Source organism: Parus major, chromosome 2 (assembly GCF_001522545.3).
Source record: "Parus major isolate Abel chromosome 2, Parus_major1.1, whole genome shotgun sequence".
Lineage (NCBI taxonomy): Eukaryota > Metazoa > Chordata > Aves > Passeriformes > Paridae > Parus > Parus major.
In genome coordinates, this window is record NC_031769.1 from 48815904 (window position 1) to 48879938 (window position 64035).

Here is a 64035-nt window from a genome sequence, read left to right on the forward strand (position 1 = left end):
GAAAAATAAAGGCACACCAAAAAAATACAAAATTTGCCAGTTTCTTTCCTCAAGGGTCACAGAATTAAATTAACCTGCATTCTAATTCTACTGGCATTCATGAAACTAATTCAGGAATTCATACCCTGCAATCCACTTTTTTTTTTTCTTTTGATTGTACTTTATGTGGAAAATAAAAGAAAGGTATGATGCTGTTTAAGTTTTCTGGAGGATGTGTGCTTTGCAGGAAAAGAGATTTTCCAGAATTACGTCAAATAACACCCACAGTGTACCTCATATAGAGAAAGCATTTCAAAGATACAGAATGGAATAATGAATTGTTCTAGGGGAAAGGTCCCAATTTCAATAAATCCATTGAAAAAATGATACTGACATTAGTGGGTCAAGGTTTGGCATAGTTTAGGATTTCCTTGGAAGTCCACGAACATTTTCCCGGTGCTAAGTGGTAGAAAAGCATTTCCCTTGTGTGTGGATGGGCTCTGTTCCATTGAATAATTGCTGTTGGTCCCATCTGACCTAGGTGTGATGTCCCATGACTGGGAGGAGGCAAACACATGCTCCCCAAGTTGTTCCTTGTAGAGCCTGAACATCACCTGCCTCTAGGGAAAATATAAGTGACATCTATGGACAGCACAGATGTTGTGTGCTGTGGTCTCACATTCAACTGCAATGTCTCCTTTCTTATGCCAATTAATGTGTTATTTAAGGTCACTTGCTGGAGCGTGTGTTACCTCCTGTGTCATTCTTCTATAAGATTATTACAAAGCCTGTGCATTTGTTGCATCTGTTGTGTGTATTTTCTACAGCAGCTTGATTGACCTTACATGCTTTCACTTCCTGCCAGTCACAGTCTGGCTAACAAGGAAGGCAGGAAGGAGCCAGAAAATGAGCAGGCTTGAGATCTCTGAAACTGTGGGGAGAAGAGTCAGAATTTGGAGGAGAGTGAGGATGGATGAAAAACAGATGTTTTACAGAGGAGTGGTGTCAACAGGGTGAAGCAATAGCAGATTTCAGGCAGAAAGAGTTATCATTGTTAAAAGTGTGAGTTTGATGCTAAGCTATTAATACCAATAATGTATAGTGTGAATTTGTATAGTGCAATCTTCTGTTCTGAGAAAAAGTATCAATCCTAAAGTGGCGGCAAACAATGTCATCTTATGCAAGGAAGGTAGGAAAAAAGCTTTTTTACATACCAATTAAATTACTTGGCTTGAAAAAACTTGTTTTATAACGTTCTGCAGCATTATTATTTCTTCCTGATGTTTTCTGCCTGATTTTATGTGGTTGCACTGGAATTATCCATGGTCATCCTTCTGCTGTATTCTTGGCATTTACAGACTACAGCAGCAGAACAGGGTTGAGGTGTGGATTTGAGAGATAGGGTGCTGGAAGAAAAAAAAAATCTAATGGAAACACCTGAAGTCTCTACATTTCCTAAGAGTCAGCTCTATAAAGATTATTAACTGAGAAGAAAGGCATGGTTTTGGACTAGTCTTAAAATTTTTCAGAGTGCAACCCAGCATTCTTCTGAGTGCAGAATGTCAGACAGGGTAAAATCAACACATTGGAGGTAACTGAAGTTGCCTTTTCCAGCAGCTGTTTTTCTGAACAGCACACATAATGGTTTAGTGTTACAGAATCACAGAGTAATTCAGCTTGGAGGGGACCTCAGGCAGTCATCCTGTCTGACTTGATGCTCAGAGTAGGATTGGCTCTAAGAAGAGAGCAGGTGGCTTGGGACTTTAGCCAGTTTGGTCTTTAAAACCTCCAATGACAGAGATGACTGTCTTCCTAGGTAACACATTTCACTCCCTGATTATCCTAATAGAGGGAAAGGGTTTTCTTACACCTTGTAAAAGCCTGCTTTTTATCTTTTAACTGTTTTTAACTTCTATCCTATACCACAGTGTGAAGAGCCTGTTTCTATCTTCTCAACAGCCTCTCAACAGGTATTGGCAGTCTTCTATTAGGTCCAAATTCTTCTCTCCTCCAGGCTAAACCACCTGTGGTCCCTCAGCCTTTTCCCACAGGACAAGCACTCCAACTCTCTCTAACCATTTCAGTGGCTTTTCGCTGAGCTTACTCCAATTTATCTTGTACTGGGGATTAAAAACTTTTTGCAGTACTCCAGATCTGGTGTAAAAAGTGCTGAGCAGAGTCAGACAATAACTTCTCTGAAATTACTGGATGTGTTCCTGTTAATATAGCCCATGATACGTTGGCCTTCTTTGTTGCTGGCTGGTGCTTTGCCTTGCTGACCCCCAGGACAAGAGAGCTGTGACCCATATGAGGGGATGCTACTTTGTTCTGGCTTTACCTCTTCCACCTACCTCTTTTGTTGGCATGGTCCTGGAGCCTGAAGGTTCCAGCTGTCCTTCAGATGGATGCATCAAAAGGTGTTTCTTCTCAGAATAGGCAAGGATAGTCTAGGGCTGCAGCTGCAGATATTGCCAGATGAGTTGCACCCTTTGTGTAGTGGATGCCATAGAAGTGTTGCATGTACTGGTTCTACAAATGTGGTATCTGTGTTCCCTTTGTAATGAATGGAGACAGACAGATTCCTTGTTCAGTGAGGCAGGAGTGAAGCACTGACTGTCTTAATTTTTCTTTAGCAACCACTTTGCTCCCACCATTTGATTTTCCTCAGCTGATCAAAAATATGAGAATCTTAATTTTACACCTTGGTGCAAATTGTTTTTACCCTTGTTGCAAATCTGAGATCGCTAAAAAGCAAATATCAGTTCCAGTTACCTTACCAATTTTTTAATTTTGTAGACATATTTGTTTTTCTTAGCTTGTCTTTTTACCCTTTCCAGATGAAAAAGACTCTTGGCTGCAAGAATGGCCAAGCAACAGAAATGAATTAGGAAATGATACTGAGAAACAAGGCATTTGCGTGAGCATATTTGTAGAGAATCAGGCTTTGGGTGGATGGAATGTGCCTATTGCAAAGGTTCTGTGGTAAAATTTACTGGAGCATAACATGGAGGATTTGAACAACAGGGGTAAGCCAAAACAACATATGAGTTTGTGCTGTTTAGAGTGCCACTTACAGCACAGGATGGTAAACCAACTTCATTTCAAAACAAACCAACTCTCCTGGCACTACGTAGATCAGTGGGAAGTGAAGCCCATGCTCAGAAAAAGGACAGAAGAGAAACCAGTACATTTTGATGGACTACCCAGCACTGTACTGGGGCATGGCAGGAGTGAGCAATGAAGGAAAAGCTGGAACTCAATGTACTTAAAGATCAGAGAAAGAAGAGCAGTGCAATTGCCTTTAGATCCCATGGTAAAACTTTTCACCTATTAAAAATGTACTTCTCAGTAATATTACATTGAAAACAGTAAGGTATTGTGGTGACAATATCCTTTATTAAAGTTATTTCCTGTCAAAACCAAGGTGTTTTCTGAAAATTTTATAGTAACCAAAGAATAAGTCAGCTCTTGTGTAGCACTTAGCCTAGTCAGATACCAGAATATATTATACTCCAGCTCACACCAGGTGTGGTCACAGGTAGATGTAGATGAAAATAATATATTTTCATTGAATTTCACCAATTTAGGCACACATGACTTGGCATTCACAGTAGCTGTTTAATTAAAATTTTGCTAAAACAATTCTCATTCAGTATGCCACAACTTTATACCATGCATTCATATTCTCAGAGATGCTATTAAATTTAACAGTTGTTTTTTCCCTGTAGTAATTCAGTCAGTTCAAACATCTGCTACAAATTATACATCGAATTACCTAAACTTGTCATTCTAATAACTCTTTCAACTTATACAAACAAAACAGTTGTATCCAGTCTGTGTCCAGCTTGGGAGCAGGTGTACTTGCCCATAAGATTGCATGTACAACAGCTGTGCATGGACATTTAGGCTGAAAGTTTTAAAACAGGAAAAATTACAAAGGAAGACATTGAGACCTCTGAAGTTTGGAAATCAGGCTGGTAGCAGGTAACTGAGTAAGTGCTGACTTATGAGTCAACCTTCTGACTCCTCCTGCTTATTGTTTGAAAATGGTTTGTTGCTGGTGTTTCCATAGACATGATTTGTACTCAGTTCCAAAGTGCAACAGAACCTACACACACACAAAGAGAGTTTATTAAACTGGATAAACAAAGTGAACAGCTGCTTCAGACTGGTGATTATGTTGCACTGCAAGCCTAGGAAGATAAAATGTTGACTTCCTAGCACCACTATTTTCTCTCAGAGCCACAAATTTCTTTCTCGCTTTCACGCTTTCTAATCTCCCAAATTGTTTTTTTAAATGACACAGCTTACGTGCATGTAATGCTTTTCACCCAGAACAATGCCAAAGTGCCATACAGACCCGGGATTGTATTAGGCAAGCTTCACAACAAATACATGTTTCTGTATTAGCACTTTCTAGAAAAAAGACCCTGTGTACATGACAGAAAGTATATCAAGAAGAGGACAGCATGTACATTCATACATGATATAAATTGTTTAATCAAGAGTAAAGATTAATGTACAACCTCCAATGCTGTCTGCATTCACTTTCCTTTTAATAGTTCAAGCTTGTTAAAGACATGTTAGTTAAGGTTTCATGATTTGTAGGATAATCAGTAGATATTCCTGGCTTCTCTAAGTTAAGGGAGAAAATTAAGTAAAAACCATAACATGTACTATTAAAAAAAAAAAAGGTAAAATTATCATTCTGAATTTAATCTCACCATATAAATCAAGTTCTCATTTACATTTTGCTTCTTTTGGTTTTTTGACAATAGATGTCCACACTCTCCTTTTCCTGTAAAGGGCAAAAAAGCACTGGTTTATCGATGGTTGTTTTATAAGTGAAATCAGTACTGAATATTTGTTTTGCTTTTAGTATCCAAAACGTTGTAAGGTGTACAGGAATTTTAAAAGCATATGATACTACAAGACATATGATACTACATATAGCTAAGGCTTGCATTTTTTAAGTGTTACCTATATTTTCCCATAATTAGTTATAAACCTTGCCCTTGATGAGTCCTCTGGCATATAAACCAGCTGAACTTTGCAGCTATTTATTGTCTCTACAGAGAGTTTAATAAAAATCCTGTGTAAAAGCCACTCAATTTCAGTTCAAATTCAGTTCAAATTCAGGGAATTTCAGTTTTACCTTTGACCCTAGCATTCCAGCAACGTCTCAACCAGGCTGAATATCTTTCTCCATAATTGCAGTATTACCAGTGCAGCTCTATACCCTTGTAATGATGTGAGACTCTTTCTTCTTTGCTTGTATCTCAGATCACCAAACTTTTCATAGGAAATTGGAAGGAACCACTGAACAGACCTACCTTGCCAAAACTGTGGGGACCTAAATGTGTAGCACCTCTGCAACTTCCCTCTCACCACACAACAAGAAATGGCACACACTGTATCTTGGTATACTCTCTCAAAGCATTTCTGATTTCTGGGTCTGTTTTTACGTCCCATCTAATAGTTCTTGCACCCCTCTTGTGTCTCCCCCATGCCATTGTGTGCCCATGAGTGCACGAATAACACTTTTCCACATGTTCTCTTAGTGAGACACATCAAAAATTTAAAACAGGATCTTAAGAACAGCCCTATCATGTTGGAATGAATTTTCCCAGCAATGCCCATTGCTAGGCAAAGCTCTGAACTCCTTATCAATAGAGATATTGACAAAAATACAAGGCCAGGGTTCAGCATTGTCTCCTCATCCTCTTAAGCAGAAATGCTTAGTGGTATAAAATTAAATTCCCTGTCACAAGTGTGACAAAACTGAACCTACTGTACCATTCTCTGCCTTGTGGTTTTGATTATTTGCTCAAAACTCTGGTGCCTTTTGCAAGGGTAAGAAGGTGCTGTGCCATGATACAATGGCAGCAATCACCATCATCCTGCTTAGTGGTTTGCCTGGAAATTGCTTGCAGTTTAAAAAAGCTTTCCTTTTAATTTAGTACATATGTGAAATAAATTATACTATGGACTGGTGCTGTCAAATATTTATTTAGTATCTCAGTACTTTAACTCACTTGCCAATCAGATAAAATTAGTTTTGAATTCTTTTGTACTGACATCATTTTCCTAACTTATAAATTCCCTCTCAGACAGAGAAGTAACAAATGTTTGCATTGGCCTGTTGTGAATAGCAGCGATGTTTAGGAATTTTAATGTACAGTTCAGTGTTTTCATAATGTCACTGTGAATCAGTGCTTAATTTTAGCTGGAGACAACTTTGTCCTTAAACAACTTTCTTCGTGTATTTTTCTATTTTCTAATTCAGCTTGAGTGTTAATGTTGGCTCCTTTCAGATAATTTGCATGGAGTTTCAAAGGCATAGGATTTCCCAAGACATTAACTAAGCAGCAGCAGTGGCTGCAAAGCCAAGTGTATATTGCTGGATCAACAAGATTGGCTTCTAACAATCGATTTGAAAACACAATTGAAAATAATGACTAGTATTTTGATAATAGTTTTACTATGTGTGCTACAGTGCCATGATCTTTCTGCATAATCCTGCTGATTATCTCTCATATAAATAGCATATTAACTTGTGAAGTTTATGAAAATAAGGTCTGCTCGATAATGTGTTGAAGTCAATGCAACAAGTTTTAAAACAGCTTTTCTTCTCAGATATTTTCTTCATACAGAATGTAAGTTTTTGTCCCATACTTTAAACCTTTATTTGAAAAATTTGCACAGAATTAAGTTAACAACATACTATACAGAAGTAGCATCTTATTTGGATTAATTTTGTATTGCTAAAGGTTGTTCAAAATCCAAAAACTAAACACAGACAAAAAAATTAATCTACTTGGTTTTGCTGAATTTGCTTGCTAAAATCTAGTAAATATTGAACACATAAGTACTCTGATAACACTGCATTCCTACTGTGTATTTACCTTTTTTCTTTGTGTTTTGCATGACTGAGAATTTTATCACTGTCAACTTTCAGTCAGAGGATAGAACATATTTGAATAAGCTTTGCATGGCCTACATTTAAAAAAAAAAAAAGGAAACTGTGCATGAAATCATGGGGAACAATTCATTATGAAACTCCAGCTTTTCAGGTTTCTGGTTAGATTTTGTACCTCAGAGTTTTGTCTCTGTGGTTGCCTTACTTATGTCTACATCACTAGTGAGGGATCACCAGAGCAAACGGGTTCTTGGGACCGCTGGTGGGAAGTTCCTGAAGTCACTAGCGGTGAACAGTAGAAACACAGGATGGTGAAAACATCTCTATCCCTTGTCTGCTTGGAGAGAAAGTGAATCTCTCAGTATGTATGCTGACTGACAAAGGTAAAATTTGAAAGATTAGGTTAATTGGGTAGCCAGTACAAAAAGTTACTTTCTTAAGTGTGTCATTTTTTAGAAAGAGGTATCACATCAATTCTAGTAGTTATTTTACTTTTTATTGATCAAAAGTCCTAACTGTGATTTTATAAGTACTGCTTCTGTTTAACTGAGCCAAATCAGCTGTGTACTAGCAGTTATAGTAGAAGCAGAAATTAGATATAACTTGGCTATGCAGCTAAACCTGGTAATAGAGTCCAGCTTCTGTGGGGCCATTTACATCCACAGTCATATGGAATAGTCTGTTACTGGATTATCCAAGAACAGAGTGAGCTCAGGCTGAAGAAACCCCAAATAGTACTTTTGTACTCAGAATTTCACAGTCATAACCAAGCATGTAGCTTTTATTTTATTCACAATGTGTTTTGCACAACCAGACCATAGAAAATATTGTTTCTACCATTTACAGTGAAGAAGGCCAAAAACAAAAGGGGCTGAGAAATTGTGGAGCTGAAACTGTGGTGTGTGGATGGACTGCAGAGCTTTCCTCTTTGTGGTTCATTGAAAAAAACATTGAAGAACTGTAACATTGTAGGTTAAGCTACCAGCACTGGGAGGGAACTGGGTCTGCAAGTAGATATTTTCCTAACAAAGTGGTCTGCTGACTGAAAATCTGGAGCACCATCAGAGTTCAACTAATTGAGCCAGACAGCTTGTTAGACTGTCTTATAAAAGCTGGATGTCTGGCTAGATAACTTTTGGCACTTTGAAGAATAGGGAGGCAGATTTATGAACTGGACAAATGAGCGTTACAGTCAGGAATTTTTCTAACAGCTTGGCTCTATCTCTGAGAGACCCTTTGACTCTCAAAAAGGTGCTGCTTCAAAGGTCTCTTTCTGCCAGCTTTTAAATGCACCATTCAGCCTTGGATATTACTGCAGATTTTAAGCACCTTATCTTCCTGTGCAGCTCAGGAAAGAAGTAGGGTAAGTTTAGAGCCTGCTTTATTCCCATTTACTCAATAACGTGAAAACTTAGAAAAGCTTCAGGAAGGAGACAGGTGTGCCTGCACATAGAGAAGGAGCAAGGTGACATTTACATGCAGAAGTAGCCTGGTGCACTTCTAGAAAGGTGAATCTGAATCTGTGATCTCCTAGCACTGCTGAGGCTTTAGAGACATTTGCCTTCCTCATGCCATGCATGCAGTCAGGGCAGGCACACACCTCTGCAGTGCACCCATAAAACCCTCATGCTCTGTTCTGCTTGGACAGGAATTGCTGAACTCCTTCCATGGCTCGCTCTCAGCAATTGAGCCCCAGCTCGCCGTGTCCTGAGCTACACCGCCGATTAGCCTCCATATGCTCAACCCCAGCAGGCAGCCAGCAGCAGAGCTGCCAAGGTTTCTGCATTTGTTTCTGCCCTGACGGTGTCGCACGTCATTCCAATTCAGATCCATCAAACAATCCACCACAGAAACTGAAACACCGTGGGCAGAGGAATACACAAAATAAGAATTTCTTGGAAAAACCCCAGTCGCTATAATTGTAAATAGCTGTTTTTCTTCTTTGCATGCTATTTCCCTTATGGATTCCACAATTTCTGATTTCTGAGCTTTAGATCAGCTCAGAGTGGAAGAGGTAAATTCATGCCTGGAAGCGATTGAAAAATAAGATAGCAGCTGCACAGGGAGACATATGTCGTGGGGTATTTCCAGTATGACCAGGGTGCCAGACACTTTTCTACACAAACAGAAGGAAACAACTGAGAACTGGGAACTTCACCACAGGTTTGTAATGTTTCTGCTCCCTCACATAACAAAACAGAACAGAAAATACAAAGGTTCATGAGAGTTAAACACCTATCACTGGTCTGATCTGGTCATGTCTGGAGAAGTTTTTTTACGTAAGCTAAGCTTACACAAACTGAGACTAAACTTACATTACTGAGACATCACTGAGGCTGTTAAAAGCAAAGTGAGCAACACCCCTCACACCCAAGGAGAAGACAGATGATGCTGTGGCTTAGCATGTTCCCTTTTTGTTCCTGGGAACCTGCGTGCAAATAATGCTGACCACTTGCCAGTGCTGTCATGTTGCCACTCTTTTTCACCATTATTTGGTCTTTGTGATCACAAGAGGACAGGTGGCCTGGAGAACCAGCCACAGAAATGAGGCAGAGGAGTACATTGTTTTCAGAGCCAGACTCAGAGCCCATCCACACTTGGGAATTGAGAAAGGAGGAAGCACATTAGTCACAAAATTCCTCTATTCCTTATTTCAATCACCACTTCTTCTTTTCACTGATTTTCAGGGTACACACTGCTGTTTTGAAGTCCTGCACTTAGATTTAAGAATAGAAGAGGAAGCAAATATATGGGGAAAGCTCCGACTGATTTTTGGCAAATCCTCTGCTTGATCTGTGCTGCACTGTTGCCAGCTCTAAGTGTTCCAAAATCATACGTGATGAGGGTGGCTTAAAAATAATCAATTTGGAGTTCCTTTTTATTTGCCTTCTGGCTTAAAAATAATCAATTTGAGGTTCCTTTTATTTGCCTTTGGTTTCTTAGCCTTCAGGGTAAGCTCGGATAATGTTTTCTCAGAAACCATGTGTGCTAGAAAGCTGCTTTCTCTTTTTCATTTCTCAAGTCCAGCCTATGCTAAAGTTTCATGTACCAAATAACGTAAGATGTGCAATAAGCTTACTGCAGGTGAAATCATTCATCTTGTTCACCTCATGGTTTGTTTTGTTTGCTGTAGTCTTGCGTAGAACAGAAGGAAAAAAAAATAGACAATTAGTCTGAATAAAAACATGAGAACAGAGAGTTAGGGAAGGAGAGGCAGCAGCTTAAGGAAACAAAAAAGAGAGAGGAGGGCAAGGGTGGAAACCATGATGAAGCAGGAGGATGGAAATATTCGCCATGGGAAAGATTTAGAAGGAGAAAGAAAAGCTAAAAAAGAGCAAAGATAATTCTGCCTATACCTGTCCTTTAGTATGTCAGCGGCTTTGGAGCTCTGGAATCTATCAGGGCTATAAATAGCTATGTGTCTGTAACTAATTATTTGAAGTTGTGCCAATATTTAACCAAGAATTAGCTCTGCCAAAGCAAATGGGCAGCAGCAGATGGACCTTTGGAGACCAGTTATTTTCAAACTTCTAAATGCTGCACACTCATGTAGTTTGTATTTATATGTCTTCTACAGGGCCAAGTTAATCTGAAATTCAGAGATCATTAGAGAGTTGGGTTGGAGGGACACTCTTAAAATTCTTAGGTCTGAAATTAAATCTGCAGAATTTGGTTTTGTTAGCAGGTATGTAACTCTGGTGAGGGCTATCACAGTCTGATTTTTGATAGCCTCAGTATATGTGATACATGTCTTGCAAATAATTTGAAGGAACAATTCAGCAAAACACAGAAGTCTGCCTATTTCTTCAAAGTATTTCTTCTCTATTTTAGAATTTCTTCTTTTACTCCTCTGAATATTTTTGCTATTGTGTCTCCTGTAACATTCTTATCCCTTTCATGTGATGTTGAATTGTCTTTCCATTGCTCTTACTCTTTTATGTTTATCTCTCTGCCCCAAAAATCAGAGACATCCTACTTAATATACATTGAACTGCCTCCCATCTTCTTTTAAATACATCAGTGAGTTTACAAGATTTCTGTAAAATGAGCCATAACATGTTCTCTTTGCAAACATCTACTCTTACAGCTTGTGAAATAGATGTGGCACGTTTAGTACCTGCTTAGCCACTTCACATATCCTATGTCCCTACAGACTGAAGAGTAATTAACGTGTTATCTAGTTAGGGAGGTTGGATTTAGCTTTCTTGAAGTTGGTGAGCCATATTTAATCTTGGTAAATGTCAGAATTTTTTCCCCTCCCCAGATTTCAAATGCAAAGCCAAAATTAGAATAAGGCTCCTTGTATACAATCTACCTGGAAGTGTTCTCACTGAATGATCAATACATAACCAGAGAAACATTGACTCTGTGACTTAGATGAGAAGCTAAGATGGATATTGTGATACAACTTCAACCAGTAAAAGGCTGAAACAGAAAAAACTTGAATTGTCATTAACTTCTCTCTATTACAAAGAGAGAAGTATTACACAAAGAGAGATCTATTACATAAAGGCTCAGAATATTTGCACTTGGCATTCACATGGAAAGCTCTCTCTCATCAATCCTCCCTTAAGTCTGCTTGGCTTAGTAGTAAGTACTGGTTGTGCTCTGCAAAGACAACAAATAGACTGAAAGAGACAGAAAAAGATCAGGCAAATAAAAAGAAAAGATGGATTGATAAATATGCTGTGACTAAAGACAAAACATGATTGAGGCAGGACTTATTTCAGGCATTGTGTGTTGGTCAATAATTTGTTGCTGATTTAAAACTGACTGTAAGTAAAGTAACTTGGTCAGCAATACTTCAGCTACAGAAAGTAGATAATATTTATTATATAATTAAATACTGATTTATTTATCAAAATATTCCATTTATTTATTTATTATATAGCTTGTTATTTAACCTTCCTATCCCATAGACTGGGTTGGTTTGTTGTTTTTTTTTTTGCAAATATTGAACTTTAACTTAATTTGATTCTTTAGAGCATCATTTTCATACATTTAATGAAACATATCACATGCTCATGAGGCACACAGAAAAAATACAAAAGTTCTCCAAGTGGGAAGCCTTAGTCACATATGTAATTTTGGTGGTATCAGCATATGATGAAGTCTGCAACATCAGATCCATGCCTGGATATCACCTATTGTGAGGTCCTGAGCTGCAACAATAAAGAACCAAGGAAAATATTTCTCCTTCTTTCTCTCCCTCCCTCCTTCTCCTACACCCACATGAACGCACCCACCCAGACACGTGGGTGTGCGTGCATGCATGCACGTACACACAAAAAGCTTCTGTTTCAACTCCCTTCTCCCAGCTTCTTTGGACAATTACAAATTGCAGATGTTCCAAACTTCAGGGCAGGGTACAGTTTTGTTTGCAAATGAAATATATGATTAAAATGTTAAAAAAAAAATTACTCATCTTCTCAATAGGAACATTCATCCCTTGAACTGGCCTAGGAATAGAGTTACAAATTTACTTCTACTTATGGAATTAAAATGATCAATTCTTTGAAGACACACAGTGTTGATTTTTCTTCTTTTTTTTTAAAAAAAAACCAAATGAGGGATAATATGTCTTTTTCTTTTTCTAAATAAATATTTTTTTTATCAAAAATATCCTGGCTACTTCCACTGCTAAAAGAGCATGTTTTGGTGTCCATTTAAATGTAATGTAACAACATATTTATATTTTCAGGGTTTTTTTAGCTAATAATAATCCACTACTATTTTTGTAGTGGGTAATAAAAATCAATGGCTGCAATATTATTAGCCTGGCATTTGTGGGCACACCCATTACAGTTTCTTACATTATTAAACTCAAGCCCATTTGCAAGAACTGACCAGCTCAAGGGGCTGACTATAACTCATACACTCTTAAGACCATATTTTGGTACACAAACTATGTTATTGCCCAGCCCCCATCACCATTAGGGGGTTGTGGGGTTTGCCTTAACAGTCGTTCAATTGTTAGTCAGCTCCTGATGACTGGACTTACTGCAAGGATGGAAGTGTAGTGAACCTTAGGTGTTTTGGATGGTATTTGGCAGGTAGTGTGAATGTGGTTTGAATGTTGTGCATCCATTTTCCTGACACAAACTGAAGGGTGCTTTGAGAGGGAGAAGATGCAAGGTGATGCTCCCAAAGTGAACCCTAACTACTGTAAAACTGATGGCAGGTAGGTCTGCTGATACAAGTTGCTCGGGTGTTTGACACACACCCCCACACCTACACATTCCATCAGAAGAGCTGAGTGTCAGCATGAGACTGAAAAGCTGAAATGTTGGAGGAAAGATGAAAAAAGAGGCAGGAGAAGAGATTGAGAGAAACTTGATATACATATTTTTTGAAAATATGGAGGTGGGGGAATTGAGAAAACAGAAACTGGACTTCCATAGCCTAAGAGCAAAAAAAGCTTGATGATTTTCCTTCTATCCTCTTCTCTATGCTTCAATTCTCCAGACTCCCACAGTAGATTGGCAACATCTACATCTGCATGAGCTTTTCTAATCTACTTTCTGTTATACTAATTCTTCCAATGATCTTTACATATTACTCAGAAGCCTTATACTCCCAAGTGCTCAGTTCCATGCTTCTCAAGCATATATATTCCTGTATATATTGCAAAGATCATGGAGAGGTGTGAAAGAGGTCTGACCTGAAAGCATGCTGTGTGGAAAAAGGGAAGATGGGGACTGTGGAAAGTTATTTTCTTCCCAAGTACAAATGAGCAGCTATGACAAGAAACACTCAAAGCCTCTTCAGCATTTCCCATTTTCCTATTCTTTTTAGTCTTATCAAAAATTGTTGTGACCTTAGTAATGGCATGCTTGGCTTGTGCAAAGAGGGAAGGAATTTCGTATATTAATATCAAAAGCCTTGCTTTCAATTCTCTGTATTCAGTTCTGCTGAGTTAGGAAACATGACAGCTTTATCCTAACTGCTACAGCATGTTTCAGCAATGTCATTTTCCCCAAGTGGAATTAGGAAAACACAGCACTTCAGAATCTGCATAAAACTCTAAGGGATAAAACTCTACTTAAAAAATAGATACTTTAAATACTACTGGCGTAGCGCAAAGCACTATCACAAGTTCTTGCACAAGGTTTGCAAAGTGTCCGGGCCAAAACTCACTTATATTTCATGACTACACCATGGCTGGTTACTGTGACAGTCTGCCATAAAAACCTTCTGCTTCAGCAGAGCCCTGTGCTCCCTTTGGCTCAGCTGCTCCTTTCACAGGGGCCTATAATTGCAAGCACTGAGGTGAAGAACTTTCTCAGCTGCCTTTTCTCAACACAGCCCTTGGTCACACCCCCAGCAGCCAGAACCTGTGGAGTGGATCAGAGCCACAGGTTGAGCCACTTAAACGTGCAATAAATAGATTTTAGTTGAACCAGTTGGTGCTATAAAATGCTGGGGTTTAGGCAGGCTGTGTTTAACAGTTTTGCTGTTTAAATTATTAGAAATAGACTGGTGACCCACTCCCAGGAGGCACAAAAAATGTCAAGTCAGTTTAGTCAACTTGTAAGTTTTTGGCATTTAGCATTTGACCAGTCAAATTTTGAACACTAGCCATGGCTCTGACACAACACCCTCTGTCATACACAGCACTAGAGGGCAGAGCTAACACCTGAGGAGAAATTAGGGTGCCTTAAGGTCAAGGGAACATACTTTAGAGTGCCGTTAAATTAACTCCTAGGAAATAGCTGGAAAAGGAAGCTGAGACACAAAAGTCAAAATATTAGGTGACTGGTAAAATAAATGACAAATTAATTGCTATGCTGGAAGCATGACAAACTCTACAACCATGGGTTTACATATTCCCCACAGCTGGTTGGGAGCATTTGCAGCTCTGAGGGACTCCTCCTTCCTTGCAAGGATCTGTTTGCCAATGGAAGGACTGGACATGTCCCTTTGAAAACCAAAGCAGAGATGCTGGAGCACAATTCTACAAGGGGAAGGAAACTCCATGCTATGTGCTGTGTGCCAGGGAGGGGGCAACTTTGCTGGAGCCAAAGTCCTCCTGCCACTGGCCCTGTAGTATTCCTGGATCTCCGTGCAGTGTGGCTCACAGGTGGTTGGAGGCACTTGAAGTGGGAGTGGATGAAGACACTGTGAGGTTCTGTGATAAATACTGAAGGTCAGCTCTTGCGTGGTGGTCCCTGTTGGCCCTGCGTGTGCAGGTACAGGTGTTGGTAGCCTACTCTGGAGGAGACTCACAGCATCAGTGAGACCTCAGGAAGCATCAGTGAGACCTGTCTTTCTGTCTTTTATATGGTTGTTGGCCTGGGACTGTGAGATGAGCCACATTCCATACTTGTTCATGCCATGCCACATACCCACAGTGAGGCATTCAGCACCTATAGACTGGGTAGATGCAGGCAGCCTCGAATTTAATTGCTCTCTCTCATCTAACTGCATGGCTGGTGAAGGTTGGAGAGTGTGAGAAACTGGATGAAATAGTGAAATGAGAGTGTTTTCTCCGCAGGCTCAACACAGAATTCTAGGCAAGATTCTTACCCACCTAGAGTTCTACAGATGCCCACAGAGAACAAAGATAAAACATCTGGGTAAAATTGCATTATTTTCTACACTGCTATGTAACTTTCACCCATTAAACTGCTGCAAGGCCTTAAAAAAACAAGAAAGTAAAAGTTACTACACTTCCCCAGCCAAATAACACCAACCAAGAACAGCCAAAATTTGGTTTACCTCTGTTTGTCAGAAAAAAAAAATTGAAATAATTTTGTATCTCACTAATATTACAGCTGCTGATTTATGACCAGGTATCTTCGTTCTTTTTTTGAGACTGCTCAGTCTCCAAGAAATGAAGTGTGATTTTTACAGTTTACATGGCAATAATTCATATGAGGGTCATGGCCTGGCACATGACAACGCCTGACCCCACATAGCATGATATGAGTGTAAGAATCACACTCTTTCTTAGGGTCAGCAGCTCCATGACATAGATCCCTGTGTTCAACCCACCACCCACAAAGTGGGGGAAATGTGTTGTTTTCCTTTTTAAAAATTTTTCCTTTTTTTGCCAGCTCCCTGAATTACTTTCAGGTAGTTCTGCACATTTCTACTTTTTCATTTAATTAGGTGCAAACACTCTGTATAAATAAAATAAAAAGTTCCCTGCAGCTAGTAGACTGTTGCAGACTGCCAGACACTAAAAAATGTTTGTCTGTGTTGCCATTGCCTAATAATTCACATTTTATAAACAAAGAAATCTTTCTCTCCTGCTTTTTTCTCTCACGTTTCCAGTTAGCTTTTAGGGGCTAGAAGCTTGGATACAGCTGCAGAATAAGTTTGGATCCCAGTATACAGTAGGTGTACTATCCATGACAAACAATAGGTGTACAGTACTACCAAGGTTCCCTGCCTGCCTTTCAGTCACACAGACTCCATATCCTTTAGGAGACATCATTGCAGTGCTTATATGTAAATTAGGTACTTCAGATCCCTTTACATGGTCCTTGGGAAGTCAAGTCATAATTCTTTATGTCCTTTTTCTAGCAGGGGCACAAGGCATAGACTTCTCCCATCATAATGATATGATACTATGAAAATATCTATAGAGAACTTACATTGATTTACTAAGAGCATATCAGAATGGTGTGTAATGTTGGTTATCTCTGTTTTGATGTGAAATGAGAGAGTCTGGAGAGGCTGTGCAAGCTTACAAGTTGATGTGCTTCTAAGCTACAGAACCCAAATCCTCTTGGTTTCCACAGTCCCCCACTATCTACAGAGAACCATTGTCAACATGTCTGGCTCATAGGAAACCAGTTATTTGGTTGCATTTATATATAGATCAACTGGTATCTGAGAGTTTGGAAATGGTAACTCATACCTGGGCATGGATCACCGCAAATAGATACTGTTTTCCTCTAGTGCTGTAATTCTGTGTAGATGCTGCAGCCAAGTCTAGGGCACTGAGCAAGCTGTATGCCTCAGTTTTTCCTGCATTTAGGTCCTTTCTATTTCAGCTCAAGACAGGACTTCAGAACTTCCAAACTGTATTATAAATTCTAATAATCATGCTGGTTAGAGCACTTTAGTCACCACTTTGCTCATATATTAATCTGCAATGCTTTCTTAAAAATAAAGTAGTAAAAATTTAGGACGATAAGTAAAGCTAAAGCCTATATCCCATTTAAATTCAGTTCTTCAAGTTAAATTATGCTGACTGCCAGCATCTGAAGCTATTGCCTTATGCAGACAATCAAGTTTAACAGCTCATGCTTTAGTGAAGAGGTACCTTTTTCTGAACAGAAACTTTATTTCTATTGTGCTTTATTCTGATATGAAAAGTGACCATTCTTAGGACTTTCCAGCATTCTTCAAAGACCAGTTTCTTAGCCAGCTAGAGAACTTTAACAAATCTCCCAACATCTGCTCAGCTTGTCTTGAAACAGCAAATGTTTCGAAGTATCTACTTGCTCAAGACCTCAGGACCCTAATCTTTATTTTGCAAAGGCTCAAGATCGTGTGTTAGAATTTGCAGAACTGGAGCAATGTAAATTATCTGCGGCAGAAAGTAAATATTCCTAGTAGCAGATATGAAGAGCCCAAATGAAATAATATCTAATATGTAAATACATATGTTGCTGTTTGCAAATGTGTCACTTTTATTTCTTTCAGGTGTTTTATTTAATCTTAAAAATCCACTCCAACTTGAATGACATATTCCAGACATAAATGTGCACAGATCCTGCTCAAGTTGTAGGTGTTCAAATCTTTGTTGTGTGCTTCACCTCACACAAGTGTCTTGTGTGTGTGCATTAATACGTGTACGTACATGCTACATAACCCAGTGCCTTCCTGTGTCTTACTCACTGCATAAAAGTTTTCACACAATGAGGCACTGTTTTTAAATATATCCCCATTGGCACCTTCACTGCTCCCAAGGCAGGCACGATCTATCAGTGGTGTAAAGCTGCAGGCACAATTAATCTTTTGTAATCTGTCATAATACATTGTATTTTATACACTGAATAGTCTGACTGATGTGTTACTTTAATGCCATGAATGCCAGAGGTTCTGAGCAAAATATTATATCTGTTTCTAAGTATCTTAACTTCCAGATCTCATTTTGAGATTTTGGTTCCAAGAAGGATTTGATTCTAAAAGCAGGATTTTTTTTCTTGAATATTGTTGATTTCAATGCAAAACCATGCATATCTTTTAAGTATAAAACCTACTCTGCTGAGCTTTATAAAAATCTTCCAAAATACACTAAGACTAGGAATTTTTTGCTGATAGAAATATAAGACTGGAAGGACAAATGTTTGGCAGTGAAATACTTACCTTCCAGGAATTAATAACTGGTAAATATCCTTACCTTTCCACACTTTACGGACTTACTTTACAGTTGAGATCGGATGGCAGGAAGAAGCCAGGTCATTCTATGAACTGTTCATGCCTTCAAAAAGGAATGGATCTTGTGGTCTTGTGGTAATTCTTTAAAATCAGTAAGATGTTCTACTCAAGAATACGAGCTGAGATTTTCCAAGACAGGAGCCAGAGTGGCAACACGCCTTTACATATATCAACACAAGGAAATGAGCCAATTACAGCAAAACTAACCCAACAGACCTTCGGAATTTTAGATGGAAATCCGGAAGATACTGCCCTTTCCTCCTCCTGCTTTGACCAAACTCATGAGGATAGCAAAGGGCCAATAAAGTCATCATCCCTATGACAAGTGTCAGGGAAACCTGGAGTAATTGCTGTGGTCATGTTAGGTCCCTGTTAATGTCTGTCAGTCTTGCTGTAATTACTTACCCAGGTTCATGGAATCTCTTTGCTGTCTCACTAGAAGTGTCCACCACTTTTTAAAATAGGGGTAGAACTATTGGTGTATCAGAGGATTAAAACTGCATTTATGCCATTAGCTACATTGCTAGTAAAAGAAACATAAACTCAAGGCATATTACAATTTTCTGTTTCCCTTTCTGTCATTTTGTATGTTCATTCCTGTTATACAGAGCATGGAGTTTCTGTTGAAATTAAATGCACTTTTGTAGTTGTGTTATGCCCACTATCCTATGTTAAGGATGAAGTGAGAAAGAAATTTCATATCCTACTAATTTTGGAGGCAATCCTTACGAATAAGGCTGGCAAGACAATACAAAAAAAAAACAAAACAAACCTGCTGCCCTTCCCATTCTCTGAAAAAACAGAAAATTTGAATCTACCTAAAAGCTATTGGCAAGTTTTCAGCATGTGCATTTATATGCCTGCTATGGCTATACAGAAGAGGAAGAAGGCAACAATTCTTTTAGAGTCAGCAGGATTGGAGCATCATCTTCCCAAATGCAGGTATTTTAAAAATTCTACTGCTGTGGTGTTGCTTGCTTCCTTGAATTTCTTATACAGGGGTTCCTGAGCTTGTGAGATTTTTGTGAGACTGAAACCAACACTGCACAAGTTTGTCATTCTCTGTCATTCAGACCATGCCTGTAGCTGCCTACCAGCACATTGCCTTGTAGGACACCAGGGCTTCTGGCAGAGAGAGGGTCATCTCCTCCTTTCTGCTCCTGGATCATAGTTTCTTGCCAGACTGAACATTTCAGCCCAGCTTCAAATTTCTAAGGGAAAAAATTTTAAGAAGCTGAAATAAAAGCAAAATAGGATGGGAATATGAAAACAACATTTCTGAGCCCTGCAGAGTTCCAACAGCAACACAAAACTATTCCGTTTATATATTTAGCTAAATAAATCCTGGCATCACCATTAGTATGTTTCCTCTCATTGTGGGGGTTTCTTTTGACTCGTGTTGGGACAAATATAAGACAAATGAGAATGCGGGACAGATGTCAGTTCTGTAAGTGCTAGTGGGAACTGGAAACTCCTTCATCAGCTGCTTTCAGTGTTTAACCTGACCAAGACCATTCATCTGGACCAGGAGTGCTGACAGAGACCAGCTGATGGATCCCCACTTCAACCTTCAGTTCCTCATGCCCATGCTGAAGCTGGAATCTGAAACAGCAGGATTAACCCATCCCAGTGCTGCTCTTCAGGAAGGCTTGGTCGCCAGGGTCCCGTGCCTTTTTGGCACTTCTCAGCCCTCACCTGAGCACCATCACTCTTGCTGCGGCAGCCACTGACCTCAGCAAGGCACGGCTGCCTGGTTCTGTGCTGTGGAGAGGAAAACGCTCCCCACGCCTGCACCCACATCCCTCTGGAGATGCACAGCTGAGCCCACAAACTCACCGTGTACCAGCACCAGCTATGTAGCTGCCCTTCTCCTCTCACACAGGGATTACTGCTGCTCGTCGCTTATCCTTTCCCCCCTTCTCTCTCCCTCCTGGCTTTTGCATTTCTTCCACCGTGATCCATTAGGTATTTACCGGCAGGATAATGTGACTTTTCACACCGGTTCTCTGTGTGCGCTGCCCTGCAGACCGGGCTGGATAAAGCCTCTCCCCAGCCCCAGCTGGCTGGACATCTCCCCCCACCTTCCCCTCCCCTTCACACTAGCCAAGCCAAGGATTCCTCTCTCCCTCCCTCCCTCCTTCTTTTTCCACCCCTCCCGCCTTCAGTGCAAACCCAAGACGCAGGATCCTGCCGAAGGAAAGCGCTCCTTGAAATCATCACCGCAGACCCCGCTACCAAAGTGCAGAGGAGGAGAGAGAAAAAGCCTCGGCAGCCAACCTCCTGCAGCTGAGGGCTGTGCAAGCAGGGCAATGGCTCCAGGCTCTCAGAGATTCTCTCTCACCTTTCTCCAGGGCGTGGGATCTGTCTTCTTCATACTTCAGATCATCTCTGTTAAGGCTGATGGTGAGTCTCCCATTCAGTTTGGGCTGGGTTACTATGGCTGGAGTGAGAGCTGTATGTTGAAATGTGTTACTGCAAAAAAGCAAAAAAATAGAAAAGAAAAATCCCAAACTTTTTTTTCTTTTTTTTTCTTTTTTTTTCTTTTCTTTTTTTTTTTTTTTTAAATAAGAAGCTTAAATACACGCCCCAGTTTGCATTAGGAAACTTCTGATTCAGAGCTTTTTGAGACTTTACAAATATCCTGGGGTTAAGCAGAGAAAGGAAGTAAGATCCCAGAAGGCTAAGATTATTTTATTACAACAAAATGACAGGATAGTGAACTTTTCCAGAGGAAATAAGAAAAATGAAACAAAGCCAGAACACAACTAAGAAGACTCAGCTATATTTTAGGAGACCTCCTATAATTCAAAGTACCTTTTCTCCAAAGAACTTTCCCATCTCCCCACTTCACAGTGGAGATGTCACTTTACACAGGCAGGTACTTGAGGAAGGGAATCCAAGAAGTGAAGAACTTTGATAACCTCTTCTGTTCAGTGCCACACACACTGAAAATGACTGCTCACCTTTCTGCACATGGGCTTCGTCTGCGCTTCACTGCTGAGGGATGTGATCAGGACACGGATTTGGCTGGAGCACCAGCTACCAGTTACTCTGAAATGGGACTTTTTACTCTCTGATGGTGATCCTGAATAGCTGCATCCCTTGAAAGTTTCCATTAGCCTGATGCCCTTTTAATGATTCAGCTTGTGATAATGATGACCAATTTGTCTAAACCCAAACACGACTGACTTTTGAAACAACTGTGTCTTTTCCTGGGACAGTAATGCTGAATGGTCACATTTTTCCACTTTCACAGCTGTGATAGATTTATGCTCAGTCTCAGGACTTTTTTATTTCGATACCTTAATTCTTTACCATTGATGTTTGCTGCATTATTTCAGAGAATAGAACTTTAATATTATAGGGCAATAAAAAACTCTTCTTGTTTGTTCTGAGTATTTTTCTTGTTTAACTTAAATTTTGTTTCAGTTGATGACAAAGAATGGCAAAGAAAAGGGAGAAAATTAATCTTAGCTGTATGTCTCTACTGCTTCAAATAGAATGCATAAATGTATACCATTTATACAACAGAACCCTGTCATGTAAAGTTTAAGAGAGTTACATTTCATTAAGCATAAAAAAAGAGAAATGTGTCTGACAACTGCATTATGTTGCAGTAGGCAAAACTGTGGCTCTGTTTTTAGGATGTACTCCTTCCCTAGCAAAATGCCTTTGAAATGAAAAGTGGTGGGAAAAGCATATCCATGAAAAAGGTTTCTTCACAGAACTTAAGGATGCAGTGCAGGAATAATAATTTCCCTTGCTAAGAATTCTTCACCTGAAGATCCCCTTGTTTTTTCAGGAGCGCATTCCAATTTTTATTATGACCATAAAATTAACTAAACTAAGTCCTTGACTCCTAAACAGGCGTCTTCTAAGAGAAAGGAAAAAAAATGTTGGAGATAATTTTAAAGCAGAGGTCATGAAAGACTTTGTCATTCAACAGTTTGTCAAATTTACTTGAGGTAAAATATTTATAGAATGAAAGGGCAGAATATCTGAAGTACTTTACAGTTGTCAAGCATTATTATAATACTACGGTTTACAGTTTTATTTAAATTTTAAGTAACATTGTGAAAGATGTATGTCTGCTACTTACTTGATCTTCAGTGAGTTCTCCTAATATTAATATTCAGGGAAACTATTATAACACTGTCCTATAAGCCATCTAGGTTAAAGCAGAAGAAAACACAGTATGTCAGCTTTAAAATTTACCGCTATGCATTTAAGGATATCTGAGAGTATGAAAGAGGATTAATACTTGCTTTTATAGCAGATTCTGGCCTGGTCCAGTCAGAAACCACCTTCCCATTTTTTAAGGTGTGGGTGAAAATATAATTGTGCTAGTCTCTAATACATGTAAATGTCACTTAAGTGCCAATGGACCATTCTGAATGACACATACGTGTTTGTGTATTTGTTATTTTTAACTGAAGGTATCTGACTGTGTTGCAAACTGCTAAAGGGATTTTGAATATGTCTTGTAAAAAACCTGTGAAATTCAGACTGGCCTCTGTTGCAGTCAAACCTCTGAAACTGGTTGCAATATATTTCCCTAAGGAAGACTTTCACTTTATTATCTCACACAAAAATAATGACAGAGAGTAGGCAATAAAACCGATGGCTGTCGAGGTCTGGTGTAGGTGTAAAGCTTCAGAGCTTAATTGATCTCTTTTGACCATTATTTACCGTGGCACATTACTGTAGCACAAATAACTGCAGAAATAACCAGGCAAATGCAGAAATAAAATATAGCTTTGTTTTGCTTTGCAGCCTTTTTTCCCAACAGAAATGTGCTTGCTCCAAGCTGTTCTGGTCCAGGTCAGAAGGACAGAAGGCTCCTCTAGGGCTTGTTCATGCTCTGAGGTACCACGGTGTGCCACTGCCAGTGCAGTTACTGGGGAATAATATGTGTTATTGTGGCAGTTCTCAATTGAATCAGTGCAAATTCAGGGGGTTTAAATCGTTTTCCATTTGCACTGGAATTGGAGAACAAGGGTGCAACTTCCTGAATCCTGCATAGGAGTTGCCTCCACTTTTTTTGCCTCCCTTTTGCCTTTTCAAGGCTCCTAAAATATCCACAGGTATAAACCATAGTTTGCTGCAGAGTACTTCCTCTGAGACAGAGCATGTCAGGAGAGGGTGATGGCGATGCATTTATTGAGACGCTCCTGAAATTAAAAATGTGCTAATTTCAAACCTTTACTAATTGTGCCAAACTGGAGTTGGTCTGTTGGCTAAATTTGGATTACATTAGACCCTATTGGTCAACCCAGTCATCAGCAATGACCATGTACAGTGACTGCCCAGGTTGCAAATGAAAGGATCCAGAGTCCAGGAAGCTGGGCACAAATAGGTGAGGATCTGAGACACGTGCCTCTAACTAGAAACTGATGACATCCAAAGTAGGAAAACCCCCCCACTAGAGTATTAAATTTGGCTTGTTTTGCATCCTTTTTTTAAGTAAAGGAAAAAAAATGTATGTTTTTTCCTCTTCTCTCTCTAGACTCTCACATTTCAGTAGCAGATGTCTACACATTTCATTCTCCTGCTTGCAAAGGAACACACATTCTTGCTTAAACAATTCCAACTATTTGATCCTAAAGTGTCCAGTAAAATCAAAATTTAGGCTCAAGCTGGGTTTAGCTGATGGGAAACTCAAAGGTGACACCTCGATTTTGCTATTTTTCTGATGACGTAATATTTTTTGAATTGAATAAACATCATTCAGTGTTGTTTCTCACAGAAATAAACTCCACATTTGTGAACACTAAGTAGAATTGGTAATTAGCCAAATCTCTGTAGAGTTAGTGGATCTTCTACCTTTACACTTACAATCAAGTTACATTGTTACACACATCCATAGAAATGAAAATTAAATTTCTCTTGAAATTCCCTTCCTTTCCTCTGCTCTCTTTTACCTCAATTTGAAATTTCTAACATTCAAGTAAAAATGTATTTGGCTCCACATTTACACATCTTTCACCAAACTTGTTTTGTTGAAACTGATTAGTTTTTATTCTTTGAAATAGGAAGTGTCATGTCATGAGATCAGCACACTGGGCATGCCTTTTAAAGTGCTTTCATTATATATTCTTTTTAAGGCACGTTCTTGCTTTAAAGCATATTTGACTATGCAATTTTATGTTTCTTCTTCAAGCATAATGCAAATCCTGATGAAGACATGGAGAAATTTGAACTCATTTCAGTGGGCTTTGAGCTATGCACCTCAGAAGAACTTCTCATTGTATCTGTTACTGCAAAAGAGTAAATCAGCCAAACTCTTTTCTTGATAACCAATAGAATTCTGTTAAACCCACCTATCTTCCTTAAAATAGGAAGAAACAGCTTTTGGACTGGTTTTATTTTTGAAGAACTTCTTTTATGAACTTCCATATATCTGATTGTAGATGTCTGTTTAGTCTTTAAAGCTTTATGTGGATCAGTTGTTAGAAGCTGAGTTTAGCAAAATTTGGAGCTGGAAATAAGGTGGAGTAAGAGTAATGAACCATTGGAACAGTTTACTATGAAGTGTGCTGTAAATTCTCCATTACTTGGAGGCATTGAATGCATGCTGAAAAGACATGCTCTAGTTCAACCATGAATTTTTGGACTTGATGTTGGAATTACAAGGGGAAATCTACAGTCTAGTTAGGCAGGAATTGAACAAGGTGATAATAATGATTCCTAGAAGCCCTGAGATCTATGTGTCTGTGGGTGTGTTTTCAATCAGAATAGAGTGGGGTACTCTTAAGTAAAATCTATATTAATCTATTGCAAAAAATAACTAAAACATTATCAATATATCAAAATATAATCAATGTTCTGCAATAATAGTGATCAGATAATGGCAGAAGCTAGCAATCTAATATAGGTTAGTTATTTTATAGGCAATCTCTTTTTTTTCAAGCATGAATTTTTCATGTGAACTCTGAATCCCACTGACAAGTAGCGGTTGGAAGAATGATGTCTTATTATTTATGCCTCATCATTGAAGTTAAAAGCTGTATCACTTGTTTCAAATGGGAATATAAAAGAACCTTACTGTGACAAGGATCTTTTTCATTCTGAACCTGCTAGACTCAACATGTTCAGTAAGCATCCTGAGAAACACTACTTTGTGTGGATTTTTAGCTTGATCTTTAAATAAAAGGGACTTGCTTTGCTTAGAAAAGCTTCAGAAAAGTTTGTGGAGTTTTGGTAACAAATTTCTGCACCCCCTGTGGAGGTGGAAGCGTTACAGGAAACAAATGTTACAGGGCAGAAATGAAGTGACAGAGTTGAGTTGAGAGGGAGGCACCATGGCTGCTCAAAGGTACCACAACCAAAGGCAAACTACGTCCCTCATGGAGACATCATCCTTCATCCTGTGTCTTATGGAAATACAGAAGAGTCTCATATTTAAAACACAATGACAACACATCTCTTGATACTGTCTCAGAGATAAGACTGACTTCAACCACCCCAGTACAAAAAAATGACTGCTATGCCATCAAGTATGCAAGACAATCCATTATTAAGAAACATTTCATTACAAGTAGGACTGATAAAAATATTACAAATAATTAGCCAGGACCCTTAGATTCCCTTAGACTGAAAATGATACCACTTTTGAGATTAAAAGCGATAAAAAGTCAATACATCAATATCTTGCGTATGATAGCCATGATGCTGTAAGATGCAGAATTCAGTGTTGCAGTCTTCTTTGTTTAAGGGGATTTTCTGTTTTCATGTGCTTTTGTTTTGTTCCTGCTACCATGCTAGCATGTCTTCTGTATTTTTTTCCTGTCAATGCCTCTCAGTAATGTGACACATCTCAGGATATTGAGGATCTAGCTATTCCATTGCATCTGATAAGTGAACCTTTCTTGCAATTATATTTTCTAAGTAAAAATTTGACAAAACCAGAGGGCACATATTGAAAACTGGGCAGATAGCCAAAGAGCTTCTAAAACTTTGAAGAAGTTTTTCTTTGAAGAAGAAAATTCATAGGTTGGTCTGGTACACAGGTTGTCCTTCCTTACCCACTTCTAACCAAATTCTGGCTAACCAGAATTTCCTATAAAGCAGTTCACTGTAACTTCCCAATCAGTAAGTCTTTCCTAGCTCACCTTATAATTCCCTTGTTTATATAGTTTGATCGTCCCAGATACCTTTTCAAAGGACAGGACTCTGTTTTGACTGCATCTTCATAGGTCCTGGTAAAATGTTGGTGTATCTTAAGTACTAGCAAACAACATAACAGTAGTCAAGGGAAGCAGTCTCAGCCTCTGTCTCAGATAGGCTAAATTCCTTTAAAAGTGTAACTCTTGCTTACTGGTAAAACAACTAAATCATTAACTAATTACACCTAGATGGAACTCAAAGCTTGATGATCTTCCTTTCTTTAAGGCTTCTAACTGAAATACTAATAACCAGAAGATAAGGGTTATGCCATGTCAGAATAACATTCACGATTTAAGTTAGATGTTATGCAAATTTACCCTATAAATCTTTGATGTTGCACCTCAATCCTGACAGTCAAATGGTGAAATACAGAATATGGACAAGCCTTTAGTTGGGACAAAGCCTTTCAAAGTATTACACTTAATCCCTGTTTTCCTTTAGGAGCTAAAGTTGTTTTGCAGCTTAAGAAGGGTTGTTCAAAACCATCATCTCTCTGTTTACACTGTCTCTCTCACTAGGCCACACACGCTTCATTGTCTGTCGAGGCTTTGGATACAGGAGCTACATTAGTGCCATGTGCCTTATTTGAGACATGTTGTAAAGAATCCTGATGTTTGTGTACTCAGGGCTGTAGAGGCTTGCTGCTTTCACTACTTTGTGTAGAGCCTCCAGTTCTAATTACAGTTAATGGTATTGACTACAGCAGAAAATCCAAAAATGATGCAATCTAATGGCTATCACACTGACCAGTGTTTCTGGTTGTATCCCTTGGTCAGCTATTGTTAAATGCCTTAGGAAAATCACTCTGGATACTCTGAATTTCTCTTCCTTCTCTTAGCTGCTTGTCCTGGTTATTTAAATTGTCATTTTCCCAAGTCAGGATGACTTCTTGCTGTGCACGTGTAGAATTCCCAGCAAAGTAGGAGTCTTTATTGGGATTACTCTGTCCTTTCTAGCCAATGTAAACACAAGTGACATGTTAACTTGAGAGAACTTCACATTTTTTGATGCAAGAACTGTGATTCTTCTAGTGGGTTTAGTTGTGCACAGGTGAGAACAGAAAGCTGTCGGGGACAGACCTACCCTGTATAAATTCCATGTTTTTAGGATTAGAATCAGATGTACCAAATTGTTGAAACAGTATGTGGTGAGAGTGGCACTTGGTACAGAACCAGGCTGAATCAATCTGAAAGATTCCCAGTGCTGCTCAATATCTCCCACGAGTGTGAAGCTGGCTACGTGGTGAACACCTGATATAAGATGGAAGTCATGCATTCATGCAACCATTACCACTAATCTACTCTGGAAATAAGACATAAATAAGTGTTTCCAGGCATTTACTGAATGAGAAGTGCTTAAAAATTTTCTTCCTGCAACTACAAGCAATCTCAGACTGTACCTTTGAAAGCTAGAATGTAATCTGAGGGATGTGATCATCAGAAAAAAAGATAGTTATGGTAACTTAAATGTCAGCTGCAAACTGTCTCATTGTTTATTTATTTTTCTGGAGCACCCAGCTAATATGTTTATTCCACAACCAAGTAACTTCTCAAGCTTCATTGCCAAAACCCTAACTGACCTGTTCCCAGTTGCCAAAACCTCTAACTTTCACCCTTTCAGCTTTCCCGGTATTAGATAAATTAAAGTAAAATAAACTGAACTGAAAATAAAAATATCACAAAAAAATGTTATGCTAAATATGTTCTCATGCTCATTCAAAAAAAAATAAAAAAAAAATAAAAAGCCTTCCATTAATAAAAAATTCTGTCTGTCTTTCCAAAAAGACATGATAATGAAGCAGTCTGTATTTAGGCACAAGCTGTCATAGAATGACATAATTTTGATTTTTAGGGAATAAGTATTAATCTATTTCTGACATGGAATACAGGGCTGCAATACTGGCTTTTAAGCATGTGCTTACTTTATAGATGTAGTTGTTATAGAGTAACTGTAAAATGTTTAGCAGTGGATTTTTCTGGTGTTATTAGCCTACAGGAGGTGTTATTTGTGACTTTGGCTTTATATGTGCACATGAGAGAGTACCACGCTTTATCTCCTCAGATCTCAAGCACAGACCTACAGAGCCAAGACAAAGCTTCTCCTCTGAGTTAGGAATGACTAGTGGCTTAGCCATTCTTGCTTTTCAGGTAGTGGACAAAATTAAAAGAAAGCTAACACAAGGATATTTACAGTCTTGATTAAATTAGACTTTCAAAAAAAAAAAAAAAGGTGGGCCATTAAAATAAATTTAGTAAAAGCACGAAGGCTTTATTTGGTGATAATCTGCAATATTTCTGTTGAATATGTGTTGAGCACAATTCCATGATGGATGACATGTCCTTTCTTGGTGTTGCAGGAAAAGTGTTTGCACTTGAGTCCAAGAACAACTCTCAGGGTCTGGATTTAGCCGAAGCCGAGAAAGCTTGTGTTGACCTGAGTGCTCGCTTAGCAACTGCAGAAGAACTGAAAAGGGCTGTTCTGGACTGTTCTTTTGCTGGCTGCACCACAGGATGGCTCGCCAGAGGCTCTGCTGGGTAAGGACAACAGCATAACACTTTCTGGGAAGTATGAGTGATGGTTGTCAAGAAAGTTTTCCACCTTGACTAAGATTTGCTGAAAAACCCAATTCAAGCACCATGACATAAAGCTAAATTTGTCACTCTCCCCCAGGAATTAGTTTATTACAGCTAATATTGCAGGTATACAATTATTCATCAGTCTCATATTTTGATTTCACAGATTTGACACAATTTCCTCTCCTTTCCTGCTGAATTACATCGTTGTGGCTCCCGTTCCCCTGGCCTCTCGTGGGGTGCTGAGCCCTAAAGAGCCCCACAGGCTGAGGATACGGTGCTGGAGTTGGTGTCAGTGCTCTCACTGACTCTGTTTTTCTCTGTTATTCTTTCAGAAGCTCAGCAAACTAAACTTCTCATGGGAACCACATGTCTGTCTAAGGTATCCATGCGTGGCTGAACAGATGATAGGCATGTTCAAAAGGGCACAGATGCACTTAGATATGATAACCCACATCTGGTAGAGAGTTTGTTGAGAAAGCTCACCAGGGAACTGATATTGTCCTTCAATACATTTGAGGTGCTCAAATTTAGCACTAGGCTGTTTTTCCTTGTGTGAAACATTGTTGCCTCTGTAGAGACTCATTTAAATCAGGAATGTAAATGGAGGTGTTGAGAGAATGTCTGATGTCACTGAAGCTGGGATCATACATAAATTGCCCAGAAGAAGTATATCAAAATTATTTCCAATGTTCAACAGTGATAAAGTTCTGTTTTATGAAAAAAATGTTTCCAAACTTTAGCATATTATTAGATTTTGTGATAGTTAGCAGTTTTTTAAGTAAGCATGGTGTTTCTATATTTTTAGTAAAAAAATTTCCAAAGGACAGAAAATTACTGCTATTAATGAAATTTCATATTTCAAAGAAATATCAAGGAAAAGCAACCATTTTCTCTGATTATATTTCTTCCCAGGTAAAAAAAAAAAGTTTGTAATTATTTTTGTATTTACTTTTGGTCATTAAAAAAAAAAATAAAAAAATCAGAAATGTCTCAGGATAAAAGACAGCGACCTAAACCCAAAAAATCTTTCTCCCAAGACAATTGCTGAGATGTCTTGCAGGCTGACAAACCAGGAAAACTATATATCTGTAAGAAGTCCACGGCAAAGTTGTTGTATAAGTTCTTTTATACAACCTCTGTATTCTGGAAGTAAGGAATGATGACGTGTAGGAAAAGAAATCATCGCTTTTTTTATCTAAGGAGTACCACTAGTTAGTCCAATGAGATCCTCAATTAATTGCTGCAGGCGCTGGATCTTGACTATTAATAGATCAGCTGTGGACTGAATATCTTCAATATCAAATTGTGTATGGTGATAAAAAACCATTGTAAGAATGGGAGGGAAATGTAGACTTTTCAGCCCTTCCAACTTGCTGTATTCCATTCCTCCAGTAAACCTGTCCTTAGTATGGAAGTCTCTGAACTATTTATCAGAAAGAACATTGTGGGGGCATATCAGCACACCATTGCTGTGTCGTCACCAGATCTGACCTTCACTGGAAAGCTTCACCAGAGAGAAATGTTCTTCAGAGCTGGAATTTTATACTCTGGGGCTATTTTACCCATGGCTGGGCAAGCACCAGAAAGTATGTTACTTGGTTCGTTGAACTGGATATTTTTGGCTCTGGGGAAAAATAGGGATTGTGTACTGCCTAAAAAGGCTAATCTGTTTTCACTGTAAGTTCATGCAGCTCTGGAGAAAGAACTGAGCAGTCGAGTGCAAAGTGTGCAAATGGGACAAAGTTGTTTAAGTTGAATAAGTTCAGCTTCAATGTAGAAATTTGCAGAGAAATTTAGAGGAAAGGGTAAAATGATGCCAAAAGAAGTTCAATGATAATTCATGCAGGAGGAACATGCAATCTGCTTGAAAATATCTTTACAGAGTTCTGGTTTACCTCTGTCAGGCCAGGAAAGATATGAGGACATGGCTGTGGACAGCACAAAGAAAACCTCTGTCAGACTGCAGCTGTAGTAAAAACAGACAAACAAACAAACATTCAAGCAAACAAAGAAGTTGCTAGTGTTTATGGAATGGGATGAAGAATATGAAAAAAAAAATATATACATGTAGGTCAGTGTAATAGGTTCCTTTGGAACACTATATGTACTGTTACTGTATCTTGGGAAAGGTACTAAAAGTGTCTCAAAAAAGGGCTCAGAAATTATTAAAGTAGTGGAAAGTCTATTAACAAGGGACTCCAATTATTTTACTAAATTTTTTTTTTATTTTTAAAATTTTACATAATAAATTTAAAAAATAAATTTAAATTAATAATTTTAAAAATTAAATTTAATTTTAAAAATTGTCAATTCAGTACTTTGGGCATTTACTTGATAACTGGAAACATGAAAGGAGGGCTAAAGGACAGCTGATATACAGAAAAACCCACATACAGAAATCTCCACATCAGCTGATATAACCCAGAGAAGGGAAAGCAGGCTTCACAGCATGCCCACAAGTTAGAGAAGTATGGAAAATTATTTCCAAAATAAAGGACTCTTTGCTGGGCACACCTTGTGTATTTATCTTGATGAACTTCCACATCTTTGAATGACGTCCCCACATCTGCCTGGTCCAAAATTATTCAGGCCTTTATAAGTTGGATCTAAAACCTTGGAATCCTCCCAGCATCTGACTGGCGTCCAATGCAGATCACAGAGCTTTAGTCGAATACTCTCCCATATCCTCTTGGACTGTGTGCATCAGAAAGGAGATGAATAGGAGGGAGCATGATAAAAGAAGTTCCTCATTTCAGGAAGAATGAAGTTTGGTTTATTTATTCGGTGCCTGGAAGGTATCCCAATCTTTCCCCTGAGGAAAAATGGATTAGACATTGGCAGTAGAAGTAAACACAAACAAATGATGTGATTGAAGTCTTTACAGTGTTGCAGATTTTCTGACATGCTTCAGCTCTCCTTTCATCGCTTAGATTTAAAACTGAACAGGAGCTATAGCAGACATGTAAGGAGTTTTTCATTCTCCAGGTTTTGCACAAATCTGTTATTTCACTTCTGATGCCTATTTATGGTTTCAGTGAGTAATTACAATCCCACTCCTGGTAAATATATCCATCACTGTTAATTATTTTGTCTTTATTATTATTTTTACAGCCAAATTATAGCCTGGAAACCTGTGGGAGTTTCTCCTGTTATGGCAGAGGCACATCACTGAGTCAGTGCGAGGATGTTTGTATTGCCTGCTCTCTGGGCTATACCTCTTCTTTGGGCAAAGAGGAGCATTTGGACTAAAGAGCCAGCCCAGTCTGAGTGACTGTCAACTTTCTGATGACTCTCATGTAAATGCTGATAACCCATATTTAAATATATCTGCTTCAGTCCTTGAAAACTGGGCTAGCCCAAGCAGCAGGTCTTGACAAATATGATTCATTTCAACTGATGCAGAATGGAAATTGCTTAAACAAATAGATCCCTGCCAGCAAATCCAAAGACACAATAAACTGGGTGGTTTTGTGGTTTGAGCAGCCTGAGACAGAACTTCTTTCACAGGAATAAGAGGATGTTCTTGTCTTGCCTTTGCAGTTGTTCAGGCCAACCCAATTCAGGGTTCAAGGCTCTTCACACAGACAAGTCCCTGGCAGTCCAGGGGCTTGGGAACTTTTTGAGAGGAGCCACTGACAAGTAGGCAGGGATAACTTCTCCCAGCAAGCCAGAAGTAAGCCATTTACAAGTCAGTCCTGACATGTGTAACTTATAAAGCATTACACATTGTTGCATTTCAGGAAATGAAATGTCGTTAGGCAAGTCTCATTTGTCAGATGAGCCCTAATAGCTATTTATACTAAAAATGACACTCTTATGACTTACTTGCATGTCAGACAAGTGAGTCAGTAAAACCATCAAGTGATCTGCCAGGATGTAAATGAAAAAAAGGTGGCAGAGTTCTCTGAAAAGCTCTCACTGCTATCTTTTGAATTCAGATGTCATGCTGGAAAACTTTGTGTTGAGTCTTCCAGCACTGGGCAGCACACCCTGTAGGGTCTTGCCCTCTTTACTGGGATATTTGAAATTTGGGAAGTAAACATGGCACAATTGGTCTTAGTATCAACCTTGTGCACAGCACATTAGAAAACAGCTATTTATTTTAGAAGTTGTTAAACATCCTCAACACCTTGTATTAATATCCCCTTAGCAAATTTACTAATTTCCAGTACTTTTGTAGGATGAAAAACCTGAAGCTGTCCTATTCTCTATCCTGTTTCTTATTCCCCTACAAAGGAATGGAGCCGTGTATCTTTTCTATGACAGCTTTGAAGTGCTGCATAGAATTTTTCTTCAATGACAGACCTCCTGCAGGGCTGTCAACCTGCTCCTTTGAGTGAAATTGCCCTGGGCTGGCTCCTACCCAGTCCCTGGAGGATTTATCCCAGAGGGAATAAGTCTGGAGTGAGCAAGCAGAGTCAGCTAGAATAAGCTCTGCAGTGAGAGTCAGAAGACAGGAGCTCTTTTCTCAGCTCACCACAGACCAGATGTTTGCTACTAGGAAAATTACTTCGTCTCTATTTTTCCTTTGTTAGCTCTTTGGGTTTTGCACTGGCTGCTTTTGAATGCTTCTACAGTGTCAAACACAACAGGGCCCTCACTGCAGATGACACCAGTGGGAAATGTAATAATAAGACTCAAATATGGCATTTCACAAGACTCTACCTACTTCTTTTTCTGCCTACTGCATGGGAGTTGCCCAGCACCTGACAGTATGGTACTAAAATCACATTTCCTGGCAAAGAGAAAAGCAATATCCAAGGAATGAAATAAAGGGTCAGTTGCTAACCCTTGCAAGTCCTCTCATCTGTATTTGTAAAGCCTTGGGCTTGTGGGTTCCTTGAAATGCATCCAGGTGTGCGTGCTTAAATAGGCCTACTTGGTCTTTACAGAGAAGCAGTTCTGGTTATACATCGCTTTGGCAAGCCCTTGGTTTTATTTCAAGGCTGTGCTCTGCTGACTGATAATAATGCATATGAATTTGCTCCCAGACATGTATTTGAGGCAGGTCAAATAATTCCCTTAAAAAGAAAAATCTAAACATAACTGACAGGACATGGTTCAATTCAAAATGCTAAAGTTGCTTATGAAATTGTCTGAGGAGGCCTTGGATTACAAAATGCCTTCGTGTCACAAACTCTAGTCCCACAGCTCACAGCTCGTGTCATGCTCTCCTAGAAGATGGCTTTGTCTTCTTGAGGCTTCTTGTCAATCATCTCAGAAAGTCTCCTGCAAAGTAAAAACAAAGCAATTGTGTTTCAGGAATAAGGATAAAGCTCAGTCAAGAAACTTGAATTTAGGAAATGGGCATGGCCAGTTTACTCCAAGGGTTGGTATCACTGAGCAATGTAGACAGGAGCCACTTTCCATCAGCTTTGGGAGGAGAGAAGCAAATATTTTCTTAGCAAAACTTGGGCAACAACATGGACAAAGTATGACAGCTATGTTTCTTGTAAAAGAGACAACCTAATAATTGAATAACATTTTAGAAAATGTACTTTTTCCTCATTGAGGAAAAGCAGCACAAAAGAAAGTACATATTTTTTATGTATTTTCTAGGACAAGCACCCAAACCACCATCTGCTGAACTGTAGCATCACAGTCCTCAGAGTTGCAATTTACTAAGTGAGATATGACTCTCACTTTTAAATTGTATTTTTATTGGAAGGTAGTTTTTTTTTTTACAAACTCTGAGGGATTTAGCTAAACTTTAGCAAGCTTTGGCACAAAAGACATGGGTTTGTTAGTGAAATTAATTAATGCCAGAAGGTTAGAAATCGTTCCTAAGACCAAGGAAAACCACAATATTGAACAGGAAGGTAAGCCTGACTTCAGAGATGGAGTAACAGAAACGGGGTACAATGCAACCGTATTTTACGAAGGCTAATGGGAATTTCTGCCTTAAACCAGCTAGAAAGGCAGAGCAGGAGAAAGAACTGGGTGTAGTCACAGAACACAGGATGGCAGTGGGCCTGTTGTAAAGTGAAATAACTCGTGTAAAATTTCTGAGAAAAATAAACGCGACCATCCTAAAAGACATCCAGCAGCAATTCCAGAGGAGAGAGGGCAGTGCTGAAGGGCTTGAGTGAGGCAAGAGTGAGACACCACCTGCAACAGTGTAATGTAATTCTTCACATCCAAGCTCAGAAGGTCTGGGCTCAGACTAGGAGTAGTCCAAAAAAGCACCTCTCTTTTCAGTAGGCAATTAAAGGTGATCATTATTTTTATTATTTGTTCATGTTTATCTGAACAAATGAAGACAGAAATGTGTCATACTTACACTTTCAAATGCATAAGAGGGGCTAATACCAGGATTTTAACTTGCCAGATAGTTCTAATGAGGCTGATTTTCTACTTTTCAAAAGAAGTTCACATATTTTGCCTTTTTTTTTTTTAGAATCACTGTAATGCTTTGTTGTATCTGAAAGCCTTTCCTCTGAGAATGGAGCTGCTTTGTAAAATAAAAGCATTCAGGAAATATTTTTGTAGTTTCTTAAACCCTTTGGCAACAAATCAGTAACTTCTTCTACGAAAGCCATGGGTTAAACTGGAGTCCATAAAGTGAAATTGGGTAAAACCACCTTCCTAGTGATGCTTGACATGTCATTGAGCATCCAACTAGTCCAGGCCAGGAAGCAACACGACTCTCCTTTGCATGCACTAAAAATGCTCAAATTATATGTACCTAGCGATATTAGAGTAAAATGGCTATATAAAATCTTTCATACTAGGCTACAGTATAAAAGCCTGCATGAATGGGCCATATTTATTTAATGAACAGAGGCCTTACTATTTCAGTAGTCTTATGCACAATTTTAAGCACAAAAGGCTGCATTTTGGTGTATATTTTTAAGAATCTAAAGGATATTGGTTCTGCCTTGGTAAGACCTCCTTTTGACATTTCCAGTGGCAGTATTGCTGTTGGAATGTCTTCATGTCACACTTAGCAGCTGCTTTCTTTGGGCCACATCCAGCCAAAATTTGCCTCTATAGTTCCCAGTCAATGGACTTTCCAAAGCCCACCTGTGTTCCCCTTCATGACTTTTCAGGGAAATTTTCTTCCCTTTGGTAATCATGAACATGTCATTTATAGTTTATTCCTCATCAGAGCCAGCTTTGTAATTTGCAGTTTCCCAAAATACAGAGGGGAAAGGCTAAGAACAAAAATTCCCTAGTCTGACTCCCAGACTACTGTTGTTTTTTTTTTTTCTCTTACCTAGTTACTGAAACACAAAGAGAAAAGCTGACCCATGAAAAAGAATTAACACAACATATTAAAGATTTATCTTGACTAAGAAAAGCAATGAAGTTTTTAACTTTCTAATTAGGGGAGGGTTTCTTATTGTATGTTATTAACCAGACTTTCACAGTGCCTCAACAAACATTGTTCCTGATGTTCTTCTGAGCTGAATATATTGCAAGCTCATACTACTATGAATCAATGTCATAAGACCATTCTGACTCAGTTCAGTGAATTTATTGACTAAGACTACGAAAGCTAAAATCAACTGGCAGATAAAGCAGCAACTACAAAAAATGTCCCACCTACTGTTTTCTGTGCTGATGGATCACGCTTTCTCATATAAACTCAGCTGTCAAATCCATATGTTTTAACTTGGGCTTGCTGAAAAATTTGCAAGTATTACTAAATTGCCTTGTAATTTTCTTAGAAAGCAAAATTATCAGTGGATAGTACTATCAACAAAAGTTATAATTTATATAAAAACACAATGTCTTTATTAAAAATACCTTTATTATATATACATACATACAATTTATGACATTAACTATAATCACAACAGTTCTAGCCTATAATTATCATTTATTTATTAATACATATTATATTATGGCATATTATGGCATACTGTAAAATGAATACTAATCATGCCAGCTTTTCTGCTATTTCCATCTTTAAACAGAGGAATTAAAAGAAGAGCAAAATATACCAATTACTCATTCGTTACATAATACATTAGAGAAAAATTTAAGCAGCACAAGAGCAAGCTGAAGGCTTCTGGGAAGTCTGGTTCATACCTTATTGCACTACATATTAGACTTTCTCCTTGTGTGTGCACATGATATCTGCAATATCTGAGTCATGGCACAGGAAAACAATGATCAGGTTAGCCAAGCTCTGATCTTTTTTCCAAGGTGGGTACAGAAGAAGGACTGATAATTGTTCTTAGTTGGCTGAATTGTATTGTACAGCAGGAGTTAAGCTGAGGTTCATCACAGTGCAGAATTCCTGGTCTCCTGTTTTCTCTCTTGGGAGGAGAAGAGGCATCATGAAGAAGTTTTTCCTTCCAAGCTGGGTAGGAGTAGACTGGGAAAATTCTCAGTAGTTTGTCAAGGAAACAAAGGAGACACCTTTAGGCACCTTCCAATTTTTCACCAGAGAGCAAGGGCTGTTGTCAACACCACCAATCACATTTTGATCTTCCTGGATAATAGGCAGTACTTTCATGTCTATGGTGATAGTGTTTCTGATTGATTTTTATGCTGAGATTGTGAGTTCATGGCCATGTAAGAGTAATTTTCAGGGATGCATGGATGTTTCAGGCAGATGTGGATCATATTCCATTGTTATGGGTGATATACTGTCTGAATTCAGTATGTTTCTTCTGAGAACATCTGCCTTCATCAGAAATTCCCACAGAAGGGAAAAATGAAATCAAATCTGTTTCTTAACTAAAAGGCAGAAAATCAAGCACTACACTGCTCTGAGCATCAGATGACATTGTATGCTGAGTAATGAGCTTCAGTTCAATTAATGCATGGAAGTATCCATAAATAGGATTAAATGTACATGATTGCATTCTTCTGAATGGCTGTGTAGGTGGATGTATCCCTAAAAAGTATAAAGTTTGTGACATTCTCTCAGCCATGATGCATGCCCCAGGGCAATAATTTAAAACAGTCAAGAAACAAACCAGGCAGCAACACATCTCAGCAGGGTGCTGGAAAGAGTAGGACAGCTGTACAATTTTTATCTCTTATTTCAGCATGGCTGTGCTGCTGTTGAAGGAATTTCAAGATATGATGAATTCTGAATTGGTAGCCATTTTTCAGTCATGAAAATTGTAACAAATTTTAAAGCATCACACTCTAACTTTCAGAGCTGCGACAAAAGTATACCTGTGTATTTAAGTTCTAACTGTAGATTAACAGCTAGCATTTTAGGATTTAGGAAAACCCTCAAGAACTCAGAAAAAAGACTGTTAATGTGTATTTTTAGTCATACCTGAATTCCTACTGATTGCAAAGAGACTATTTCTATGCTGTGGTCTGATTGACCCACTACTGAGAAATGCTGAGCACTCTTGAAGCTCAGTCATCAGCAGCAATAACAGCTTACTGAAGGTGTTTAAAGCTTGCAGGACTGAGCTTGATGTGGGAAACCACTCTCAGAGAAGAAGGAATGAAAAAGATTAAATAGATTTTTTTTTCCCTTCAGTTTTTAGAATCACAGAATCATTAAGGTATGAAAAGACATCTGAGATAATCAAGACCCAGTACTGTGTTCTGTGCGCAAGACAAGATTCCTTTCATTTCAGAAGGATTGCATTAGGATGCTTGCAGTTTTAATTGGATAAATGTTAATACAACAAAATTCTAAATTAAAGTCCTAAGTAGCAAATGCATGTAGATACACTTAAAAGATCTTAATTTAAAGATTTTCTTTACATATAATGTTGAAACTATATGTAAGGTACACCTTTGTAAGTTTGGTCACACTGAATAGCAGCTGAGAAAGGTTCTTAAAATACATTAGCTAATTGATAAAATCTATCAACTACAAACTTGTAATTTATTGTACAATATTTGGGAAAAAAAAGTGAGAAAAACTAGCACTTTAAATACATGATCTTACTCATGAGCCAGATATCCTGTTTTGGCAATGACCTCATTGTACCAAGGATGTGTCATCCACAGATAACCTTGTAGCCTGATGAAAAACTGATAAAGAAATTGCATTGTTTTGGGCAGAAGCAAAATACATAAATATAGAAATTGCAATTAGAAATCAGAAAATTCAAGATAAGAATGTCAAAAGTGGCTTCAAAAGTCTCAGGAATTTTAGTCTTTGATAGAAAATAGAAGTGAATGTTACCTGATTTTCAGAGACCACAATTTTATGATGGTAACAGTCTTCAAAACAATTTGTTTAATTTGTTTTATTTTGTTGGTTTCTTTTCTTTTTTTCCTTTTTCTTTTTTTTGGAGGGGGGGAGAGAGAGTCTGAAGCCTAAGTACAAAATTACAGACAAAAAGAACATTTTTTTTCAGTCATATCATTATCTTTCTACTCAATGTTGCAGGACATAACTGATCCAGATATCTAAGCAACTCAATAAATATTGGAAAGATTAAGGTTGATGAGTTAATTTTTGAAGGGAGGCAAAAGTGTTTCATTCTCTTAAATCCTGTAGGACCCAGCAAGACCCAGCATAACAATATCTGAATATTATATACATACAGAAAATTTCTAACCGATGCCCTGATCTTCCCAGTCATCTGAACTCATTTTGGCAGTCTAAGTGCTTAATTACTAACTTAGAGGTCTCAGATTTTAAATCCATTTGATTCTCAGAGAACTGGATTTAATACTTGTGGGGACTGTATTGTCCTTAAAAAGGGACTTTTTGGAAGGGATTTTTTTTCCCCTCAAAAACTCAAGTGGAGCTTTCTTTACAAAGGAAACATATTTGGTTTGAAATCGTAAAGGGGCTTTCAGCAGAGGATGACATCATGTTGTTTTCCAGAGTAGAAGTGTGGCAGGAACCATTCTGGTGCATATGTGTGACCACCACCATACAGCTCATTTCATGTTGCTTTTGTTTGTTTCTATTAAAAGAACATTAAAGTTGCATATTTAACTACTCCAGAGCTAGCACACACCTGAATGAAAATAGTCTGTACAACCATAATTCAGTCCATTTCTATAAATCAATAGTTATATAGTATTTAAGTGCATGATCAAATACTGTGTTTCCACTGGATCTTTTCCACCATCAACGGATGGGAATTTTATTTACTTTATTTTATTTTTTTTATATTATTGTATTTTATTTTATCTTCTTTTGTTCCTCAAATTTAGTGGAGGACTGGTGGCACTTTAGTTCAACCATTGCACAATACAAAATGATAAATTTCCTCCACTGGAAGGTTTAGTTCTGTGGAAAGCATTTTTATCTTCCTTTCACTAGAATAGCTGACTGTGCAACACTTCTACAAGCTTGCTGTCCACAGAAATATAAACCCACACCATTAATATCCAGCTGCAGAAATTTGGGCTGAAATGACTTTCCCAGCCTTTGTAACCTTCAATGTAACAGTAAAACCAGTGTTTTCCACAACAAACTCTCTTCCACTTACTAGTTTTAAGCAGCCAGTACAGCTGAGAGGAAAGACAATTAGCAAACTCTTACTTCATCATCAGCATCTACAGGGTTGTAAAACCCAATACAGATCTAATTAATACCTTTCTTCAAGCCTATCAGGGCCAACAGGATGGATTAGGTACTGCTGAGTACCAAAACAGAAGAAATGGAGTTTACTCAAAAGTGTGAAATTGCCATTTAAAAAAAAATAAGTGGCTGTTTTCTTCCAAGAACCCAAGCTGAATTTTCCGAGTTTGCCTGTGTTAGCTTGAGAGCAGTTAAATATGCAACCTTAATGGTTCTTTAATGTAAATGCTAATGATTTATGAAATTTCAGATCAAATATTGAGTTTCCTATTAATTTCTATCCAGGTGCCATTGGTGGGAATATGTATGTGAGAACAAAATATGGCCTTAAATACTCTGGGTATAGGTCTGATATTTAGAAGTATTACAGAATATAATAAGATAAACATCTTTTATTGCTCCCTATGCCTTGAACTGATCTACAGCAAACATTTTTCTGATTACTTCTATTTCTCCCTTGGCTTTTTTTTCATAGATCTTCCCACTCAACTACTTTACGTGCCAATGCTGAAACTGTTAAGGCTAAAGCCTGACTACTCTGATAAAAAATCTCCAAATTTCACCTGCATGTACAACTCCAGAAGATTTCTGATTATTTTTTTTTCTTCTTCTTCTTTATTTTAGGACAATTATATGCAGAAAGACGGGCAGCAAACAGCAGAGCGTGAAAGCCATTGATGTTAAAATTGAAACCGATCCCTTTGTGAATGACCAATATGATGCTTTTTGTGTAAAGGATGAAGGTCAGCACTGATATACTTTTGAAATAACGCAGAGTTGTCGCTGTCTTGCAACATTAAAAGTTTTGCCTTCAATTTTTCTACTGCTGAGAGAGAAAGAGGGAAGGTTAAGGGATAAATCTTTGTAGTAATTGCCCACTACAAGAGCCAATTGCTGCAAAGACACTGGTTGCAGCAAATAAATTGTATTATTTTTTGTCTTTGCTGCAGTTTAGTGAGTTCAAACAGCACCACTGATCTGGCAGAATCAATTTTGGTGCTCACAGGACGTATTTTATGGAAAGGAATATGTATCTCCAATCTGATGGAGATAGCTGAAGCGTGTCCCTTACTCAGCACTGTAGCTGAATGTAACTCAACAAGCTGGTTTCCAGCTGTAACACACCACCCTGTTGTATATCTATCAGTATACAACAGTTGTATGCAAATAACTTCATTGCCTCAATTTTAGTTTAATTTTGCTTTACTTTGAGTGTTTTTTTTCTAAAGTGTAGACCAGGCTGCTAGAGATGCTAATATATCCCAGATGAATCTGAAAACCCAATTATTTCCAATGTAAGTTCATGCTTTAATTTTTCAATATTTAAGTTTCAGAACCCACAAACAAAGATGAATTCTGAAGGCAAAAAGTAACTTGCTAATGATAGGTAGGATTATATAAAGAAATTTGGGAACCCCTGAAACAGATTGTTGGTGTCTGCAGTGAGTTTTTGCATCTGATTTCCAAGAAAAGCAAGGGTAAGCTAATGGTAATCACTGGGAAACAGTAGGTTCACAGCACACGGGGGGCATTCTGATGAACTGTCAGTGGCAGGAGTGTGGATGAAAATATGGTTGAAGCAAAACATGGCAGAGGTGATGCGTATTTGATCTATACCAAATCATTCTTTTTAGAGAGAATGATTTTAGCAGAGTTTGACCATCCTCTCAAGTAACCCTTGTGATATCAACTCCAGGCTCCGTGCTGCTGTGAGCAATGCCAGCCCTGTCACTCAATTGCTAATGTGGTCACACAAGCACCTTTGTGCTTTCTCCATGCTTCTGCTCACACATAGGACCAGCTCCCTGTAAACATCTGCAAAACTCTCTCATTGTCTTCCTTCAAACCTCTTTTGTCATCATCCCCCCCCACCCCGAGAAAAACCTTGGAGTGGGTTGGGACAGCTGTGAGATGCTGAAATCATTGCTCTGGCCACTATTGTTCCATTGTGCCCTTGTGCTCCCCTGACTGTCCCCACCTGCTCCATCCGAGCTTACGCGTGGATGCTGGATCTTGGAAAAGGAGCTGTGTTTACTTTTTGTGTTTGGTTACTGCTCATGGTAAAGGGGCAGACAAGAATGTAACCACACAAGGCTATGCTGGCAATGAGGGACTCAGAAACTGCATACTTTAAACTCTGGGGAAATTCAGATAGCTTGCAAAGAATGTACAAGTTATGAAGAATTTGTTTTGTAGAGGGCAGGGAATTTTCTGATGACAGAATGGGATGATCATCCCAATGCACTCATCAAGTAGGCCTAACACACGGAAACATTTCTGGAGGATTCTAATGTTCCCTCTTCTCTAAGTATACTAAAAACTTGGGATGCAGAGCTGATGTTTGAACAGAAAGACCTAAATGAAGTTGTGTGGCAGAACCTGGTTTGTAGCTGGTATGAAAAGAGCCAAGTCCAGAAAGGAAACAGCCTTAACATTACAACAGTAACACACAAGCGAACACAGAGCTGCTGACTGATGAAAAAACATCCTCAGGGATGCCACTTCCAGTTTTAGCAAATATCCAGTAAGAAGCAGCAAGAGTAAACCCTGCACCACAACCCCACACACAGCATAAATGTTCTGATCTTATGTACATGTGGCTAATAACTACACATCTAAGTTTGGATTAATGAGTTGCTTCTTTCTTGAAACCTCATGAATATTTTTTTAGTCTTAGAAAAGTAGACAGTACTTTTAATCTATACATTTGCAATTATAATATAGTAATACATTAGAGTTAAGTACAAAAGGCAAGTTGTTTTGCTCTGCTGAAAGTGATAAATCCCAGGTTTCTTACACTGAGACCTATATTAATTTCTTCAAGCCCTTTCACTTCTTTTATATCCATCCAGCTAATAAGGAGCAGATAGCAGCTTTCCTTCTTTGTCAGAATTGCCTGAGAAGAGCCAAAGGCTCAGACAGACTGGTAGGTTGAAAACAGACAGAGTGAACAGCCACATCAACCTCTACTTCAGGAACTAAGCTGATGTTAATAACTCCTTGCAACTCTACCTTCAGTTCTTAGGCCTGTGAAGAACACATCTCGAAACACCATGAAAGTTCTAGTACAACCCACGACAAATTCACTTCTTATCCCTTGATTTATAACTAATCTTTACTCAATTAACATTTACCATGCAAATGAGTGGAGTCAGATTCCCTAAGTACACATCTCAGCATGCCCCTACACCAGGGCAGTAGTCAGGTGCTAGCAAGAGCTCTGGGTGTGCTTATGGCATCAGGCTTTTACAAATACAAGTCCTGAAGAAAGAGACAGTTTTTCGTTTTGTTTCTGAAATGGATTTTGATCCACACAGAAGAATCACAGAAATTGTTGAGACTAAGAGAGTTATCTTTTACAGGGAATTCATTCTAAGAGTTCTGTTGGACAAGGAAAGATGTAGCTGTAATGTATTATGAATGCTCTGAGTATAGCTGCAGTTTTCACAGTACAGAGAAATGTGTCTTCTCAGCTTCTCATAAACACATGTTTTATGCAGCCATTAGAGACAGCAAGACAACTCTGTACCAGCTCAAGATCTGCTGAGATCAGAAAGTTCCCCTTGTAGGCCCTGAGTGCCAAAAAATATCTAAAAATATATTAGATTCTGCCAATTCTGAAAATGCAGTATCACACAAAAGTTAGATCTGGCACACAGAGTGTGTATCTCTGACAGAGTTCATAAGAAAATACCTCAAAGTATAAAGTAGGTAAAGCAAGAAAAACAGAAAGCTGGAATTTTTCCTGCCTTATTTTTTTTTGTAATAACAGATACCATTCAATTTCATATATATATATATATATATGTATATATCTATAAAATCCTCTTGGTTTTCTTTCATTTTTGTTTTTTTTTCATTGCAGCAAGGAAAGATCTCTTTGTTAATAACCCTCAAGTTTTACTGGTTCTTTCTTCCAGTGACCCACTGATATTTACAGGCAACAAATAAGATCTGTTCCATAAGGCTTTGATTTGCTGCCACCACAGGAAAAGTAAACAGGCAGCAACTTGTAGTAGAGTACAGCATAAATGCAAATCAAACTTTTTAAACATGACTGCTGGCTCCAGATATCCATCAAAGCATGATGGCTTATGTACGTATTTCAGTCAGCCTTTTTCAGCAGTAAGAAAAAAAGAAATTAGTGTATGCTTTACAGCAAATATATTAAGTGTACTTCACAAGAGCAATCAAGCTGCTGTTTGCTTTGTGTAATATTTGAACTATTTATATTTTTCTGTTATGTATATAATTTTATTTTTTTTTAATGCTACAGCTTTATTTTTCATGGCTTTGCATATAGTTGACAATTAATTCCCACTTCTCTGGTGATGTCACTTAAACCAATAAAGTCCTACATGCCCTGTCTGATGTAAGAGGTGTTGGCATCCCAGCACTGGTAGCTTACAAGCAACACTTGCATTGGCTATAATTGAGTTTTGATTCTTCATACTCAGTACTTTTATCCAAACAGAAAAATTCCATATAATTTCAGGTCTCTGCAATCAAGAAGAAAAATAAACATCCTCATTCATCTCATTCACAGATCTGACTGTTAAGAGTCATTTCTAGCATTTTCAAATTTCTTAATGACAGGATGACATCCTAAAAATTCCAGTGACCTCTCTGGAAAAACTCCACTGAATTGGATGGTTGTAAGGGGACAAGTTTTATGTCAAAGTGGATGTCTCATGTCAGCTTTCAGATTAAAGCAGCAATTGTAGATAATCAGATTTCAGTAAATTCCTGGTTCTGCCAGGTGATCTGGAAGCTGAAGTCTGCATCTTCTTCGTGTTGATTTTTTTGGCATTGATCTTAGGCTGTCCTTTCTGTAGAGAGTATTTTATCAAGACATCTCAAAAAAAAGTCTTTACAGACTAATGGGATACTCATAGTTCAAATAAAGAAGATGCTTCTGGTGTCATCTGGACTGGGGAGGAGAATTGCTGTGTTCTTAAAATGACATATGGCAACTATTTGCCAGAAGTCACCTGTCACAAACTCCTTTCCACATGTGTTCTGGGGTTAAAGTTACTATTCTGAGGAGATATTTTTCCTAAAAGCCAATCATGACTGAATGTGCTAACTCAAGAGGAGATCTCTTTAGTCCCATGTAAAAAATAGTTACTGAGTCTCCAAGAGGTCTGTAACCAGAGCTGTCATTAGCCCTAACTTATCTGCGCTCAACACCCATATCTTTGCTGTGCCACTTATTCCCATTAATTTACCAGATGTTGACTCTGTTGTGACTTCTGCACATGTATATTGAGGTCTTTCTTGTCTGTAGTGGTGACTTTCACTGCAGGACACAGTCTGTGCCAAATTACTGCTGACATGAGGATTTCCTGTGAACTTTAATGAATTTCCTTATATCTGTGCTGTGCTGTCTTGCTCTGAAGCCAAATCTACTCTCTCTTACTGGAGGTCAGTTACCAACATATGGAGGCCTGCTACGTGTTTGACCTCAGTGTCAACACATAGAAAATTCTGGAAGGGTCATGATGCCCAGAAACTAATTGCAAGTGTTCAGGCTTAAAATATGATCTTGGACATAAGCAGGCAGAGCATGGGACCTGCTTGATGCTCTGCTGGATGGCCCTCGAGTATCAAGCAGATCCAGCTTTTTTTACTGGGAAGCATGAATTGGGTGAGTTTTTTAGCCAGTAGCAAGAAAATATGCTGGTTTATGGGAGGATAGATGAGGAAAAAATCAGTGCTCCAGATGGATGGAGGAGCCCAGCCCTCATCTACCCAACAGCACCCCTGTGGTCACCTTAACAAAGAGCACTACTGTTCTTCTACATGACAAGCTGCTGCCAACACACCCTCTGTCACGCTTCGGTGGCCCAGATCTGCCTCCTCTCTTCCAGCAAGAAAATGGCCTGAATGCCAGCACTGAGCACAGACTGTTGTTCCAAATAAGCCCATGCTCTTCCAGCTCCTGGTACGAAGGCTGCAGACAAAAACATGAAGCCTGTCCCCAGAAGTGGCTCAGTTTGATGAGTTGCTGTGCCAGTGTCACTTCTGTACGTGTGCCAGAAGGAACAGGTTTGGCAAAAGGCTGAGCAGGAATTGTCATAGCAACTGAGACTGCAGCAGGATGAGGAGACATAAGATGCTGAAACCTGGAAAATTCCTGTACCTTTTATGCACGAGAGGACAGCAACAAAATGGATGTAGGAGCTTGAGTTTGTCTTTGCAGCTTTCACTTGTGCTTGTCCATGCTGTCAGTCAGTATGCTCTGCAGCAAAGATGTGACCTTACCAAGTCTCATGTTAAAGAGTCAAAAGTTCCCCACACAGTGTCAGTCCAAGAACATCTTTAAAATCACTGCTTTTCTTTCTATTCATGCATCAGCCAGATCTCTTTCAGGCTCTCATAATTCTGTTACCATGTCTGCTGTAAAATTTTACTGTAAAGATCCCTTTAGCTTTCTTCCTTCCTGGGAGGTTATAACGTGCTTTTTGGATGTGTTTGCCACAGTTAACTTATGTGTGGCTTCTCTGCTTCCTCTGGCAACAGGATTAAGAAGCAAGACTTTGTAGATAAGAATACTCTCTGATGTATAATTGTCCCATACAGCCTTGGGATCAATACTTCCCTCAGAACAGATACACAGCTCCCATTTGTATGCATAGAAGCAGCTACATAAAGTACATGAAATGCAAGGCTCTGTAGCCTTCCTATGAGGCAATAAAATATTTTTTTATACCTTTCATCCACATCAATCTCTATTCATCTGACCAGTTCACAGGAAAGGCATTAGCTGCTAACTGCTCCTCACTTCCTCGGATGTCAAACCTCCATAAGATTCTATATAAACTGAGCTTTGTGTAGCCTCAAAAGCTTGTTTTCTCTGTCAGTGTGTGTGTGCATAACTCCCACTAACTTTCTGAAGGTGTTAGACAGTAGATATATATATGTGTGTGTGTGTGTGTACAGTACAGAGAACAGGCTTCAAAGTTTGACTTCAGTACCATGTCCCTTATATTAGTGGCAGATATTTTTCAGCATACCCAATTAAGAAGTGGTTAGTCAGGTCTATCAGACAATTTTCAAAAGACTGATCCAAAGGAACTTTCACAGATTGTGGATGTTTATCATAGGATTTTCATTTCACTACAAGGTAAACTACTGGAAAAATAAATAAATCATATTTCTAAATAAGCATGCATTTACCTATGCCTGGGTCAGAAGGGGGTAGATGATGGGAAGAGCTGCAGCCTGAGACTCAGAAGTGTTTTACAGAATGTCCCTGGGCAAAAGCAGGAAAGCTGGAGTTTTTTTGCAGAGGGGAGATTGAAAAAGCTTTTCTGTCAAGCCTGTTGCCCATTGAAAACCCCGGACACGAACTGGTGTCAATGGAACTGTGGCTTGCAAGATCTTGTGGTGATGATGCCCTAAAAGCAGACTGCAGCAAAATAGCAAGGGTGGTCTTTGAAGATGTTTCTCCTTCTGCATGTCCAGGAGCATAGTCTTGGAGTCTTTTCAGCTTCCAAACAAAAGTCTTTTCAAGGAACAACATCTTTAGCAGCTAAGCAGTCAGGTTTTTGTACCAAAGCAAGCTATTTCAACAGGAGAGATCAATACTAGAACATAGACCAAGTGCCATGTTTCCCTATCCAATATAATTACCAGCACTCTTGAGTCTTTTAATTTTGGTTGTTCTGTATCTGGACAAAAGCAGGTTTTGGATCTTCAGTTACTTTGGCAAGAAGAACAGTTGTTTTTATTCTAACACAGTCAATAAGGGTTCTAGAACCATGGGGAAAAAATTCCCATATTTGAGAAAGAATATAGAAGTGATAATTTGTACCAACACTGCAGTCTTTGCCCACTGGGTTTCTTGGTAAAATCCATGTTCTTCCATTGTAATTTTTTGTTTGTTTTGTTTTTCTGTAACTAAGAGGTACCTATTCCAAAAAGGACTGTAAAAAACATGGAGGAAAAGGGGGCATGGCAAACCTGTGTGAAGAGCTCTTTTCAGAGAGGAAGGCCTTTGAGGAAAGAGAATCCACAATGCTCAAAAGTTCTCTAGAAATTCTTGATCTACCTTGTTAACAATGGCCAAGATCATTCAAACCAGAAAAAGAGACTTAAAATTTAGTTTACACTGGTGGTGGCAGCTGTGAGCCTGTCTCCCTTCCACACTTCTTTAATGCAACAAAAACCAGTTTTGATCTCATTCATAACAATTTTTCTTCCTGGCTTCTAATGCTTTCAGCAAAAATACTATCAAACATCTTCTTGAGTTTTATACCCTGGTAAATTTAGCTCTTCATATTCTCACAGACAGCAAAGCTATGTTACCCCTGGGTATTCTTAAACTGATGAGCCCAAGTCACTATTTATTTTTGGGTGTCTCCAGCTTAAAAAGGAAGATAACTTTGAATAACTGGGAAGACACATGATTTGAGAAAGACTAGGAGATTAGAGATAGTCTGGAAACTGACTGTTGTTCACCTGTACCTTTTCTTTCTGTGAGTGTGGACTGGGCCATTGCTCCGCCTCTGCTGGCTTCCTACAGTGTAGAAGAGATCAAAGTGCCGGTCTTAAACAATTCCACAAGCATTTCCATGGTTAAGAAAAATGACTGTGTCCAAGCTGTTGCTTTCCAGTCCCAACCTGCCCAAGCCTTTGTTAGCTTTTGTAGAATCAGGCAGGGAAGATGGCTGTGACTTGGCATCCCGACTTGTTTGAAAAAAGCCATACAGATGCATGGCTGTCAGACATCAGTAACATTATGGTAATCACATGACAGTTTTAGCCCAATATATGCCTTCCCAATCACAGCTGGAAATATATGTGAAGGGACTTAAGGGCATGAAACAGATGAGATCCAATTCCTGTAGGTGTGTAAAAGTTTATCCTCAGCAAAACTCTTAGCACTGCTGTTAGCACTGCGTTAAAAGACTACTGTGAATTCTTCACAATGCCATCTCTGTTTTACTTTCAGACAAACCCTGTGGGGACCCGCCATCCTTCCCCCACACCATCCTGCACGGCCACACTGGCTTTGAGATGGGGGACGAGCTGCTGTACGTCTGTGCCCAGGGGTACGTGATGGGCAACAAGGAGACGGCGTTCACGCTGCTCTGCGACAGCTGCGGGGAGTGGTACGGGCACGTCCAGGCCTGTGTCAAAGGTGAGCTCAGCCAACAACCTCCCAGCAGCCTGGATCCAGCACTGGACCGTGTGCCCTGGGCACCTGCAGTCCCAGTGAAGGTCTCAGTCAATGGCTCAGCTGGCCCAACAGGACTTTTACAATCCCGTTGGTAGATGGCTCCAAGAAACCACAGGAAAAGATAGCTTTCTCATACTTACATGAACATAAAGTTTCTCTCTGGGTAGAAGGATCCACCCAGTATAAAAAAAAAAATCTTTTAAGCTCTTCACTTTGTCCCCCCGGCTTTTCGTAAGAAGCCAGTTTGGCTGATCAGTTTTTGCTAGGCCTTTCCTTTAGCTTTAACACCCTTGAACTTCTGCCCTTACACAGATAATAAAGGCTGCTTCCTTTGGTTAGGTTGGGAACATTAAAGACCCAAGTAAGCTAAGAGAGATGCCTGTGCCACACAAATAAACTGTGACCAAAAAAGTTTATGATTTTTTTAATTTGCCCCAATAAAAAGGCAAGCAGTTTTTATCCTGTACCATGCCTCCAGGACTTTTGTCTGCAAACACAAGAGTAGTTGCCCAGATATTTACTCCATTAAAAAGACTGAAAGTAGATTTTCTTACCAAGTGACTGGACTCAAGAAAAGATTTTTCAAAAAAAAAACCCCAAACCACAAAACCCTCAAGCAAATTGTAAAATGACATTTCCTAAATTTAAACCCTCAATAAAATTCACCTTTATGTGTTAGTTAAATTCTACAGCAGTCTTTTAACTTTCCCCTTCTTTAAACATAGGCTAAACAGTACCATGAGTTCAGGTGTAGATATAATCTGAATTCTGCTTTCTCGTGTTACCTTGCTCAATGCATAAACCCACCATTTTTTCTGGTATTTAAGGATGGTCATCAGAAATTTTTTTGGTTTTTTTGAGAAGGCCATCACACCTCTAAAGTAATGTTTCTGGCAAAACAGATAAATTTTAAGCAAAGGAGTGGGCAGCTGTTGAGTAGCTGAGCTATCTATATGGGCTGAAGTTAGTATATCCATTTCAGAACCTATATATTCCTTAATGTCTGGAGGCTTGCAAGGAGTTATTTTTACTCATGAATATACCATCAGGCAGTGGATAATCATGAGAAAAGGTCAAATTTGTTCTTAGTAGAAGTAGGTCACGCCTGTGCACCAGGGAACCAGATTCTCAAACCCATCCAACTGGTATAAATACACAAAAAAGCCCCAAAGAAAGCATCAGCATTTTTCTGAACTGTTTCAGCTTCTAAAACTGTTTTTACAAAGAGCAGTTCAGATGATTATGCAAAACAATGCAGGGCATGAAGGAAGAATGTGAAGGGAAGAGGAAAAAAACAAGTATATGCATCTGATCATAGAATAAAGAATCACAGAACAGTTTGGGTTGGAAAGAACCTTTAAGGTCATCTAGTCCAACCCCCCTACAATAAGCAGGGACATCTTCAACTAATCCAGTAGGTTCAAGTTTCCTATAGTCTGCACCAAATGGATTGGTCTTTTTCCTTTTTTTACCTTTTTTTTTTTTTTTCCTGAGGTTTGTGGAATTGCTATCTTCATCACACATAGATATAAAGCTGTATTACACCAAAGTAAGAAAGGGAAAGAATCAGACCATTTCAGCTGTGTGTGTTTCACTGTTTTCTTTGGATAAATAGCCTATTTTCCCTGTTTTGCCTGAGCCTTTCACACAGCCATAGGGGAGAGAAAAATATTAAAAAAAAAAAATAAAATAGGAACGTGTGGCTGTAAAATCACAAACATCAACACTGAAACTTGGGATCAGATATGATATTGTGGATTATGATTTTTTAAATTATTTAGATGTAGATTTCATGCTGGGGGGCTTCCTCTGATTAATGTTTTTCAAATGCTTTAAGGACATGGGACAAAAAATACAATAATTGTTCTAGTAATAATTATGTATTTAATCCTTTTGATCATAATTGTTTAAGAAAGAAGACTTTACAGGATGATTTAAATGTGTGATACTAGGTTTCATTATTTTGAAAAAAGTGAGAACCCAGTGAAAAAGGGCAGGAAAAAAAAAAGGGAGTTTAATTAAAAGGAATTTGATTTAGAGTTGACTGATATTTTGGGGTCATCGAAGTGAGGAGAACAATTATTAAGTACTCCAGAAGTCAGCACACAGACTGATTTTTAAGTGCTCTGAGGCAAGAGAGCACCTTCCCTATCATGAAGGTTAATGATGGGACTTAATGGAGAATTTAAATTCCTTTTGGCAGACTGGACCACTTCTGTCCTAACAGGCTGACATCAGTGGAAAGATGTTCGTGAAGCCACTTCAGTGAACATTTAAGTGCTATGTTTAGAGCCTGGTAAGATGATACAGTGCCCTTGCTCTGCATCTGTGCTGGGTGAGCAATTGAGAAATGTAAAGTGGTCCCAATGCTCTTACTCCAACAAAAAGGGACCACGGGGACAAAACCCTGGCCAGAGCATCAAGTGTTATAAGGCCTGTTCCTATATCCTGCAGTGTCTCTGAGACTAGGGACAAGTCACTGTACTGCTCTCTGCTGCTTACTCCACCTCATCTGTGAAAGAGTGGTGACATTTATCCAATCTCGTAAAGCTTGCTGGGATTTGTGGATGTTACACCTCGAGCAGCATTGTTCTACTTGGTAACTGCCCCATTATAATACCCAGCTGTCCAGGCAGACTAAACAGCAGCGACTGCATGCTTTTCTTGATTGTGGAAAAGCATCAGACTGGCTTTACATTCCCAGTTGCTCACACAGAGCAAATACGGAGTCACAGAACTATCATCGTTGCAGTGTCTAAATATAGCAGTTAAATGTTCTTTGAAGTCTCTTTGTGATCATCTTTCCTCTCTGTTTTGATCCAGAAAGAAGAGATACAGTCCATTCTGGCACCTGGCCTATAAGTGTATGGCCATACAGTCAGCAGAATTGCAAATTGAAATTTAAAAAATACATATATAATCAAATAGACACATAATGCAAAATACATGGCAAAACCTGGCTATGGGCATAACTGAAAAAAAGTAATTTTGGACTTATATTAAGTGGATTTCAGATAGTAAAGTATGATGGAAATTTAAGTGGGTTCAGGATACAGTAAAGTATGATGGAAATTAGGAAAGCAGTACATTACAAATGGCTGTAATGTACATTGTGCACACCAGGTAATAGACAGTAATTTTTAATTAAGATGCTTTTTAAGAAAAACAGTGACTCTGTTTCCTGTAATTCCTTGTCATGAAAAGGCACTGTGTTCTAGCTGAAAACACAGGGATATTTAGTCCAACAAAGTAACCTTAAGGAGAGAACAGGGAAATGCATAGATTTTGCCATTTATTATTTTTTTTTATTTCTGTAGAATGCATTTGTTTCACAAAATATATCCTGAAGAACACTGCAGTAAGGTCTGAAAGCGATGAATACATGCCATGCTGGGACTGTCCTGCAAGCACAGAGATTAAACTGACAATTGCTAAATGATACTTGTTTTTTTCCCAAAATAAACCATGAGTTCAATATCAGAAGCATTAATACCAACACTTCAGTGGTGGAGGTCAGGGCTGGACTGTATTAGGCTGCATTCTCTAGGGTTTACAGCCTCAAAGAGAGGGCAGATGAGATGGGAAATCATGTTCCATCTCTGCCCTAAAACCGGCTCAGAGGAATGTCATATATCTATCCTTTCTCTGGATTGTTTTGGGTTTTTCCAGCTATATGCTTGTGGCAGGAGAGTCCATACCTTCTACACATCTAAGGAATCTCTCCAATGACAATGCTTGGACACACAGCTAGTGTGCTCCGAGGTACTCCAACTTTTCCAAGCTGAGGACCATCCTTCTGACGCCAGTGTAAGGAGGACTTGGCTGACTTTGATCACTTAATCTGCAGCTACCAGTCCTTTTGCCTGCCTCAACAAATCTCATTACTTCGAACATAGCCTTCTGAGTTTTCAAGAATTATATTGGTTCACATTTGTGTGGTCTGTAAGCATGACGAGCTAGCACCATTTCTTTTTGGTTTCTTATTTTTAATGTGGGGAATCAAACAAAATGTCTCTGGCTTTTGATCTTATTGGAAAATGCTCTCTTTTTGTTCATTCTACTGAGTGCAAAGGAAGATTTGTGACAGAAAATATAATCAGCAACAAATATGTCCATGGCCTGTCAAAACAATTGTTATGACAAACTTTGGTTCCATTTTCAGACCTGTCACTGAGGGGTTGTATTAGATTAATGTAAAGTATTGATCTGGCATGGATGGATTCTGCCAAATGGAATCAGTTAAACAAATGTTGATGGGTTATTTATTTATATTAGCAGGCTTTCTGCTGGAATAAAAATTATCCTCTTTCTTGTAGCTATTGCAAAAGAAAAAAGGCACAAATTCTGTCTAGTATACTCTGGCTGACTAGAGAGAGGTTTGTGTGCCTGATCCAAACTAAATGGATAATTCTTTGAGATATTGTAGTTCACAAATGTGACTTATCTTAGGCAAATCAGTCTACATGCTCTTTTCCTCCCCATCCTAAAAGACAGATTCTGTCTTGCTAATCTTTGCTGTAGCTACTTTGAGATTCTTAGACTAAAGATCTTTTTATACAGTATAAATATTTATAATGATGGTCTATATAGAATCAGGTTTCAATTTCCTGTACTCCAAAAATACACCCATAAAATATGCTGTGCACTTTATGGTTGTCCAAAATAGCAACACTCAAAATAGAGCTTGGATGCCAATATGCTATCAAGAAGAGAAATTAAACTGATCCTAGAGTGTGGAAGCACAGGCTCTTTGTTTTTGCCTGTCTCTATGTTTGGTCACTGTTTTCACATTAAGATCAAAAACTGAAGGAGATGAAAGCTCTAGAGGACTGGATGTTTCCCAAAAAGGATTAATTAAGAATTAAAAGGATTTTACCTTTTAACTGAGCTTCACATCTTTGGTAGTATGTCATTTCAGCACCTCTTGTTGTAAAGTGTTCATTTCAGACTCAGTAATGCCTCAGACAGTGAATAAAAACTCACTGATCCTTGAGTCTGCCAGAAGAGGGTACGGTCAAGATGTAACAATGACCAAAAATAGAAAGATTTTGATCTTGGATAAATTAATTTCAGGGCTGGGTCTTCTTAAAACCAGACCTACCTAGTTAGAAAGAAAGATGCAATCACTTTTAAACCAATTGCTAGCAGTTTTAAAAATGTGTATAAATAATGGCTACAACTTTTTGGATAAGAGGTGGAGCTGAATCTAGTTTGATCATTGCTCTTCAGTACCAACACTAAAATTCAGGGAACTGGAAAGTGCTGAGGAGGCAAGCAAGAAGAAGTGCAGAAGTTGTGCCTATTCCTGGAAAATCAAGCTCATGGTGGACTTAGAAGATTGTCATGGTAACACAGAGCCACTAAATACTGACTCCAAGTCCCATTTGAAGGTCTGAGGCCCAGAAGAAAGAACAGAGTATTATTACTGTGTAAGTCAATCCAGGATCATATAAATCAAAGCTCCAGAGTAAGGGGGTCTGTATTTCCTTTGATGGTTAGAGAGCTCAATAGTTGCTTTCATTCTGGCATCCCATAAGCTAACATTAGTTATGTTGATAGTCTTTGCTATAAACTCTACAAATACGGGAGATTGAATATGAAAATATGTTAGAGCAGCTTTACAACTTGGGCCACAATCTGATTGTGAGAGGGAACAAGACTCCCTTATGTGGTGACAAGCAGTGCATAATGAGCTCCAATCTCAGGATCTCTTTAGACTACAATGGGCTTTTTCTTCCCCCAGCTCTGCATTAAGAAAACACCAATTCACTTCTCTACAGGCAGGATCATGCCCAAAGGCAGCATGTTTGATGGAGACCCGACTGATGGTTCGACAAACATTTAATATGTTCTGATAGAATGGGGACTTGCACTTTCTTAGAAGCACATGCTTTTTCCTGATGTGCCTCCATAGGATCTTCTCCTGGAGGGCTGAATCTACATGGCAAGAGAAACACTGAAGGGAAAGAGCTTCAAAATCCCTAAAAAGCCAAACATTCACCAATGATCTACTCACACCTAAGGTACTGGTCAATGTGACGAATGCTAGCTGCCCGTTCATACTGCTACTTAAAAAATAGGTCTGGAGGAAACAACACAAGCACGTGGATGTAATTTTTGTTTACTGTTTGAACCTCAGCTGGATTACCAGTGTGCAAAGCAAAGGAGTAGCAAAAATAGAGGTTACAAGAGACATAGAGGTGAAGAGAGGCCATTGTGGTGATTCAATTAAAAAAAGACAACAATGACCATAACAGCTGGCAAACGGTGGCTTCTTGATGTTCCAGTTCAGATACATGCCACAGACACCTATAGGCTCAGACACACTGAATTTTAGTGAAACGGGCATGCCAGATATCAGCTTCTAGCAGGAGTCTGGATGATTAGGGGATAAAATAGTTTGAGGCAACATTTCCTTGCAAAGAGAGTGCCAGCCAGGTAGAAAAATTCTAAAGTGGAAGCAAGCAAAGGGACAAAGTGAGAATAAAGTTTGACAGTTAGTAGAAGTGTTGCATTGTGATGGATAGTGCCATGCAGAGATTCATGAATAAGTTGCTAAAGTACCTTGGTATTCAGACTTATCTTCCATTCATTTGTGAAAATCTGAAATACTATTGGAAAAGATTTTAGGATTAATTAGAGAAGTGAGAGTCCTACCAGGAAGCTTTTCACTCTAAGAGTTGTATTCCCCTGACTGTTAAATCATCCTTGAACGGGACAGAAGTTTCTCCTGCTTTAGAGAAGATGGGGAGGATCTAGAGGATTACTCAAGCAGATGAGGACACTGGGACCAGCAGGGAGAGAGGTCTGTTGTTGGCACTTCCTGTGGGATGAAAGGACCTGCTAAGAACATCCAGCTCTCCAGCATGATAGCTTTCACAGAGGTATTAACTCTCTGCAGGCTATTTGGGTCACACATCTGAGCTTCCTTAGCATAACTGCTTTGGTTTCTGGTAGACCCAGATGCTATTCCAAGATAAATACCTTTTGCAAATGCTCATTCTGTTTTGGCACCTGGCTTTAGCTGTTCTGGCAAAAAGTGAGGTGGTGTGAGCTGTATCACTGCTAAGTGGTTTTGGTCAGGCTGGTTTGACAATATTTCTAATCTTTCTTAAGAGTAGACCAAATATGGCTCTGCCAGAAGTCTGGGAAGCAGTCTCCAAGGAGAAAGTGACTCAGGCAGAAATTGAGGTGGGCCCCAGATGAAAATGTAATTCAAAATTGTCTGACTGTAAAAAGGCAAAAAAAGATAAGGCTTTACAAATGCAGTGAACTGTAATACAGGTTCTCCTGTTAATTTCTTGTTTCCTATGTCATGCCAGGTCTATTGCTTCACTGTCTTCATAAAAGACTAAATGCCCTCTTAAAAAGAAAAATTCTCACCATGATTCAGTTTATTTTCCATATCCCAAGGCACTATTTTTTATGACTTTTAATGCCAGCATAAATCTCAGAAATTACATCAACTTTCTATGGAGTAACACTTTCATGAACTGAAAATCAACCACCCTGTCCAGTTTGGAAAATTTGTCATTGAGCTAAGGCTTTAGAATATTTAGAGAAATATAAATTACAATGTACTATTCCATTCAAATTCAAACATTTAGCTTTGTGCTTTGAGTCGAGTCTATTTTGCTGTGAGTGCTAGGTCTGTTGAGTATTTCTAAATCAAACTCGAGCTTTGCAATGAATCAGCCCCTCTGTTGCACTCAGTCTTTTTACCAATTGTGTTTTGTGTTACTTTTTTTTTCTCTTTTCCCCATGGCAACATTTAATTCCTTAAAAGTGGAAGCCTGAGAGTTAATTACCATTATCATGGTAACTAGGCGTGCGGCTTTAAATGTTAGAGACAGGGTTTTCCAGCCTTGCAGGGGGCATCTTGCTTTTTTCAGATGAAAACCAGCAGAACTCAGTGTCAGCCCTGGTGGTGGAGTCTGCCTGTCAGCTTTGAAGAGCTCTTATGGAATAAGAAATACTGTTCTGGCTCCAGGTGTTGTATCATTCTAACACCAAGGTGATTGAAAAAAGCAGCATACTGATAAAAATGGGCCTTGATATCTTGCAAGCATAAAGTACTGAACAAATTTTTTTTAAAGCATCTATCTGAAATGGGATAAAGTTGCTGAAAAACTTTTAGTTTTGTCTGTTCTGTTTTTTTTTAATACCAATTAGTAATTGATTAGTTTTTGTTATATCGTTCTCTCCACACACGTTTCTTGCTTGAATAAGATGGAAGTTTTTCCTCAAATCTTGCAAAGAGTCCTACTAGGGAGAGAAAAGGTTTGAGAAAACATTAAGCAAAGGAAGTCCTCTAACTGTAGACAGTGAGTTATTTATATGCATTTTTAAATCTGGAAAGATAAGATATTAGCTGCTGGCATTGACACCTACTGTGATTCTTTTAAAAAAAAACACCTTGAAATTGAATATCAGCCCAAGGACCATGCACTTCTCAAATAAACAATTACACAGAATGAAAAATACTGCCTAGAAGTCACTTCTCATTGCATCTTTTTTCTTGGCTTCTTGTAATAAACAAGCTCAGTGCTTTTCCAGAGAATTAAATGTTGGCTTATGAGGTTTTGTTTTTTTTTGATGTTTCTAGATGAAACTGAGGCACACATTGACTATGAAGATAACTTTCCCGATGACAGATCAATACCTATTGCTGAGAATGACCATGGCAATGGCAAAGAGGGAATTGAGCAGGAGCAAATACAGCTTTCCTTCAGTAAAAGTTCAGAGGAAGGAAGAACTGGAAGTACCAAAGGGGTTACTCAGCACACAGACATTTCTGAAAAAGGAAGCAGGGCACCAACTGAGTCCCCCGTGTCACTCCTAAGCCAAAAAAACTTGTTTTGGTTTCCATCAGAAAGTTTCAGTGAGCCTGAATCAGAGAAAGAGACAGATGATTCCACTAAAGCACAGTTTTCTGAAGGTGATAACCACATTGGAGGGAAGACAGCCTATGGTGTACCTGGTGCCAAAATATTTTATGACAGTGAGGATTTCCCCATTGGACCCATTCTCACAACTAATGATACAAAGACAGCGATGGATGCAGTTGCCATCACTGACGAGTCCTGGTTAGATGGATATCCAGTAACACAAGAGGTGGTAGAGGATGATGAAGAGGGTGATAAAGTTGATGGTTCAATGGGAACAGAAGATGACATCATCCTCACAACTGATCAACCAAATCATGTGGAAGTAAGAAAATCAGGAAATGGCAGCCCAGCTCTGGAAGAGAGCCTAACGCAGATTGTGGCAGCAACAACAGGGGTGGACGATGAGGGGGCTAAAGAGACACCAGCACCACTTACATCAGTGAGTGGTCTGGAGAACTTTAGTGTGAGCAGGGGTTATGATGATGCCATGTGGGAACATCCAGCTACATCTCTGGAAACTGTGACTCAGGAGCCCACTACAACGATGCTGTTTGACATAACCAGCTCAAAAACATCCATGTCAGAAACCTCTGTGACCGTCAGCCCCTACACTCCATACATAGAACCAAGAGACACAACCACCTACACAGAACAAGTAGCAACCACTGCACCAGACATCATTGCTGACACAGTGTCCCAGGATTTAGCAGAGCAAGAAAGTCTCACTCAGGGCCTTGGAGAAAAGCCCATCCCCACTTCTGAGCCATGTGAAGGAGAGGATTGTCCCAAGTCCAGTAAAGGTGCTATCATAGCAATAATAGTGATTCTTCTCTGCTTGTTACTGGTTGCAGCTGTTCTGGCAGTGTGGTTTTTCAAAAAACGGCAGCAGAAAAATTCTGTCTATAAACTAAATGGAAGGTGTCAGCCCAGACATCACTGTTACCACCACTACCACCACCAGCATATTGAAATGCAGAAAGTCTAACCAGGGGCCTTTTGGCAGAGATCAGAAGAAAAAACATTGATGCTAGAAGACACATGACTCATGGATGCTAAAATCCAGCAGTGCAGAAAGCAGAAGAAAAAAAGAATGCTAGAAGAACATAGAAGACAGAAGAGATTTCATCCTTTTGAAATTGCAGTCTAGCATACTTGACTTTTCAGAGCTAAAGAATCTGTAAATTTTTATCACAAGGGTCTTTTGGAGACACCAGCAGGACACAGTGTGCTCAGTAGTACATCTTCAATTTGTTCCGCTTTTACATTCTGCTCCTATTAATAATAAATTAATTGATTAATTTCTGTGTTACCTGCTTATAATGCAATGGTAGGGCTGGTCAGGCCTCTTTGGTCTGTTCTCAGTAAAAGAGGAAAAGAAGGAGGGAAGAATGGAAGAAAGATGATTTTGGAGCAACCACACGTTTGGTGTTTGCTCCTTTTTTAGAACCTGCCCAAGCTGGTCAGAATAAGCCACCATAACAAATTGTTACCTGATGTGTCTTAAAAAGAAAAACTATTTGCTACCAGACTTTAATGGATAGTATTGCAATGATTACTAAGGTAATTTTCTTCAATGTTGTGAATTTAACAAGCCACAAATGTTGGATCATTATGCTACTGTTCTGGAAGGTGTTCTTTTAGCCTTAGTGAAGAAATGCCATTCTTATAACTAATCTTCCTGTAGAAATGATGATGTTTCCCCAGAATTCAGAGAATATGGTAAGTGCCATTCTTCCTTGAGTATGAGCAGGAGAGGAGTCAGAGCACCTTGGGATCCAGGTGTTATGATGAATAGCCTCTCATTACAGAGCCAAACGCTGGTAAAGCACTTTCCAGGGGAACCCTGTATAAAGTTGGCTGCTTTCTGAACACAATGTTGACTGACCAAGATACTGAACTTATATTCACAGCCAGCAGTACCTCTGGCAACTGAAGCCATGTGTAATACTTTGCCATGTGTAATACTTCTGCCATGTGAACTCTGTGGAAGGACTGATTTTTCACCATTCTGCTCCTGCATTGGCTGGAGGGGTGGACATTGGCTCTGGGAGATGGGCAGCCCCTTTGCATGCTGCTTATTGTGGTTTTAAAGATAAAGCAGATCTGGGAAGGAAATAAATTGCACCTAGTTGATAAAATGCACTCAGTTTCTAGACTGGCTGTTGGTGTAAAAGCACGGATGCTTTTCCAACAGCACATTCCATCTCCAACAGTTCTGGAAATGAAGAAAGGGGAATATGTTTTCTAGAATCCCTTAGCATAGTTTGTGTGAGTTTAGTATGAGGTCTTTCTTACTTACATTTCTGAATGAACAAGAGGAAGTCTGGCAACTGTGAATAATCTGCCGGTCAGAAATAAATTCATCTGCCATTCAGCCTTAGTCAAAGAGTAAGAAAAGGTGCCTGGGTGGAATTAATTCCATGCTCTGGCTTGAGTCGCAGTGGTAATCACCTCTAACTCCATGGAAGGTAGGCTTTATGAAATGGAGTGCAGAACTGGGCCCATCATACATGCAGCCATCAATCTCAGGGCTGGTAAGCAAAAAAAGCATTTTTAGACAATGGCTATGGTTATCTTGGAGAGTTTGACCTCAGAGGGGTAAGAGATGAATCTTGTTGCCTGGCAAGAGCTGTAGTAACTGTACAGATTTGTAAATATGTCTCTGACATATGCATGACTTTATGCTTTTAATGCATTCTACACTATGAAATAACTTAGAATTTCTGTTGTAAACTATTTTTTTTAAAGCAGTTAAAAAAGAAACCCCAACAATGGATTTCACACCAAGCAACTTCATGGAGACTGGTAACTCAACTAAAACATATCATCTGTGATCCCATGGAAATATACTGAAAAATAAACACAGGAATGTCCATTAAAAATATTGTTTAACTGAAAGGTACAAGTAGGTGTTGCAGTTCTGTGTAGCATCATTGAAAATGAAAAGTCAATTCTATTTGTCCTAGGAACAGAACATGTAAAAATGAGACTCAAAATACAAATTGATCAAGGATCTTATCTGAGACCTAGAAACACTTGTTATTCATGAACCAGAAGAAAGTGTACATTAACATAATACTTTGGAGGTATTTAAATAAAACTCAAGTTACAAAAACACCAGGAAAGGAAGTGTGTGCTTGTGTTCTTGTGCAAATCATCCAGTTTACCCACAAGTTCATGGAGAAAAGATAGGCCTGTTACTTTCATAATTCTTTTGGAAGGCACTTTGATATCAAGAATATTAGCTAAAAAGTGTTTAGCTTAGACTGCCAGCCCAGTTCTGCTTTAGAACACCTACCCTCCTTTGCAGCATCATTTGTTTGTTTTCACAGTATCCACTTTACCAGAATGATTCAGGGAGTTTGGAAAAACTAATAAACAGATGGAGATAAACAGCTCTTCAATGACACATTTGACTTAGACTTCCTTCTGTGTGGGAAACTTGGCTAATCACAGATAATGGGAGTGGCAAACAATATATATATTATACAAAAAAATACAAAATCTTAACATGATAAAGTCAAAACAGGATAGGAGATAAATTAACTAGGAATCAAAGCTGAAACTGCCAGCTGCATGTTGAAATTAGGAGAGGGGAAAAAAAAGGGGGGGGGAGTATCAGAAGTGCTTTTGTGGTGGTGACATCCAGCCATTGATCTGTGATAAAAGTCATGTATCATTCTTTTCTAGGGAAATCACATATTACAACAGGCTGGTCAGAATTTGCCCACTGGAGTCAAGACTGAGATATGATCTTCCTTTTCTTTCCTTTCCTTTGTTAACCTATTAACTTGGCCCCCATTTCATACAGACCTTGTGCTGCTGTGTCTGGACAGAGACTACAAATTGACTTCAGCAGGCTGAAAAGTGACACTGTAGGGTGTAACATCACAGCTACTGGCAGTGTTTGGGGGTTCAAACCCATGCAACCAAAAGGAGGTTGCTCCCCCTTGTACAGAAACACTGGGTTCATGCATTTTAGGTGTTTGCTAAGTTCTCAGGCTGAAATCCCCTCAATTTCTGTGCTTGTCCTAACAATATATAGTTATTGTACTGTACTGCCTTATTGCTTACTGTACCTCAAAATCTATTATGCTGGAGATTTGTTGCTATGGGCATTGGACCCAGCATAGATTGACTTTTTTCTTCAATGATTTATCTTTTTTTTTTTATGCCAAATAATTTGTAATGCAATGATAAAACATAATACATATCTGTGAAAGATCAGAATAGGTAGCTATGAATGACCACTTAAAAATTACCCTTAATAAGAAATTATTATACCAGCATAAGGCTTGTCAAACTACAGGGTTTCTACCAGCTCAGGATAATACTTCAGTGTTTAATCCTTTTTCAGATAAGTGATAGTGAGAATGGGGCAAAGGCAGAAAGCCCCTTTTTTATTTTCTTTTAAGTTAACGGACCTATAAAATTACTTCTCTGACTCCCATATTCCCATTTGAAAGTAAGCAAGTTCCATTACTTTGCAAAAGAATTTATCAGGAAGAAAAAGCACATTTGTTACTTCATGATGGTGAAAATACTGACCCATGAGATATATCAATGGGAAGAAAAAGTTAAAAATAATCAAAGAAAACTTAGAAAGTTTTTCTACAGGAAAGGTTAGCATTTATAAACTTCAAAATCCGAACTCTACAGAATTTCATTTCCATATAACATCAGTACTTTAAGGAGAGAGAGGAGGGGAAGGAGGAGAGATGGATGCCTAAACCACTGAATATTTCCTTGCCAAAAATAAATAAATAAAAATATATCTGTTTTTTTAGTATTTTCTCCTAGGTACTGAAGAGGACTTAAGATACAAACCCCTGATTTGCTGGGGTGTGCAACCCAACTTACTTTGGCCATTTCTTACTTAACTCCTTTTTTGTATAGACCTTAAACTCTCCACACTAGGTCATTCAGGTCTTGAGTCACCAGGAAAAAGAAGTCGCTGTTTAAAGTATGGCAGACAACCAAAAGTTCAGACAGCTGCAATGAAGGATTAGTTGTGGGTTTTTCTCACTGCCTTGCTACAAACTGCATCACAGCTCTATGTTCAAACATTATTAAATGAGAATGTTTTCTCTGGCGCAGACTACTCCTCCCCACAGTTTAAGTATTGAATTTTTTTAACTGAAGTAGCTTTGGTTTACAGCTCACATTAGAACTTAAAAACATATTTCCATAGTAGCTGGCATATGCAGGCAACTGTTTATTCTCAGTACTAGCCATAATAAACACTTGTACTTTTATAATCCAACAAATCTTTGTCTAATCACAACTCCTTTTTCAGAGCTGTAAAATTTGCATGCTATTTAAACCATTTTTCACGAAGACTCTCTTGAAATGGAAACATTTTCCAAGTGTGCCTCCATTATCAATACAGACCAATAATTCACTGTAAAGGATGTGAAGATAAATGGAGGGTATTGATGGCAAGTCTACTGAGAAAGAACTCT

General features: G+C 38.8%; 1 protein-coding gene across 1 annotated transcript; it reads left to right on the top strand.

Moving 5' to 3' along the window:
* The first annotated feature begins 20074 nt into the window (after window positions 1-20074).
* On the top strand, window positions 20075-59871 carry SUSD5 (sushi domain containing 5). Its single transcript, XM_015649391.3, has 5 exons — window positions 20075-20695; window positions 28815-28992; window positions 41126-41244; window positions 49458-49646; window positions 58291-59871. Exons 1-5 carry the CDS (start codon window positions 20602-20604, stop codon window positions 59556-59558), a joined length of 1848 nt encoding a protein of 615 aa, XP_015504877.1. The 5' UTR covers window positions 20075-20601; the 3' UTR covers window positions 59559-59871.
* Window positions 59872-64035: the final 4164 nt, after the last annotated feature.

Coding starts and splice junctions, on each gene's coding strand:
- SUSD5 (XM_015649391.3), top strand. CDS start 20,602: ATGGCTCCAGGCTCTCAGAGATTCTCTCTCACCTTTCTCCAGGGCGTG. Junction 20,696..28,814: donor CATCTCTGTTAAGGCTGATG/GTGAGTCTCCCA, acceptor TTGGTGTTGCAG/GAAAAGTGTTTGCACTTGAG. Junction 49,647..58,290: donor CGTCCAGGCCTGTGTCAAAG/GTGAGCTCAGCC, acceptor TGATGTTTCTAG/ATGAAACTGAGGCACACATT.